Raw genomic sequence first — 72,089 nt, 5'->3', positions numbered from 1 at the left:
GAGTTAAGCGAACATGTGTAACTCAAATTTTGCTTCTGGGGGTCAACTTGAACTAAATACTTTGAGATGGGGGTCCGTGGACAAATGCACTCGGTGCAGCGCTTTGAGCTTGAATATCTGCTATTTTTCAATAGTTAAAGCTCAAAATAATGAGTAATAATGCGTTCCCAGTCTAAATGGGTTAAACCACCTCCCCCTATCAAGAACATCTGTTCATGTTAATGTGTATTTTCAGATATTTAACCAATACTCAATAATCTGCTGCTCAATAATAAGGTCTACTCCCTTTCCCCTCTGCACCAAAACAACTTAGCCTTAAATAGACGATCTACAAGCTCACACGCTTGTAGCTCATCTATTGTCTGTGAATGTCCCCCCCGCAATGTTAATGTTATTTTTAGTTGTATGGTTAATTGGAAATTTTATTAATTAATGTATTATTGATTTAGTTTTCCTGTAATAAGTATGTCTGCTCTCCTCCCAACAGACACCTCGGCAGCCAATGAGGTACGTTTATATAACAGGGATAGAGTTCTCAAATTCTGCCCGAACCCGACCCTTGCACGCACGCACGCACGCACGCACGCACGCACGCACACACACACACACACACACACACACACACACACACACACTACACAAAGAAACACAGTGGAATTCCTTTTGACAGACGTTTATTAATATGCATTTGAGGCAATAAAGATGTCATGAAATCAAAACCCACCTTGTCGTGTTTTTGGATTACATAGGGTTGGTTAGGTTCATGTTTTTGACAGTATTATATTACAGTATGTTGTCATAGGATATGTTGTGTCGTATGATATGAGTTTCTTTTACTATATAATGGTTGTATTGAACATAGTAAATTATGACTTGAAGGTTTTTATGTTGTAACAAAGACAATGGAATAGAAGTGGTTGGAATCTATTTTATGTAAGCTTCAAGTCAAACAGGCAGAATGGTGTCTAGAATCAATAAAAAAAAAACAGGATGCTGTCTAAAATCAGTTAAAAAACTGAATGCAGTTGATAACTTTGTGGCTCAGCTTATAATTGTTCATTAATGTGATGCTGCATGCCATGAGTGATATTTTTTCAGTTAAACATTTACGTTTGGGGGTAGTATGACACCGTCTGAAACTTTATAGCCATTAATTAGTGTAATTAGTGTAATGTAAAGACCAAAATGAATGTAAAACCCCAAGTTTGATTAGAAAATAACTTTTCTATTTTTGGTAACTTATCAAATTACTCATATATAAATGGTAAATGGTGCATGTATATAGCACCTCTCTCCAAGGCGCTTTATGATGGAAAAAATAGAACCACAATAATAAATATATGTTTTGGTCTGCTGTTTCTTGCTTCGACTTCAAATATGACAAAAAATACCATTTAAGTGTGAAAGACCTGGTGGTGTAAAGGTAACACACAGGTCTCATAAGTGGAAGGTTGGGGGTTTGAATCCGGGTGTCAGCAGCTTCAACTTTTGTCCATAAGAGGAGTATAGCCCGCCTCCCTCAGGTGCTAGAGGCTTCAAATTTAAAAAAAAAAAAAAAAGAAATGTTTTGTTTGCTTTTCCCCTTCTTCCCTGCCTCCTTTTCTCTTCTTCCTTTCACTCCGCCAGCCTTTCTTCTCTTTCCGTCTCCGCCAGCCTGGGCCGTCACTTTTGGAATCTCGTTAGTGTCTGACATGTTCCAGTCTGATGTTTACAGTCTTTAACCATCTTTCGGGGATTTACCGATCGCTCTTTCACCATCTTTCGGGTTTCTCCATTTCACCATCTTTCGGGTTTCTCCATTTCACCGTCTTTCGGGTCTCTTCTTTACACAGTTTGCACTTTCACCATCTTTCGGGGGTTTCTTTGCATGATTTACCCATGTTCCTCATTCTGGGTTTTTATTCTTGAACCATTTTCAGCCTGTACCTTCACCATTGGTGAGGTTCGAACTCATAGTCTTTGATCTTTGAGGCATTTTTCTTAACCACTGCACCACAGGTTCATACTGAATCTGTTGTCTTGCATGTTTTTAAGTGAAAGATCAGAGGTAAAGGTAGCCAGGTAAAACTTCGGAAAATCCCTAATCTGGGATTGAACTAGGAACCTTCTGCTTGCTGGCCCAGTAACTTCTCCACCACACCACCATGGCTCATACAAGCTTTGTTCTCCTGCACAATTTCAAGGTTAAAGGTATAGGAACAAGGTAAAATATAAACAATATCTTTGACATCTGCCAGGTTTGAACTAGTGACCTCCTGGCCTTAAGGGTTTTCCATTAACCACTACTCTATGAATGTTTGCTCTAAATGTATTCCTTTGCTTATTTTCACTATAAGATTAAATGAAGGCGCAAGAGTGAGATAAAAGCTAGAAGGATTCCTTGCTGGATTTGAACTAGGACCCTATGGATTACCAGTCAGGGATCTTACCACTGCACCACTGGAACTTGCAAAGTGCCTTCTTTCAAGGTTATATAAAGCTAAAAGAACTAAATGTAATACAGAGAAAATTCCATGCTGGTTTTGAACCCCAAACCTCCTGTTTACAAGGGCTGCATCTTAACCACTAGACTATTGAATCTGATGTCTAATCTATCCAATTTAGCAGATTTTAATCAAAGATGAAGCTACAAGAGCCAGGCAAAACATGGGAAATGTTCTTGCTGGTTTCAAATCAAGAACATCCTGATTATCCACTGCATCAAAAAGCCAAATAAAAAGAGGAAATAAAGAAAGATAGAATAAATAAACAATAAATGGATCTGCTTGTGGTAATGCAGGTTTAAACTTGAAGAAGACCCCCAGTGGATTTGAACCCAGGACCTTCAGATTGTAAGACCTGTACCTTAACCACTGCTCCACCATCTCAATCTGATCAGTTCATTTGTATGTTCTTGATTAAAAGAATAAAGGTAACGGGGCCAGATAAAACTGACAGAAAATTATTTACCAGGATCGAACCAACAACCTTTTGGTAGCAATGCCCATGTCATAACCACTCCTCCAACTATGGTGGTTAACATTCAGTTGTGTCTCTTACATTTTTACTAAAAGATCAGAAGATGTGCATGAGTGATTTAAAAGGTGGAGAATATCTATGCTGGGTTTTACCAAGGAGTTTGTAGTTGCAAACTATATTTTTTACCATTGCACTCAACCACCAGGGTAAAACTTTAAATAACTTCCTTGACCAAGGTTTGAACCAGTGACCTATTGGCCAAGAGGCTTTAGCCTTAACCACTACTCTATGAAGATTGAAATAGTTTACAGTTTACAGTTTAGGCATTTAGCAGACGCTTTTAATCCAAAGCGACTTACAATAAGCAGATACAACATCGCAATAATAAACAAGATAATAGGTCAGTACATTAACAGCAATATAACAATGTAAATGGATATCTATCTAGAGAAAAACACAATATAATCAAGTTCTAAAGAAACCTAACAAACAAATGTTAACTAGCTTCATGTATGGTCATTGATTTTACTGTAGTGCTAAGGGTTTAGGTGGAGTCTGAAAAGGTGAGTTTTCAGTCCACGGCGAAAGGTAGCGAGTGAGTCCGTTGTTCTAAGTGCGACAGGGAGCTTATTCCACAACTTGGGAGCCAAGAGGGCAAACTGTCTCGGACGAGTGGATTTTTGCCCTGGAGTTTTTAGCGAGGGTTCGGTCAGCATCCCTGTGTTGGCTGATCTAAGTGAACGAGTGGGGGTGTAGGGGTTGATCAGCTTTTGCTTTTGGAGGGTCTTCCTCTGCAAATTGTCACCAAAAGAATGTATAAAGGTGTAAGAGTAAGATAAAAGCATAAAGGATTCTTTGCTGGATTTGAACTAGGACCCTCCTGGTTGCCAGTCAGGGAACTTACCACTGCACCACTGGAACCTTAAAGCTGACTTCTTTTAAGTTTAAATAAAGCTAAAAAAAACAAGATAAAATACAGAGAAAGTCCCATGCTGGTTCTGAACCCAAAACCTCTTGTTTGCAAGGGCTGCATCTTAACCACTAGACTATTGAATCTGATGTCTGCTCTGTCCAATTTTGCACTTTATAATAAAAGATGAAGATACAAGAGCCAGGAAAAACATGGGAAAAGAACATCCTGATTATCCACTTAATCAAAAAGCCAAATAAAAAGAGGAAATAAAGAAAGATAGAATAAATAAACAACAAATGGTTCTGCTTGTGGTAATGCTGGTTCAAACTTGAAAAATATACATACCGGAATTGAACCCAGGACCTTGAGTTCATGAGGCCTGCACCTTAACCACTGTTCCACCATGTCATGGAGAAATCTCTTGCATGTTCTTCATTAAAAGATTTGATAGGGGTAACAGAGCCAGATGAAACTGACAGAAAATCTTTACCAGGATTGAACAAACAGTCTTCTGGCAGGAAAGCCCATATCATAACCACTACTCCAACTATGGTTGGCTTTTTATTGTGTCTCATTTTTACTAAAAGATCAGAAAAAGGTGCATGAGTAATGTAAAAGGCAGAGAATATCTTGCTAGGTTTTTGTATTGTATTTATTTATTTAGACGGGACAATGCATATTAATGAACACTACATGAATGCAATGTAAATACACCGGAATTAGCAAGAATGCTAAATTTCATCCGTAGTCCCCACATGAAGACAAAAACAAAACAAACAGGTTGACGAACAAACAGGAGGGGAAGAGAGAAAAGGCTGGAAAAAAAGAAAAAGAGCAGGAGAGGAGGGGGGGGAGGGGGTAAGGACATGAGGGTGAGTCAAAAAAATCAAATATTCATCACGGTCATGAGCTCTGATTATAAGTCATAACAGGATAATCATTTGCAAAAACACTCCTTAGACAAAACATGTTCAAGCCTTGCAGGAGGGAGGGGGGACAGAGGAAATCAGAGACAGATGTTGTGTCGGGTTTATCAGTTTGACAAGGTCACACAGAACATAGAGTCTCTTGATGTATCGTGCTGTTGACTTAACACGCGTTGGAATGCGATAAGTTCGAGAAAGTTCGAGCAACAGTCAGAGAGAGTTCACCATGCCCTTGTGCACGCCAGGCAATGAATGTGTGAGTGTGTGTAATCCACGGGCCGACGCAGCCCCCACCGTGTGAAAGTTGAGACAGCGCTGCCCGCAGGTGTTGGGGGGGTCTGGACGGGTTGGGGGTTTGGTGCGGGTGAGTTCCAGGGGACGCTCCGTGGGAAAAGCATAGCAAGCTCCTCTCTGCTCCGCCGCAGCTCTCGGTTGATTGTTTGCGGGCAGGGGGTCCGAATCATATCCATTTGAAAAACAGACTTTAGCTCGGGGCGGCTTGATTGTAGCCCCCCTCAAAGTCTTTCCCAGTGCGACCCGTCTCAGGGGTTAGCCAGTCGTGCTGCAATGAGATCCAGCCTTCCCGACATCAGCTGAACACCCCGTCCGATCTCCGCTATCATCTCCGGCAGGCGTTGGGCATTCTGTTGGGCTCCTGCCATCTTCTTTATCTTTCGGTACACGAGCCCCGCTGCAGTTCCAAGCATTAGGGTACCCGCCACCAGGCTCCAAAATATAATTATGTCTTCCGAATCTTCGATGCTTAACGGAAACAGGCATAGTGGTTGCCATTTCCCGTAAGAATCTTTTAAATATCCCGCAGGGTAGGATGAGCCAGGACAATGTGAGTCCCCATCATTCGTCTTGGTTGAGAATATGGTATCGATCGCACTCAGGCCCCAATTAATGAATTCCATCTTTGCTCCGAAGTGCAGAATAGCAGAGAGAGCGATATCCAGGCAGTTCCCTCAGAGCAGTCACAAGGAGCAGGCAGGCAAACGCGGACAAGAGACACAAGATATAGCCGAGGGGAGGCGATAGATTATCGGAGGCCCCGCCATCTCGACTCCGAGGAGATAGAGATAACGGGGCCAGGGTAGGCCGGGGGAGAGAGAGAGAAAAAGCGACTGTCTCTGTCGAAGGTCAGAAAGTAGATCCAAGGTTTGAACCAAGGGCTTTAAGTTGCCAACTCTATGTTTTTACCATTGCACGAATTATAATTTGCACCTCTTTTGGTCTATTGTGTGTTCTTCAATGTAAGATTAGATAGAATGTAAAATATCTAGGCATATTAAAAGCGATATCAAAATGTCCTTTGTTGGCAACAGGGTGCAGTCATTGGGCTAAAATTGGAGTGATACAGAGAAGATTAGCATGGCACCACATAAGAGAACCATGTAGAGTCAATCCAATTCAAGCCAATTTTAGTACCACTTGAACTCATGGTTCCAACTCACTGAAATGAGAGGCAAGGCTTAGAGTTAGTGAATGGGTTATTTGGGGGCTGGAAGAGACACTGGGAAGACCAAGAAACAAGGAAAAAAATTGAAATTCATGGTGGGGCACCTTAAAAGTGAAAAAGATTTCCCTAATGGTATTGTTCCCAGAACCTTCAGTGCACAAGACTTGCATCTTTACCACTGTTCCACTGTGGTCTTCAACTATTCTGTCCTATCAGGCCTTTTTCACTAACATATTAGGTCACAAAAAACCTTCTAGAATAAGATTTCTGTAGTAATTAGAAAGCTTAAAAAATACAAGGGTACCCTGCCCATTTTTAAGCTGTCTTAATTAATCATGCATGCAAGAAATATAGTTTCTTGACGTGATTCCTCACAATCTGGGTTGGCTTTGTCAGAGGCATAAAAGACGTTTAAATAAATACTTTATGAAATGACTATGGATGAAATGAATGGGAATACAACTTCCAGGACCACACTGGAATGAGCCCAGGTGAGGCTTTCACTGTGATGCCTTACAACATATGATAACACAGGTAGACAGGTCTGCTTTTCAATTAAGATGGTCATGATTAACCATGATATGAACATGTGAGGTGAATGAGGACAAATAGCGCTACATTACACATAAAAAGCTCAGGAGGAGTCTAATGAAGTGAGTTATCAATTGTCAGTAAAACCTGAAGAGTTAAGCCACCTTGAGGAAAGTTTCTGGGGCAAGTTGATCTTTGTCCTGGTGTTTTCAGTGAGGGTTCAGTCAGCCTCCCTGTGGTGGTAGGGTTCCATCAGGCTTTGAAGGTATGGAGGTATGGAGTCATGTGTCTGCACCACCATGGTTAATACTTAATCTGTTCTCTTGTATGGAGGTATGGAGTCATGTGTCTGCACCACCATGGTTAATACTTAATCTGTTCTCTTGTGTGGAGGTATGGAGTCATGTGTCTGCACCACCATGGTTAATACTTAATCTGTTCTCTTGTATGGAGGTATGGAGTCATGTGTCTGCACCACCATGGTTAATACTTAATCTGTTCTCTTGTGTGGAGGTATGGAGTCATGTGTCTGCACCACCATGGTTAATACTTAATCTGTTCTCTTGTATGGAGGTATGGAGTCATGTGTCTGCACCACCATGGTTAATACTTAATCTGTTCTCTTGTATGGAGGTATGGAGTCATGTGTCTGCACCACCATGGTTAATACTTAATCTGTTCTCTTGTATGGAGGTATGGAGTCATGTGTCTGCACCACCATGGTTAATACTTAATCTGTTCTCTTGTGTGGAGGTATGGAGTCATGTGTCTGCACCACCATGGTTAATACTTAATCTGTTCTCTTGTATGGAGGTATGGAGTCATGTGTCTGCACCACCATGGTTAATACTTAATCTGTTCTCTTGTATGGAGGTATGGAGTCATGTGTCTGCACCACCATGGTTAATATTTAATCTGTTCTCTTGTATGGAGGTATGGAGTCATGTGTCTGCACCACCATGGTTAATACTTAATCTGTTCTCTTGTATGGAGGTATGGAGTCATGTGTCTGCACCACCATGGTTAATACTTAATCTGTTCTCTTGTATGGAGGTATGGAGTCATGTGTCTGCACCACCATGGTTAATACTTAATCTGTTCTCTTGTATGGAGGTATGGAGTCATGTGTCTGCACCACCATGGTTAATACTTAATCTGTTCTCTTGTATGGAGGTATGGAGTCATGTGTCTGCACCACCATGGTTAATACTTAATCTGTTCTCTTGTATGGAGGTATGGAGTCATGTGTCTGCACCACCATGGTTAATACTTAATCTGTTCTCTTGTATGGAGGTATGGAGTCATGTGTCTGCACCACCATGGTTAATACTTAATCTGTTCTGTTGTGTGCTTTTCACTGAAAGATTAGATAAATGTTTATGAGTCAGGTAAAAAAATAAGAACATTCTTTGCTGGCCTTGAACCAAGAAACTTCTAAATGCTGTATCTGCACTTTGACCAGTGTGCCACTGGGATAATTACTTGAATTGTTCTATTAGGTGGCTGTCAGTAAAAGACAAGGTTCAGGAGCCAATGAGGGAGCAGTATTCTTGGTGACATCACCACCAACAAGTGTGACCTGATATATAAATAACATAAACACCCACGTTAAATCTTTTGTAGCTTTTGAAATATTTAACTTTAAGCACCCAATGCAGGGTTTGAGGGATTGAATGTAGGAGTCTCAGAAGTAATGTTGGAGTGCCCGTTGGGAAGATCTTCATGCCCATATATGGTGTTCCATGCAACGCGACACTGTTTTGTAGGGATAGTGTTTCTAATTTGGTTATGACATTGGTGTAGTGGTTCGTGCACCTGCCCTTCATGCAGAAGGTGAATGGTTCAAATCATGCTTAAGCCAGTGGGAGAAAGCAACAGTCAGTTCCATGACCTTCCCAAGGCTGGGTTTAGACTACAGTCAAATCTGAATCTGATTTTGTTCTCAAATCTGATCTTTTGGCCCAACTGTTCACACTGCATTTGCAAGTGACACAGTTTTGATCTGTGTGTTCAGACTGATTTTCAAATCCTGCCTGAATCTGATCTGTGTCACATCAAGATTGGAATCCGATCTGCTTAAATGAGCCTAAATGCAGACAGGCCACATGCAGGTCACATGACATCTGATTTTAGAAGTTTCATATTATGTGACTTGGCTCGTTAGATCAGGTTGCTGCATTCAGACTCATCTTTAGAAATCAGATTTGAATCAGATTTGAAACCACCTCTGGATGTGGTTTCTAGAAATCAGATTTCATGTGACCTGCATGTGGCCTTAGTAACAAGAAATCTGGTGAAATAAAATGTCGTCAACCAATCATCAAGGACGATGATACACGAAAGAAGAAGTATTTCTATTTATTACTATTTCAAAGTCCTTGGGTGACATCATTCAACTCTTAAAGCTATACTGTGTAAGTTGCTCAACTAGTGGTCAGTAGCGGTATTGCTTTTTTTGGCCGTTTTTCGGCCGGAGTCGTCGCGGACCACCGCCACGGACCACCGGAGCGGCGCCAGCAAACCACCGCGACCGATAGTAATCCGTGGAGGGGTAGAACGCATGGTAGAACGTAATTTTCTGGCCAGGATTTGTGGATTAAGAGGTTAAAATCCTTCACCATGGTAAACACTGTAGCCAAGCGGAGGCGCTTCCTGGAGACCAGAGCAGATAAGCTGTGATTGGCCGGTAGTGTACCATGTGTGCATGATCGGCGATGTGATTGGGCAACGTATACACAACGTATACAGATGATGCAGATTACGTCATTTTGGCGCGAAATCCCGCCCCTGTCACTGCTAAGAAGAAAACATAAAAAGAGAAGGCTTCAGAAGCTGAAAATAACGGAGTGGGTGTTCTAAAACTTTAGCGATTTAACAGTTAGGACAATTTTAAGATTTGTTTTATAAAAAAAGTTACATGGTACAACTTTAAGGCCCGCTATTTCACAGTGGCAGGCACATGCACACAGACATCAAAGGGGGCTTGAGCCCCTGCCCTTTTTATCCGTCTGTAAAAAGTGTCCTCTCCAGACCATGAATGCAGTTTTTACTACGGTGAAAGAAATGCAAATGCTCCTATTTCCATGCCATACCTGAAAGCAGCATTCAATAGTTGGTTCAGTGTGGTTATCAAGTACCCAAATTAGCCGACCTCTGTGTTGACCTCTAAGCTCACAACACGTCGCAGCACGACGTGTTGTGAGCTTGGAGTCTGCTATTTCCACCAAAAGGCCCTTTTAGAAATGTCAGCCCCTGCCTCTCTAACATTCTCTGCACAACCTAGTCACCTAGTCACCACCATTGCACAGCAATAATGAAGTTCACATTTTTCAAGTTTTTCCTTTGTTTTTTGGGTAGAAAATATTTTAATAAAATATTCTTTTTAAAAAGTCCAAGGCACCAGTCTGTCGAAGACACAACAATAATAATTTACAAACGAGGACAAGGCAGCAGAAACTGCATCAGCATTTCTTTTTTTCATTTAGGTGTTTCAGAGAGAGAGATGACAAACTCCAGTTATTAAAACACATAAAAAGACCCTGCGCTTTTTTCAGAGCAATAATGTTCATGAATGATGAATAAATGGATGGATGAAGAAATACATGTGAACATACTGCAAGTGAAAGAGCAAAAACAGAAATCCAATAAAACTGAATCAATGTCAATTTCCACTCATTCATAATGACTGTCCTGCTGAGAAATCAGGTTCCCTGCCAGAAGATATCACACAATGTTTCGTATCAAAATATACTGGGTTTGAATTATACATCATTTAAAAAGAGATTTTCTTGGTCAACAGAATAGTGAATAATGTATGAAAAATGTACACACTTTGACATGATGACAGATGGGAAAATAACATAATAACAGGGTCAGGGTTCATGTTTATAGTGCTGCCACTGTTCTTCTGTTCAGTGATCCAGGGAAGGACAGAAAGTTAACATCCATCCACCTTACCCATTAACAGCCAAATTTAAATATGAATGTGCGCTTATAACGCCAGGAAATAGCTATATTTTATCATCATGATCACATTATTTTCAAAGCCTGGATGATATACCATACCACAAAATGACCACTAGAGCGAGCCATCGTAACACTAAAACCATAGACTCTGGAATCCCCCGTTAAAACCAAGATTCACAAGATTCAAGGATGGGACGATGACATCGCTCCCCATTGACACAGAATGGGAGACCCGCGGGCCGCCATCTGAGCTCAATACTGTTCAATTCGTGCTTGATCGTCTAAAACCACCATCGGTATGGGCACCGGAACGTATACAGATGCCACACAGAAAGTTTCAGAATCAAAATCCGACCTAGTGAAGCTGCGTGAGGGTCGGATGGTTTGCATTGAGCCTAGCAGGAAGCCCTGGTTTAAAGGTGACTTTTTTTTCACGGTTTAAGTGTTGTTACTAGCCGAAGGTAAGCTAACTGTTTCCGTCTATTAACCCAAATAAAAGCTTAAACAATGCTTTTATATAAAAGTCGATTAAAGTCGCTTGGCAGGGAAGTCCATAGTGAGATAGTTGATCTGAAAGTCGACCGGCGCTAATTGAGTTAAACAGCACAGTTTGTCATGAATCTCCTGCTGGAACCATCCTGGGGGCAGCAGGGGTGTCACACCAAATCCTGGGCCCTGCGTACAAGGATTCACTCCGGGCCCCCCATGAATGTTCTTCATAGATTGGGAACACATTATTTTGTGCTTATAGCAAAATAGCAGATATACAAGCTCACAGCAGCGCGGTGCCGCACTGCGAGCTTCTTTCCATGTCAGTGGTGCTCAAACTGTTTTCATGTTAAGGACCCCCAAAATGACATGCATTTGGCCACGGACCCCCATCTCTTTTGGGCCTGTGGCTCCCTGACTATGAGGAGTGGAGCTGTCAGTAAAACAGTCTCTAGAATTATTGAATGCTTTAACCAGTGAAAAATAGCAGATATACAAGCTCAGAGTGCCGCACCGAGTGCCGCATTGTGAGCTTGTATATCTGCTATTTTTTAATAGTTAAAGCATGAAATAATGATACACTATAATGTAGTGTACCGTTCTGAATGGGTTATTGCGGCTCTAGTCTCGCGTAGCCAGACAACTATTCCACAATCTCTGCATGCTACATATAGAGTCTGGAACGGCAGCTCCCGAACGGCGAGTATCGGAAGTAGCCACTGCTGCACTGAACTGTAGTCCCACTGGAAACATAACAGAAACACAATAGCTCAGACAAAGTCATTCGAGCGGCCTATTCTTGTTATGGGTGTATAGTTTAAGAAAACGTTTGAAAACATCACGGAGGTAACACCAATAACACCAGAGAAAGACGAAATAACGCCCCCAGAAATGTTGAAAGGAGACATTAACGCTTCCAGTAAGGACATGTTATCGCTACTGCACCGAGGGAGCGGTTGCGTCACATCCGCTCTATTTCGCACTCATCGTTTCTATTTCCGTTTGCCAGACTGTATGCCGGGAGCATTTGCCCAAATTGCGGAGGCAACAGTCTGGCCTGGCGAGACTATTGCTGCTCCGACGAGGCCCTCCTCCTCCTCCTGGCCTCAGAAGACGTTGAGGTAGGTGGTCCTGGAGTCCAGGCCCACGGCGTTGCGCGCCGTGCAGCGGTAGACGCCGGCGTCCCTGGCCGTGGGGTTCTGGATGACCAGCGCCCCCTGGGGGTGCAGGTACTTGTTGCCGTAGAGCCGTGGCTGCCCGCTGACGGCCAGCCTCGCCCGGTCGGGCGTCTCCCACGCCACCTCGGCCCGCGGCGTGCCCGACGCCGCGCAGTTCAGCTGCACGGCCACGCCCCTCCTGGCGTACACCTGGTGGTAGAAAAGACTGTCAATATACTGTATGTCAAGGGTCTTCAACAGGGGGTCCTCAGAGTTACTACAGGGGGTCCTCAGAGTTACTACAGGGGGTCCTCCAAAAACTTTGAGTGATATAGTGTGTATCTTTTTTATATTAACCACTTGAACCCTAGTGTCCGTATTCTCAGAAACTTAGCAAAAAATAGTAGATCTACAAGCTCACAACGCCTCGCGCTGCGAGGTGTTGCGAGCTGCTATTTTTGTCAAAGAGCTTTGGAGGGGGAAAAAGAGCAGACTAAGTACTGAGTGAAATTTTATTAAGTGTTACTGGTTCAAGTGGTTAAATATCTGAAAACACAAATTGACATGAATCCAAAATACACTGATGAGTGTGCTGTCAAACAATGAAACTATATGGAATCTGTGAAAAGGTAGTGGGGGTCCCTCCTTTATCGTTGAAGACCCCTTATATATTTGCTATTGTGTATTTGTCAATCTTCCCTATATGCGAACGGTTCATGAGATATTGAGGCACTTCCTGTTTGGCGAAGGGCACTTCCTGTTTGGCAAAGGAAGAACCAATTAAGGTTAAGGACTCTTAATCATTCGATATGACACCACCCACGCGTCTGTACGACTACGGTTCATGAGATATGGAGGCACTTTCTGTTTGGCGAAGGGCACTTCCTGTTTGGCGAAGGAAGCGCCAATTAAGGTAAAGGACTCTTAATCATGTGATATGACACCACCCACGCGTCTGTACGACAAACGGTTCATGAGATATAGAGGCACTTCCTGTTTGGCGAAGGAAGCACCGATTAAGGTTAAGGACTCTTAATCAAGTCATATGACACCACCCACGCGTCTGTACGACAAACGGTTCATGAGATATAGAGGCACTTCCTGTTTGGCGAAGGGCACTTCCTGTTTGGCGAAGGAAGCGCCAATTAAGGTAAAGGACTCTTAATCATGTGATATGACACCACCCACGCGTCTGTACGACAAACGGTTCATGAGATATAGAGGCACTTCCTGTTTGGCGAAGGGCACTTCCTGTTTGGCGAAGGAAGCGCCAATTAAGGTTAAGGACTCTTAATCATGTGATATGATACCACCCACGCGTCTGTACGACAAACGGTTCATGAGATATAGAGGCACTTCCTGTTTGGCGAAGGGCACTTCCTGTTTGGCGAAGGAAGCGCCAATTAAGGTAAAGGACTCTTAATCCTGTGATATGACACCACCCACGTAAGCGCCAATTAAGGTTAAGGACTCTTAATCATGAGATATGACACCACCCACGCGTCTGTACGACAAACGGTTCATGAGATAAAGAGGCACTTCCTGTTTGGCGAAGGGCACTTCCTGTTTGGCGAAGGAAGCACCGATTAAGGTTAAGGACTCTTAATCAAGTCATAAGACACCACCCACACGTCTGTATGACAAACGGTTCATGAGATATAGAGGCACTTCCTGTTTGGCGAAGAGCATTTCCTGTTTGGCAGAGGAAGTTTGACACTTCGCCACAGTCACGCCGTTTTACGAAAACTCACGATTCGCACAACTTTTCATCGTTTAGGTGTCTTAAGTACGTACGCCGAGTGAATTTGAAGTTGATCTGATTAACGCCCTAAGAGGAGTTCGTTAAAGTAAGACACGTGAAATTGCCAAAAATACGCCAAAACGCCACTAATTAGTAAAAATGGCTGACTTCTTGTTTGGTTTCGGACATGGCGCCAAGAGACTTTTTTGTGAGTCCAGACATGATACAGGTGTGTACCGATTTTCATACTTGTAGGTGAAACCGTATGGTGGGGCTTGAGGCACGAAGTTTTGTAGGGGGCGCTATTGAGCCATTAGGCCATGCCCCCTTTTGGTTATTTTTAATTACGTACATTTTTGCCACTTGTGATGTGTGTGCAAAGTTGCGCAACTTTTGGAGTACGTTTGGCGCCTCAAAAACGCGATTCATTCGGCGGAAGAAGAAGAAGCGGAATAATAATCTTTGCAAATACAATAGTGTCCTCAGAATACTGTGTGTGCTCGGGCCCTAATTAAAGGGGGCGTGGCCTAATGGCACAACAGCGCCCCATACAAAACAGCCCCAATATACGGTTTCACCCACAAGTAAGAAAATCGGTACACACCTGTATCATGTCCGGACTCACAAAAAAGTCTCTTGGCGCCATGTCCGAAACCAAACAGGAAGTCAGCCATTTTGACTAATTAGTGGCGTTTTGGCGTATTTTTGGCTGTCGCACTTTAACAAACTCCTCCTTGGGGATTAATCGGATCAACTTCAAATTCACTCGGCATACTCAAGACACCTTAACAATGAAAAGTTGTGCAAATCGTGAGTTTTCATAAAATGGCGTGCCCGTGGCGAAGTGTCAAATTTCCTTTGCCCTTCGCCAAACAGGAAGTGCCTCTATATCTCATGAACCGATTGTCCTACAGACACGTGGGTGGCGTCATATGACTTGATTAAGAGTCCTTAACCTTAATTGGCATTTCCTTCGCCAAACAGGAAGTGCCCTTAGCCAAACAGGAAGTGCCTCTATATCTCATGAACCATTTGTCGTACAGACGTGTGGGTGGTGTTATATCACATGATTAAGAGTCCTTATTAACCTTAATTGACGTTCCTTCGCCAAACAGGAAGTGCCCTTCGCCAAACAGGAAGTGCCTCTATATCTCATGAAACGTTTGTTGTACAGACGTGTGGGTGGTGTCTTATGACTTGATTAAGAGTCCTTAACCTTAATTGGTGCTTCCTTCGCCAAACAGGAAGTGCCATTCGCCAAACAGGAAGTGCCTCTATATCTCATGAACCGTTTGTCGTACAGACGTGTGGGTGGTGTCATATGACTTCATTAAGAGTCCTTCACCCTAATTGGTTTAACTTAGCCCCATCCCCTCTTCTGCTTGGATGTTGCCACTTGTGACGTGGGTAGAGCTGCGAGGGCTTGGTCATTGCTGCTTGCAGCTTTAATTTAGATTGTAATTAGAGAAAAGAAAAGATGAGTGTTAAAATGAAGTCACATCTGCCCATGAAAGTTTGTAGAGCATCTTGGTAAAGGTCTTGTTGTGTATAAAAAGACATATTTAGCCACTTGTACGCATGCCCCCAACCACTAAAATCAAACATTGTTAAAATATCTAAAACAATAGAAAGCAGTAAATTAAAACATTTTAACCCTCATCGTTTCTTTGAACCCTTGTTGTAAAAAAAGTTTTCTTTTTTTTAAGTTAACACATCGGGTGCCCGGATGTATGACGTGTGTGTGTTGCTGGTGCCCATGGCAACGCGTCATTCTACCTACCGGCGAGAGTACTGGCGAGAAAAGTAATCCGAGTAAATGTAATCGGAGTATATCCTGTTTATTTCGCGAAAATCTTTTCTTTCAGTCAGGACCGTTTTTTATCATTTCTAAGCCACATTGTTTGTGTTATGGCAGGTAGAAGAGGCTGACGTTTTGAAATGAAAGTGATTTAAAAGCTAGATTAGGAGAAAACCACGTTTTTGTGCAGCCGTTAGACAGGAAGTCAACGAGACACACAGCGCGTCCGGATGACGTAATTGCGCGCTGCATGTTGGGAAATGGAGTTTGTTTCATCACCGCGGCAGCCAAGTGCAGTAGCTACAGTACAGTATAGTTTACTGTAAAACGCGTCAAACGCGTCGTGGGCCTCCAGCGACATCAAAGAGATTGACTAGTAGACACCTCGTGGGCACCCGGTGAGTTAAGTTACTTTCCATAAAAGACTGACTTGGATGGACAGCTTCCCAATGCTTACTCCTACGTCACCAGTCCTTATATGGAAGACTTCTGTAAGAACAGACCTGTGTCTTTAGACTGTCCACTAGACACACCTTCAGCTGTTTTTGTGACTCTTCTGTATAAATAAAGGACTGGCCTGACAGACCGGAGGGACACTAGCATGAGTGTTGCCTCCACTTCAACCGTCAATACTTAATAAACTTGACCTTTCACTCTGGTCTGCTCTTTTTCCCCCTCTACACCAAAGCTCTTATGCCAAAAATAGCCATATATTTGCTATTGTTGGCTAAAGTTTCTCAGAATATGGATGCTAGGATTCAAGTGGTTAATATAAAAAAGGAGAAACACATTTTCTATCAAACAAAGATTTGAAGGACCCCTTGTAGTAACTCTGATGACCCCCTGTTGAAGACCCCTGTACTAAAGTAAGGTTTAAGAAAAGAATCCTCTACCCACCACGCTGCCGGTGCTGCTGGTGATGCGGGGCGGGAAGGCCAGCACCGCCACGGTGGCCGAGAGCAGCGCGCCGCCGTACTCGTTGGCCACGCGGCAGGCGTAGGCGCCGCGGTCGTAGACGGACGCCTGGCGCACGGCCAGCGTGCCGTTGGCCAGCACGGCGTAGCGGCCGGCACGCTGCGGACGGCCCAGCACCACGCCGCTGGGGAGGGTCCACGTCAGCCTGGGGAGACGAGGAGCCTCACCGTCGCCGTCCTCTGACACCACGCAGTGGAGAAGCAGGTCCTCACCGCTCAGAACGCTGACCGCCGAGTCGTACCTGTTGGTGAGGCGTTGGTTTGGGGCAGAGAATGAAGCGTAGCGTTAGTAAGTAAGCAGGCTGTCAGTCAGATCCTTTCCTCATTCACAGATTCACAGATCGTATTCCAATCAGAGCCATAGACTACCAGTAAGACCCCCTAATCGGGAGGTAAGCGACCGTCAGGTCGCATGAACAAACTTTAGAAGCCAATCAGGAGGGAATTTGGGAAATGGGACAGATCCATGTTGATGACATGACTGTGGACATACGGTGTACCGCTTTGCGTGATTTTAGGGCAAAATCTGTAGGAGCAGTGTGCAAAAATTTGTTTTGCAAGAATATGCCTCATGGTGGCGCTAGAAGAGGGCCGAAATGGAGGTGGCGGAGATATGAGTAGGGCAAAAGTGCGAGGTGTGACAGACAGACAGACAGACAGCCGGTGGAGATTTTGATAGTAACTGCGACCTGGCGGTCACAATAAAACAGGCACGCTGGCCAGGGACCCCTTGGCTTAGCTGAGAGAGAGATGAAGCAGGGACCCCCACTACATAGTGTATAGAATTGTGTTGCAGATAAAAAATGTTCATAGATTTCTTAGACAGCTTAGACTTGTTTGACAGCACTGTCATCATGTTGGAGTAATGTGTGTTTTCAGACATTTAAACACTTGAACGTCAAATACTTAGTCTGCTCTTCTTTCCCTCTAAAAAACCTCTTTGACAAAAATAGCCAATCAGAGCGCAACACCCGAGTGCAACCAAACATGAAATGTCTTGTCTTTTAGTTCTACTGGATCTCATCTCCACTTGTCCCTCCCTGACATTTTAGTCTAGTTATCATTTGTTACCAACAGGAGCCTGTATGAGGGAATACCAAGCGTAAGCGAGAAAATTGCCACCAGAAGAATGAGACTAGCAGGACACTGCCAAAGACACCAGGAGCTTCCAGCCAGCAAATTGGTACTGTGGGAGCCAACACATGGGCACCGGTCGCGAGGACGTCCCACAAGAACATACGTGGACATACTCAAGGAAGACGTAGGGACACAGAACACCAATGAGCTGGCCAGATGTATGGAGAACCGAGATGACTGGAAACAACGATGGAGGGCTCGTCTGAGGACGACCTAGATAGATAGATCATTTGTCGACAAAGTTGTCTTAGTTTCAGTCATCATAGCTTAGTAGTTGTTGCGACCGAAGGTCACAGTTTACCATGAGAAATGCCGTAGCTTGTCTCTGTGTCAGTACAGGAAGTGATGTCACGTGACATCACCTCATCAAAGATCAAACCCTGGATATCCATCCATACTGTGTGTGTGTGTCAGTCAGTCAGTCAGTCAGTCAGTCAGTACACATTTTTACAGTCTATGGGTTGGTTCCCTTGTCACTGTGACATCACCTATGTAAAAGTCCATATATGGGTATCCCTTTTATGTCATTGATATATATCACTGGCCAGATGGCAAAGGCATGGCCCATATCTGTTTGGCCCATTTATGGAGATCCTGAATCATCAAACCTAGTCCAGGCCAAGGCCCTGCTTGGCTTTACTAAGTAACATATGTTTTATGCCCATATATGGAGATCCCTGTCCCAATGTCATCAATATTAAGGACCTATCTGGGAATGCCCATATTTGGTAATGCTCATATATGGGCATGTTTTGACATAACATTGTTGACTATCGTGCAGGGGTCTCCATATATGGGTACGATATACATCACTAACCAGATGCCACATTTTGAACAAATCGTTTTGTGAGGCCCTGAGGCGTCTTGCTAGTTTAGTTTTCGTCAGTGAAAGAAAGTTATGAATCAGCGTTAAAGAGGTGGTGCCATAGTTTTGTACTTTTTCTGTTTTTCATGTGTCTAGGAGGTTGAAAGTACTTCATTAGACCCCCTTATGTGTGTTTTTTTTTTTAGAAATGATAATTCTCTTAGTATTTGTTTGTTTTCTCTTGGAGGCTGCCACCTTGTGGTGAAAAGTGTCAGTTAAAAAACACAGATAAGATGACATCACAGAATCAACTCCTCCCCTATTTACCATTCACCCAACACTGTGGGGTGTGGCTATATCAGCTGGGTCACCACCCACCATGCCATCCATGCATACTTAATGAACTGGGGGTGTGTCCACATAAAAACCCAATTCTAACTCTTTCTGTATACTTTTTTGGAAAAAATCTTCCTCCTAGTATAATCATAATACCTGATAATCATGTTTTATAGGGGGGGGGGAAATCATGGCACCACCTCTTTAACGGACATGGTACCTGTTGCTGATGTTTGGCTTCCTCCCGGGTGCCAGCGTGACGGTGCGCTCCAGCGGGCCGGTGGCGCCGCGGCCCAGGCAGCGGTACACGCCGCTCTCGGCCAGCGAGGGGTTGCTGATGACCAGCGCGCCGTCCCACGGCCGGTGGAAGAACTTGGAGAAGCGGGCGCCGCTCAGCAGCGGGGTGCCGCCGGGCAGCAGCCAGGTGACGTGGCGCGGCGGCAGTAAACCACCGGCCACGCCCTCCAAGCTGCAGTTCAGAGTCATGGCCTTCCCCACCGTCAGCGGGAGGCTGACGTGCGCGGTGGCAGCGGCTGCAGCCACGGGCGGGCCTCGGACCTGTGGACGCTCCGCGGTGCTCTCCTCCCGCACGTCCAGCTGCACGGCCAGCCGCGCCTCGCCGCCCTCATTGCGCGCCACGCACGCCAGCCGGCCCGCGTCGGCGGGGCGGGCGGCGCGGATGTCCAGCGTGCCGTTGCGGTGCACGGTGACGCGGCCGCCGTGGTACGGCGCTGGCAGGACCACGTTGCCCGGCAGCACCCACGTGAGGCGCGGCGCGGGGAGGCCCGTCGCCGAGCACGCCACCGTCACCCGCTGGTCCCCGAGCGCGCTCACCCTGACGACGCCGTCGGTGGCGGCGGCGGCTCCGCTGATGGTGGGCGGGGTCACCAGCACCTCCACGGTGATGACGCGGCGGTCCGTTCCCGCCGCGGTGCGGGCGGTGCAGGTGTAGTTCCCGCCGTCGAAGCGCTGCGCCTTGTGCACCACCAGAATCCCGCCGGGGAGGACCTGGGAAAGAGGAGGGGAAAGTAAAAGGATCAATACTGCAATGCAGATATACCATGTTAGGGTACGGTCACAGCAAACTACCTATGTGAAATACCATGTTAGGGTACAGTCACAACAAACTACCTATGAGAAATACCATGTTAGGGTACGGTCACAACAAACTACCTATGAGAAATACCATGTTAGGGTACGGTCACAACAAACTACCTATGAGAAAAAACCATGTTAGGGTACGGTCACAGCAAACTACCTATGTGAAATACCATGTTAGGGTACGGTCACAACAAACTACCTATGAGAAATACCATGTTAGGGTACGGTCACAACAAACTACCTATGTGAAATACCATGTTAGGGTACGGTCACAACAAACTACCTATGTGAAATACCATGTTAGGGTACGGTCACAACAAACTACCTATGAGAAATACCATGTTAGGGTACGGTCACAACAAACTACCTATGAGAAATACCATGTTAGGGTACGGTCACAACAGACTACCTATGAGAAAAAACCATGTTAGGGTACGGTCACAGCAAACTACCTATGTGAAATACCATGTTAGGGTACGGTCACAACAAACTACCTATGAGAAATACCATGTTAGGGTACGGTCACAACAAACTACCTATGAGAAATACCATGTTAGGGTACGGTCACAACAAACTACCTATGTGAAATACCATGTTAGGGTACGGTCACAACAAACTACCTATGAGAAATACCATGTTAGGGTACGGTCACAACAAACTACCTATGAGAAATACCATGTTAGGGTACGGTCACAACAAACTACCTATGAGAAATACCATGTTAGGGTACGGTCACAACAAACTACCTATGAGAAATACCATGTTAGGGTACGGTCACAACAAACTACCTATGAGAAAAAAACATGTTAGGGTACGGTCACAGCAAACTACCTATGAGAGTGGATTCCCCATTCCGCCATGTATTTCAGGTAGAAGTTGGCTCGGCTTTGCCGGCGAACAATGTAGCCAATGAAGGAGGACCGTAACTGGGACAACACTGTAGCCAATGAACTGCCGCGATACGGGTCGAGGCCAGGGGTGTGTTCAAGAGTATCGAAACAAGGAAACATCGTTCGTTTTTTACCTGAACCGATACTCGATAGTATTGACGTCATGCGATCGATACCATTAACACTTTGACAGCCGTATGGAGATGCCCATATTAAAACCGTAATATACCGGACATCATCTGTACTAAAGTTAGCCGACCGTCTTTTTCCGTACTAGGTAATAAAAAAATGAAATAAGTGATAATGATCGGGAAAAAAAACGATCGCTAGCCTTTCTCTGTCTCACCACCGGTCTAACCAATAGCATGATTCTTCTCTGCGCATGAACCGCAAGTGCTTTTGATCGCTTCCGTGGCAGATTAGCCTTCTAGCCATTGACTTACAGTGTGGACGTTAGCGCTAGCATAGCCGTTGTCCTAGCGGCTAGGCTAATGAAAATTCTTCTGTGGATTCTTATTATTGAGATGATCACATGCGCCCAGATTGATGCACACGGATCGCGCACGCGAAACGCACAGGGAGAAGATGCCTCGGCCAAAGCCGCCACTCTATGCCAATGCAGATTGAGCCTTTTCGCTGGTGATTGTGGTGAGAATTACAACGGGGGCTGTGGTGTTGTTGGGGCGATGATATTGCGCTGATATTGCGGAGATGGGTCTTGTAAAATGAATGCTGTTCATATCATAATATAATAATAGAAATTTCACGGCTAATCTACCAACAAGCCATTCTATTTTGGCTGCCGAAGTGTTAAAAGTATCGCTGACGATACCCAACCCTATGGGGGGGATGTCCCGGTTGGTGGGGGTCTCACTGACCTGGTACTTGTCGGAGGGGGTGGGGGGGATGTCCCGATTGGTGGGGGAGGTCCAGGAGACGGAGGGCGGCGCTTCTCCCTCGGCGCTGCAGTTCAGCGTGGCGGTGCCGCCGTACGGCACCCGGACCACCACCGGGGCGGGGCGCTCCCGAACCCGTGGCGCCCGCTGCTCCGACGCCGCCTCAACCTTCACCCGCACCTTGGGATGGGACAATATGAACATGTCATGTTACCATTATTGTGACCAAAGAAATCGCCATTTACGATATTATCACGATCATCAAAATATCCCCAACATCCATTATCCTTGGGCGAAACATCTGCCAAAAATGTGCAGATCTACAAGCGCACAACGCGTCACGTTCATATCACAATTATTGTGACCAAAGAAATCGCGATTTACGATATTATCGCGATTGATTGATTGAGTATTTTAGACAAAACGGAGAACAGTACAAGTACAGTTAAACACCTTGCCTAAAAGGAGCATCCCAAATAAGTCCCTTTACAGTCTTTATTAAGTCGGAAGTCGTTGGCGATCATCAAACTACAGTATATATTATACCATAAGTACGTTTTACCAATAGAGGGTTTAAATGGTACAGGATATGCAGCTCGGCAAATAAAAGGTAAATTGATTCTAGTGCATGACGGACCATTTCACCATAAATGTAAATCTCCACAATACGACTATCGTGAGTGTTTTTTTTTAATCACGATAAAGGATAACATGGCTAATGGCCCCATCCGCTCACCCTCACCCTCACCCTCACCCTCACCCTCACCTGGTCCATGCCCATCCCCTCACCTTCACCTGGTCCATGCCCATCCCCTCACCTTCATCTGGTCTCCCCTCACCCTCACCTTCATCTGGTCCATGCCCATCCCCTCACCCTCACCCTCACCTTCACCTGGTCCGTGCCCATCCCCTCACCTTCATCTGGTCCGTGCCCAGCTGGTTCTGGGCGTAGCAGGTGTAGTCGCCCTCCTCCCGCATGCCCACCTCGTTGAGGTACAACGTCCCGTTGTCGAACACCACGTACCTGAGGGGACCGGGGGGGGGACGGGGGGGGGGGATGAGGGGGGGAGAGGTTAGAGTTACAATGACAAGCAGGATGGGGTGTGGCACCAAATTCTGGGCCCTGTCACCCATCACATAACATGACGCAGACACCGACTCATAACCTGGGCTTAACCTGGGCAAGCAAAGCACTAGACTAGATCGAAGCTGGAATGCTGAGATATCCCTGCTCAAAGTTCTGCTGTGAATAAACGGCTGCAGCTTGACACTTCCATCTGGTGAAGTGTTTGATACAAAACATTTTTTGCGAGGGTATGTACCCTAGGAGACACAGGGAGAACATGTAAACTCCAAACTCCTATATGATAGAGTGGGTTGGCCTTCTTTGGCCGACAGGCGAAACAAACATTGGTACCTGTTTATTTTTAAGGTAATTGATGGGACTTTACCATTTATATCTTAAATCGCTGCTGGATTGGAATCCTGTGACATATAGGACACGTTCTAGTGACTGGCTCACACCAAAGGTCACCAAAACAAACACTGAATTAGGGAAAACAGCCTTTTGCTTTAATGCTCCAACCACTTGGAATGAGTTGCAAGTTAATTTCAAGATATGTTCTCCCATAACTTACGGTCATTTTAAATCTTTGATAGTAGATCTACACACAAGTGTCTGCAACTGTTTCTAAACTTGTTTTGTGAATTTTGATTGTACATACTGTTTTTATATGAATATTGATGTATCTCGATAACACTGCAAATGAGGGCAACCTCAATGTTTTTCGAGAATAAATAAAGGTTTGAATGAATGAACACAGAAAGGCCCTTTCTGTGTGGTCAAAATGAAACCCTTGTTCAGGACAGGACAGTGTACCTGCGGCTGCGTCCGGCGCCGGGCCTAGCGGCTGCCTCGTCCGCTTGCTGCATCTTGTTGGGGTTGAGCATGGTGCCGTCCGGCAGGGCCCAGCTGATCTCCGGGTCGGGCAGACCGGACGCCACGCAGTCCACCTAGTCAGGGAAGTTTCATAAAACCCTGGGAATAAATTCCTTACCAAACAATTTCTTCACCAATGTGTTGGTAAAGGTGTCTAGTAACATATCTAACAAAGATTGAAATTCAACATCCCTAGCAAAATGTTTGACAGCTAGGGTAATTCTGGGTCTCAAATCACTCCCAAAAATATGCTTTAAGTAGCATGTTAGGGGTCTAACTGGGTGTTTTTAATTATTCTGAATCCATTGCAAGCATTTGTTTTGCACGAAAAACATTCATTGGGCCAAAAACAGACGCAAACAAACTATGGTTTAGTGATGAGTCCTCACTTTTCACAAGATGTATGGGGTCCATTTTTGGCCCAAGGGATGTTTTTCGTGCAAAACAAATGCTTGCAATGGATTCAGAATAATTAAAAACACCTAGTTAGACCCCTAACATCCCACTTAAAGCATATTTTTGGGAGTGATTTTTTTTCCCTTATAGTACAGTGTATAGTAAGTGAATGAGACCCAGAATTACCCTAGCTGTCAAACATTTTGCTAGGGATGTTGAATTTCAATCTTTGTTAGATATGTTACTAGACACCTTTACGAACACATTGGTGAAGAAATTGTTTGGTAAGGAATTTATTCCCACATTTGACAGATATTCTGCTAACTTTCTCTGACTAACCTTGAGGTCTGCGCCGTACGCCACCACCTCCTGCTGGCCGGAGGGGGACTGCGGCCGCTTGCGCTGGATCTTGGCGGCGCGGCTCAGCACGCCGGCCCGCAGCAGCACGTAGTCGTCGCCCATCTTGTTGCGCGCCACGCACAGGTAGTCGCCGGCGTCCGCCTCCGTCGCCGCGCGCACCGTCAGCGTGCCGTTGCCGAACACCTTGATCCTGGGGTCGAAACTTCAGGAGAGAGGAGAGGAAGTGGTTTTAGGTTTAGCTGCTGGAAGGTTTTAGGTTTAACTGCAGTTTTGCCGTGGGAGGTACCGTACGAGAGAATCTGTCCACGAGATGAGGCTTGGGTGGTCAGACATTCTGAACATTGCGATTTTTGCAACCCATTTTTCTCACCCAGTGACTACCTAACCTGTAGTCCTGGTTTCCGCTCTCCCCCTGCCGCGCCAGGGCACATTGGGGAGCACCTGGCTGGCTAGGGGGAGGTAGTATAGAAACCAGGACTACTGCATGTTTTTGTGTGAGGGCCTATGCCCAAGGAGACACGGGGAAAACATGCAAACTCACCACAGAAAGGCCCTATCGCCAACCCCACCTAGGGTGTGGGTGCTGATGACGCGGGTGGAGGAACACGCCCCCAGCGCCCACAGCTTCCCCCGGCGGGAATCGAACCCAGGACATTCTGAACATTGTAATGTTCATTCATTTGCCGCCCAAGGAACCCGAAAAAATGACGTTGTCTCTCTCCGCCAGGCCCAAGAAACAGGAAGATTTAATATGCTTTAAAGGTATATTCAGTGATTGTATTTCATTCAAATAAAAATATAACCCACTAGAATGTGTGCTGACCATATAAGGACTTCCACCATGGCCCATGGTACGAGCATAGCTAGATTCGGTTTTCAGAGGTGGCCAGCCAGTCCTCGACCAATCAGGGTGGAGTATGGCCGTAATTATGTTATGATGTTTACTTATGATGGTTAAAATAAAAGGTTTGAGAACCACAGTCGCTCAGAAATTAAGAATATCTGCTAAAATGCCTAGATTGTAAACTACTGAACTCATAATATGCCACAGGCTCGTAGTAAATCAGTATCATACGTATCCTGAAGCTGGAGACGTAGGCCTACCGATATTCAGTGATTGGGTCTAATGATCAAAACGAGAACATTATAATGGTGTAAAAAATCTATAACAAACTAAACATTTCCACGCTGTAAGTTCAGTAAGGGACAAGATGACCCCCGGCCACTTTCATTATCACTGAATACACCTTTAACTGCAGTTTTGCCGTGGGAGGTACCGTACGAGAGAATCTGTCCACGAGATGAGGCTGGTGTAGTCAGACATTCTGAACATTGTAATGTTCATTCATTTGCCGCCAGAGCCCAAGGAACCCGAAAAAATGACGTTGTTGTCTCTCTCCGCCAGGCCCGAGAAACAGGAAGATTTAATATGCTTTAATCGCTATACAACAATTAAAAGTATGATCGCCGATCCATCATTTCTTTACCCCTATACTACAGGGGCTAATAGTGATATTTTCACAAATTGGTACCACCCAAGGTGACCATATTTTTTTTACATTTTTGTCTTCCTACATGTCTCTAGTTTACGTTTTGGTATGATAACCCTTTCTGAGACCCAGCTTAATTGATGTTATCACCCGCTAGAGTCGGTGTCCCATTAACGGGAAAAAAAGGGGGGAAAAAAATCTGCTTTAAGTAGCATATGAGGGGTCAAACTAGTTTTTTTTTTCATAATTCTGAATCCATTGCAAGCATCTGTTTTGCACGAAAAACATTCCTTGCGCTAAAAACGACGGTTTAGTGGTTTGAAAAAGGGAAAGAAAAGTCATGGGCCATCACTTTTCACACGTTTGAGGGGGCCGTTTTAGCCCAAGAAATGTTTTTATTTTTTGCAAAACAGATGTAGATCTGCTATTTTTTTGGCTAAAGCTCCACTAAGAATAGGGTTACTAGGGCTCAAGTGATCAAAAATTTGGGGAACCCCCCTGTAGTAACTCTGAAGACCCCCTAGGGGTCCCGGACCCCCTGTTTCAAGACCTCTGCCTTACATAATGCCCAGCGACCATGCAGCGATCCCTTGCTCGTATTCCACATGGGTCACCTGTACTGGGAGTCCACCAGCTTCTTGGAGGGTGTCCTCCATATGATCCTGGGCTCGGGACGTCCCGTGGCCAGACAGTCCAGCCGCACCGTCCCGCCGTACAGGACGTCCGTCCTCTGGGGGGAGGAGGACAGGATGCGCGCCTTGGTGGAGGCCAGGGGGGAGGAGGGGACGGGGGGGGGAGGAGGGACCCCCCCTCACTACGGTCAGCGTCACCGTCCTCTTGCTGGACGCCAGAGAGCTGCTGGCCACGCACTCATACCTGGTGGGAGGGGAACCATTAGGAGAGGAGAATTAAGCCCCTATCATACTAGCCTGGCGGAGCCCGACGTCATACTGCGTTCACTCACTCGTTCCTTCCCCAGTATAACGTCTGGCCTTCGGCCTATTGGCAGCTTGAAAAGTGGGCGGGAGTACTTGCCTTCACAGAAGGCCTCCTCTAACCAATCAGCGTAGCAAAACATCTCTCAGCCAGTCGGAAGAACGGCAAACAAACACGTCTTTTCGGCCGATGAACTCCGCTAGCGCATCCCCCGTGTTCCTTTTTAACTGTTGTAATTGATTCCAACTCTGAAATAACTTCACTTAGTGCTTGTTTTATCGTTAGAGCGTTAACACATGGACCAATCAGGGAAAGCTTTTCAGTTGTTGTCAGGAAGACTACGTTTGTTGTGCGGAAGCATTGGCCCCGATCAGATAATAATCAGTATACTCGCTGCCTATACCCGGAAGGCCAGATGTTATACTGGGGGTGGGGAAAGAATGAGTGAGTGAACGCAGTATGACGTCGGGCTCCGCCAGGCTACTATCTAGGGCTTTCACTTCAAGTATTTTTTACAGATCGACTAGTTGAAGCCACTGGTAGTCGACTAGTCGACTAGTCGTTAACATATTATGTCATAATAAAGAGCGTTGTGGCACGGCTTTTCACAGCAGCCAAGTTACCATGACAACGGATACTCACAAACCCCACGTGTGCAGCAGCATTTCACAATCGCCACATCCATTTTAGCTGCTACAGTAATAGAAACCCATGCTTGGACTCACCAATAGCTGCTATCTCTCGTAAACAAATCACATATATCCATTTGCATTGGTCGGCTAGCCATGCAGGCTAGGCTTTAGTAGGCTAGCTCGCTAACACTCCTCTGTCTTTTAATTACTTCTAATCAAACGAACGTGCAGGATCGGTCGGTCTGTTGTTGTAGCAAGAACTGGGCTGTCCTCACTTGCTGCTTTGATCGCGCTAAGGTGTTATACTGTTAAACAACTCTATTCTGTAGGACTAGTCTCAACTCACTGCTGTGTGCAGACCGGGTGCAGACGCGCGACTTTCAGCACTTTGGTGACCTCTGTGTGAACTCACGGTGCAGGAATTATTAACCCTCGGTAGGAAGATGCAGCAATTTGTGTGTGTGTGTGACTGGATAATAATATTCCGTTTGTAATGGTTGTTAGAAATAAAACAACTATAATCGAATTGAAATGAGTTCGCTAGGCCTTCATAAAAAAAAAACTAAAAAAAAACTAAAATATTTTATTTTTTATTTTTTTTTCGACTTTTCGACTAGTACCTACAAGATCGACTAGTGGTTATACTAGTCGACTAGTCAACTAGTCGACTAGTTGGTGAAAGCCCTACTACTATCATACTAGGCCGCGGTGTAGTCTTTTTAAGTCATAAAACTACAACATTGCGTCATTACTCGCGGTGAAGAGCTATCCACCGCGAACCCCGACACATCTCTCTGTTTTTACTATCAGACAGATCAGCCCATCGCCCCGTTCAGACTGATTGGTCGATCTAGACCAGTCAGTCACAGTGATAGGACTTCACCGTGACTGACTATGATGGCCTCCACTTGTTTTCTCACTTTAGGTGGATAGCTTATCACCTAACATTTGCGGTGAATAGCTCTTCACCCTGGACTGTGGCCAAGAATTATTGCGATTAATGATAACAGCAGAATTAAAATAAATGCTATGATGAGTAGTTCAACTCCCCAATTGATTTTCTTTTGATGAACTATACTCTTTATGAAGACAATTTAGTTTTGTCCAATCTACCGTATGTTATTATATTATATTATATTATATTATATTATATTATATTATATTATATTATAATATAATCATTAATCCATTTAGGCCTGAAGGCAAATCTGTCACTTTAGACTTGAACCACTTTAACCATTATTTAATGCTTTAACTATTAAAAAAATTGCAGATATACAAGCTCACAGCGCGGCACCGAGTACCACACTGAGCACTTGTAGATCTGCAATTTTTGAAAAAAATCAATGATTTTTGACCAAAATAACGCCGACCGTACCTGCCGGCGCTGGCGGCGGTCAGAGCGCGCACGAGGAGCGTTCCGTTGGGGAAGACCAGCACGTTGTCGCGGCCGGCGAACTGCGAGGGCGCCAGCGTGACGCCCTGGGGCGTGGTCCATCGGACGGCGGGCGGGGGCGTGCCCCGGGCGGTGCAGTCCAGGTAGGCCGCCCCGCCCTCCGGCAGCGCGGCGTGGTTGTCCTCCGTCGCCCCCTGCAGGATGAGCGGAGGCAGTAGCGTGACGTGCAGCCGCACCGAGGCTGTGTCGGCGCCCACCGGACTGCTGCCGATGCACTTGTACACGCCTCTGTCTGCGTAGCTGGCCTGGGAGGGGAGGGGGGTTCACAAAGGTGGTTAAGTGGTTAGATATACAAGCTCACAGGGTTCTGCGAGCTTGTAGATCTGCTATTTTTTTGAAAAAGTCGTGAAAATGTGTGCAAATCTTGTGAATCGTGTGAATATATGTATTTTTTTAAGCGAACATTTGTAACTCAAATTTTGCTTTGGGGGGGGTGGGGGGGGGGGGGGTCCCTGGAACTAGATATTTTGAGATGCGCGTCCGTGGCCAAATACATATCATTTTGGGGGTCCTTCACATGAAAAGGTTTGAGAACAACTGACATAGTGGTCTCTCAAGAACAGACTAACTGAGCTCAATTTAAATGAAAAGGACCTTTTCTTTGACGATGGCTGGCCAGATTGCTGACAATAGAAACATAGGTTTTTCTAAAAATCTTAGAAGGATTCAAAAGACACTTATAGAATCGCGTCAAAGTTCTAATTTTCACGATAAAAAAAAAATAGCAGATCTACAAGCTCACGGCGTGGCACCGCGTGCCACGCTGTGAGCTTGTATATCTGCTATTTTTCAATAGTTAAAGCATAAAATAATGATACATCTGGATGGCCTGGAGGGATTCACAAAGGTTAATTAAGCTTGGACTACTTCTCAACATGGGGCCCATGACCCACGTTTACCCCACACATTTTGCTAGCCTATTGATGGCTCAACGTGGAAGACAGGGTTAAACAACTAAAAATGGATGACTTTCAAAATAACGCAAATCTGCCCTCCATCCCCTCAGTACCCACATATCTGACCAAACATCTCCAAGAAGTTAGCGACACACACAGCCACAACACCAGAGGGAGCGCACACAACGATCTGATAACACAAACCCATAAGACTATGAATATATATATATATATATATATATATATAGGTCTATATATATATATATATATATATATATATATATATAATAGGAGAATTTACCCATATTCTTCATATATATTATATATGAAGAATATGGGTAAATTCTCCTTCTTCAACACTGCCACCCAGGTGTTGAATTCCTTGACTACCTCCCTTAAAACATGTAGCTCGCTGGCATCCTTCAAAACTGCCCTGAAAACTGACCTTTCAGGAAGCAAGAGAAGGAGGTAGTTATCACTTCTCCCATAGACAGGTGAAAACTCACCTTTCAGGAGGCCAGAGAAGGAGGTAGTTATCACTTCTCCCATAGACAGGCGAGAAGTGAGCACACCCCCTCCCACCTTACCTTAGCCCCACCCCCTTGTTTCCCCTATCCTGTACATACAGTATAGTGTTTTTATAACTGCGATATTATTGAATGTTTTCTTTGCTTACTATTTATTATGTCCATGAATTAAATACTGAGGGCTTTCAACGTAAAAAAGATCGTAAAAGGTCTTATTTGGGATGTTCCTTTTAGGCAGGGTGTTTAACTGTACTTGTACTGTACTACATTTCTATTGTTTTGACAATACTTGAACTGTTCTCCATTTTTGTCTAATAAAATAATCAATCAATCAATCCTTTTCAAAAACAGTAACCAAACTATCCAACGCTCTTAATAGTTTACCTGGCTGATCCTGAGGGTTCCGTTGTCGAACAGCGCCACCCGCTGGCTGGGCGGGATGACGGGCGGGCTGACGGACAGGTGCACGCGGTCGGGCAGCACCCAGGTGACGCGGGGCGGCGGGTGCCCCGCCACGGAGCACTCCAGGTCCACGGCGCCCCCCAGGGGCACGGTGGCGTCGCGGTGCCGCGGCTGCAGCACCCGCGGGTGCTGCGTGAGCACGGCCAGGGTGACCAGCGCCTTGTCGCTGCCGTACTGGTTCTGCACCTGTAGGAGATGTTATGAAACCATTAGTATAGAATTGAATTTCCACAAGGTAGAGCAGGGGTCTTCAATGTTTTAACTCTCTCCTCACTGGTCTCCCGGCATGTGCACTTAAACCTCTCCTTTTTTCAGAGGTAAATGGGGAACATAGAACCTGGGGAACATAGAACCTGGGGAACATAGAACATTTTTTTCTGAGGTAAATGGGGAACATAGAACCTGGGGAACATAGAACATTTTTTTCTGAGGTAAATGGGGAACATAGAACCTGGGGAACATAGGTACGGTCCCATGGACACTATAGGGTTCAAAAGTGGTTAAAAAAAATAAGAAAAAAGGTTTCCATCACTGAAAGATTTGGAGGACCCCCTGTGGTAACTCTGGGGGTCCCCAGAGTGGCTCCCTGGCAGCTGTTTCGGATCACAGCTGCTGTCGAGTCAGTCTGTTGTGGAAGGTAACTCATTTAGAGGAGCCTACAGCAAGTTTTACAAACACCCAGCAGCACATAATACTGACAGTGGTATAAATGTCCAGTACGCACCGTGCACAGGTACTGGCCCCGGTCAGACGGCTGGGCGGCCCGGATCACCAGCGTCCCGTTGGGGTGAACCTCCAAGCGCTGCAGGCGCGTGTTCTGAGCCACGCTCGTACCTGGTCCAGACAGAAAAAGATATTCGAGAGAAACATTTGAGAAAATTTGGAAGACATTATTAACTCAATAGCTGCCGGGCGCCGCTAGGTGCCGCTAGAGTGCCAGCCATTCTCCCGTAGGCATTCACTATCACATCCGGGTCGCCAGCCTGAACTGGCTTGGCTTTTCACTCGAATGAGTGCTATGCTAGCGAGCCGGAGGAAGTTAGCTATCAGTCGACTATATAATTTTTTAGAAGAGCGATCTAAAGTTATTCAGCCGCCAAAATAACTTGTCTGCTGGCCTCGGAACACAATCCGGAGAAAATCCGCTGTAAAGATGTGTTTTTCTATTGGAGTGGGCGGCGTGGCGCGGCCTTTTCTTCCCATTACGGGCCGTGATAACAGAATCGCGGCCTTGTGCTAGGGTTTACATTATAATTTTCACTCCCAGCACCTTATATTTATAGCATATCGTCGTTGTCGGGTGGAAAACCTTGTATGTCCAAAACCGTTCGTTTTGTATTTATCATCTATAAAATGTACTAAACTAGTGAAAACAGCAGATCTACAAGCACACAACACCTCGGCTGTTTTCACTAGTTTAGTGTGCGACAGCCTTGTATGATGAAGCAGGGCTTTGTTTTACCAAAAGACGTACACATTTGAAACTTGACCATTTTGGTTAGAACTGACTGAAAATAACTTTGTACTTCAAGTTTACTAAATATTTTTTAAGTGTCCAAATAAATTCCAAATATTAGAGTGAAGCTGAATAGGAGGCTCATTCATACAGTACAGTACAGTACAGTACAGTACAGTACAGTACAGTACATTACAGTACACTACAGTACAGTACAGTACAGTACAGTGCACTGCACTGCACTACACTACAGTACAGTACAGTACAGTACAGTACAGTACACTACAGTACAGTACACTACACTACAGTACAGTACAGTACAGTACAGTACAGTACAGTACACTACAGTACACTACACTACACTACAGTACAGTACAGTACAGTACAGTACAGTGCACTGCACTGCACTACAGTACAGTACAGTACAGTACACTACAGTACAGTACAGTACAGTACACTACACTACACTACACTACACTACACTACACTACACTACAGTACAGTAGAGTACACTACACTACACTACAGTACACTACAGTACAGTACAGTACAGTACAGTACAGTACAGTGCAGTGCACTGCACTGCACTACAGTACAGTACAGTACAGTACAGTACACTACAGTACACTACACTACACTACACTACACTACACTACAGTACAGTAGAGTAGAGTACACTACACTACAGTACAGTACAGTACAGTACAGTACAGTACAGTACAGTGCAGTGCAGTGCAGTGCACTACAGTACAGTACAGTACAGTACAGTACAGTACAGTACAGTACAGTACAGTACAGTGCACTGCACTACAGTACAGTACAGTACAGTACAGTACAGTGCAGTACAGTACAGTACAGTACAGTACGTACCGGTGGAGACTCTGGTCCAGGACAGGAAGGGCATGGGTACCCCCAGCGCCTCACAGGGCAGCTGGGCGTCCTCCTGGGCGGGCACCGTGACGGTGCGCCCTGCGCTGGCGTTGGCGATCCGCGGCCTCCCCCTGGACGGCGAGCCCGTCCCGGGCAGCCGCTGAGAGCCGCCCGACGCGGTCTGAGTGGCTGCCCTGGAGCGCGACGCGTCCACGGGCCATCTGGACGCGTCCGGGCGCGACGCGTCTGCTCGCGCGGGGTGAACGGTGGTGGACGTCTGTTTGACCGCCTGCGCGCCGGTCGCTTTCGGGGGCTTTGTCGTTGAGCTGTGGACCACGACTATATCTTGCCCGCCCGAGTGCGTGGCGGGACGCGAGGCGCGCTCCGGCTCCGGACGGCTGCCGATGACGACAACCAGGGGCGGGTCCCTGCCCGCCGGGGAGAGGGGCGCCCTGTGCTCGGGGCGCCGGGCCCTCTCGCCGTGGCTGTCCGGGATCTGGTTGAACTTGGGGCCCTCGCGGGTGACGGCGGTGGTACCGGACCCTAGCGTTCGGCCTCCGACGGGGGTGGAGGCGGGCACCGCGGCGTGCAGCGGTGGCTTCCCCCCGTACTGAGGAGGCTGAGGAGGCTGCTTCGCCGCGGCAGGTGTCGTCTCCTCGCGGGAACTCACATCCCCTTCTGAGGGGACGCGAGCCGCTGTTCTGCCTTCGTCCGGCCGCGGACGAGAGCTTTCTGAAAGCGCAGGCTTCTTTGTGGCGTCCGCAGCATCCTCCTCGTAAAGGACGCCTTCTGCTGTTGTTGTTGTTGTTGTTGTTATTGGTAAAGTCGAGTCGCTGGCAGACTCTGAGCCGGAGGGACGTCTGCTCCCGCTCTGGACGGAGGGAGCAGCCGAGGAGAACAGCCTCTCGTTGCTCTCAGTGAGAGGCAGCATCATCTCTCCGACCGCCTCGGTGGGAGCGTAGCTCCGCCCCACATCCGGTTGACCTCGCCCCGCCGGAGGAGGCCCGGCGCTCCTGGCTGGCTCGCCAGTGGCACGTGGCGCGGGTCCAAGAGGGTCTCCTCCTTCTCCTCCCGCTGTAACGCTTCCCCCCCGCGTCCGTCCTGTCTCCTCTAAGGGTTTAACGGGTGAGGGGAGAGGGGCACTCGTTAAGAAACGTTGGCGAGCGTTGGCCGGCATCGTGGGAACGGTTTCCGAGGCGCTCGCGCCACCACCGGGAGCCACCGTCTGTCGTCCGCGGCCGCCCGCTCCTCTCGGAGAGGTCGTCGGAAAGAATGGCAGCGTGGCCGCCTGCGGTTTGGCCGGAGGCAGAAGGCTGTGCTTTGTTAGGAGGGGTGGGAGAGAGGCCGGTGGGGGAGTGGGAGTGGGAGCGGTGGGCTCGGAGGCTGGCGTGCCGTCAGCTCCAGAGACTGTGCTTTGTGCTTTGTGACTCAGAGGGTCCGGTGACGTCGTCGTGGCTTGGCCGCCGGAGAGTGGAACAGCGCTGTTGACGTTGGCTGACGAGGCCTGCTTTCCCCAGCGATCTATTTTTAGCCGAGTGGGAGCCGTGGCCGGGGGGAACTCCTCCGCAGGTGTGGAGGCGACGACGGTGGTGGTGCTGCCGGGACGGTCCGGCCTGGGCTTCCTCCGGTCGGGCCTCGGCTTCCTCCTGCCCCCTCCGTTCCCGTTCCCACCCCGCCGTCTGGAGTTGGGGGGCCGGTCCCGCCGAGCGGAGCCCCCTCCTTCCCCACCCCCTCCCCGTCCCCTGGTCCCCTTCTTACCGCTCAGCCTGCGAGCGGGCGCGGTCGTGGGAGAGACGACGACGGTCGTCGGCGGAGCCTGAGACGACTTCCCGCCGTCGCGTTTGGTGTCCTCCGGGTCCAAGTCGGTGACGCGTTCGTCGTTCTCGTCCTGCCCCCCATCCTCCTCCGTCACGGCCGGCGGCGGCGGCTCGTCTGTGGTGGGTGGAGGGTCAGAGACTTGTCTGTGTTGCCCGGAGCTGCTCTCCGGGTGGCGGGGCGATGTGTGAGCGCTGTCGGAGGTCGCCGTGAGCGCGTCGGACGCGGCTGTGACGACGCGTTGCCGCTGCTGTACGGAGCCGCCGTCGTGCGCGGCGCTGCTGCTGCTGCTACCGAACGCGCCGGCCCGCCGGTCGGTGACTGGCCTCTGGGGGGCGACAGACGAAGGGCTGGGGAGGAGGGGAGGGGAAGCGCTCGCGGTCGTCGAGTCGCGGGCGCTTTCCTCCGCCGCTTTGCGACGCGTGTCGGGCGTGAAACGCGCTGAGCCCTGAGCTGGTTGTTTTCCGTGCGACGCGTTGTGCGTCCCGCCGTGGCTGCGGTGGCCATCGGGCGTCACACGTGCGCCGCGGTCCTCTCCATGGCGCTCGGTCGTGGCGGGTGGCGGTGCGGCTGTCTCTGCCTCTGCGCTGTCGACCTCGGACGACCCCTCCACGCTGTTCCTGGATGGCGCCCGGTGCCCCCCTTCTCCTCCCTCCTTGCCCCGCCCCACGGCGGTGGGACTCGCCGCCACAGTCGTCATGGTGGTCGTGGCGTTGCTCTGGGCCGTCCTGTGTGATGGAAGAAATGTATACAACTGTCAGTAAATGTGCTATTGTGTGTTTGTCAAACCTCTCTATGCTTAAAGGACACGTTTGTTTTTTTACACCAAGGGTTCATATTTTAGATTGAGTCATTAGAGAAAAGAAAAGACGAGTGTTAAAATGTTTTCATTTACTGCTTTCTATCGTTTTAGTGATTTTAACGATTTTGATTTGCATGCATGGGGGCATGCATGCAACATAGGCGGACTTTGCCATTTGCCCTAGGGGGGGCAGGCTTGAGCAGCAACATGCCAATTGTCAACCCCTCAACACTAACTTATCACACTGTCCAACTACTGTTATTCATTGTGTCCACCAGACCACTAGTGTACCAAATAAAACGTACAATTATGTGTGGTTAGAGCAGTGTCATTTTACAAATTGTGTTCATTATTAAGTAAAATAGCTACTTTCATTATTGGTAACACAGTTGCAGCTTACAAGAAATGCCAATAAGAATAAACCATTTGATAATTTCAGCTATAATTTCTAAATGGCTACAAAACATTTTGTTTGATGGAGGACAATAATTATTGTAATTTAATTTATTTTAAGTAATGAACAATAAGGGAATATCAGTGAATAATAACTTAAAAAATAGATATTTTTACATTTTAAACCCCTTTTTAATTATTTATCAAGCCTAACACTTAATCTTTGTGTACAGTTCGGATATTGCAGGTATTTATGTTCAGGTATATTCATAGTCTAACAACCCCCATTCTTAGCAATGCTATCTTCAGAGAGAGAGAGAGAGAGAGAGAATCTGATCACTTAACATTCCAATCAATCAACTTATTGTTGCCAGCTGGTATCTGTGTGATGGGGAGAAACCAGTGACTATTAGTTGGTTAATTCTTTAAAAAATCATAACTCTTGACAGGAATGGGCTAGAGACTTACTTTTTTTTCCTAAATGCTCAGAAATGCCTGGGGGGTGCAGTGCACCCCCATAAAGTCCGCCTATGGCATGCAAGTGGCTAAATATGTGTTTTTGGACACAATAAGCCCATTCCCAAGATGCACCGCAATCTTTCAGATGTGACTTATGGGGGTTGTGGGTTATGGATATATTTAGGCACTTGTATGCATGCCCCCACCCACTCAAATCAAAAATACCAAAATCGCTAAAACAATCAAATATGTTGTTCCAGGGACCCCCCCAGAATAATACATTTGAGTTACAAACATTCGCTTTTAAAAAGATATTCAAAAAGATTAAAAAAAAAAAAAAAAAAACACGTTTTTCAAAAATTGCAGATCTACAAGCTCGCAGCGCAGCACTCGGTGCCGCGCTGTGGGCTTGTAGATCTGCTATTTTTCAATAGTTAAAGCATTAAAATAATTCTAGGCCTTAATGGAAAAAAATAAATACAAAAAATTATTATTAAAAATAAATGAAAAAAGTTACGGAAAAAACGGAGGGTAGTATGAGTCACCAGAAAAAAATAATGGGTGTTTTTAATGAATCTATCATGGTTAAAATGAAGTTTGAAGTTACAATGGGTGTGGGGAGAGGCCCTGGGCCTGGAGGGCCTGGTAACATTTACATCAAATATCTAAATATTTAATGAAGCAAATTAAAAAACAGTTCAGGTTGTTCATAAAAGCCTGATTAGACGATACAATTACCAAAGGTTCTTTTGAAAGTGAAATATCCCTTTACTTAGTTTCCTCCCCACCTGTCTCTGATCTTGGCCAGGATGTGAGCCCACTTGGCCGGGTCGATCTTGTTGTTGGAGACCCCCGTCCTCCTCCTGGTGTTGTTGGCGTTGGGCGGTGCGGCCGCCGCCGCGGCGGGGGGCCGGCGTTGGGGGGGCGGGGCCGCCGCGGGGGGCCGGCGCTGGGGGGGCACGGGCCTCCGCCACATGGTCCTGGAGGGGTGGACGCCCCCCACCCCCCTCCCCCTGCTCTGAACCCCCCCTCCCCCTCCCCCTCCCTCTCTCTGCTTCACCCCCTCCTCTTCCTCTTCCTCGGAGGCGCCTTCGTCCCCGGACCCCCCTTCGTCGTCCTCGACCCGCGTGGGGACCCTGACCTGGGAAAAAAGCAAAAGAATTGCTATCAAAATGTACTTGAAGGAAAACTTAGTTTTTTTACAAGGGTTCATAGACCATTTCTTGTTTACAAACATTGAGACTAAATGCACAGCTGACTGTATCATGTAATCAATTCCCACCAATGCCCAAACCTGTTGTTTTGGGGAGCGCTGGTTTCATTGGCTCATTTGGTACCGACCTGCGTGCGCATCTAGTTCTTATCAGTGTAACGTGGACCAGAAATGCATATAATCCATTTTAGATAGTCATTAGAGAAAAGAAAATATGAGTGTTAAAATGTTTTCATTTACTTCTTTCTATAATTTTAGTGATTTTAACAATTTTGATTTGCATGCATGCCCCCAGGTTGGGGGCATGCATGCAAGTGGCTAAATCTGTATTTTTAGACACAATAAGCCCCTTCCCAAGATGCACCACAATCTTTCATGTGCAGATGTGACTTATGGGGGCTGGTAAATAGTAACAAAGACATTGCCAGCTTATTGTGTCTAAAAATACATATAGCCACTTGTACGCATGCCCCCAACCACTGAAATCAAAATACTAAAATGGCTAAAACAATAGAAAGCAGTAAATGAAAACATTTTAACTCTCATCTTTTCTTTTCTCTAATTACAATCTATAAAATATGAACCCTTGTTGTAAAAAAACAAAGTTGCCCTTTAACAAATGCAGAATGTCCTGTTTCACATGTTTCCAAATGGATAAAATCTTTTGAAAACAGCAGACTACAGTAAGCTCACAATGTGTGGTGATGCATTGTGAGCTTGTAGATCGTCTATTTTCAAATGGTCCAAATATATAAGTGACTGAAGTGGTTAATGTATGTTTTGTAATAATAATCAAAATCTAAAAAGTAACTAGTAACTAACGTTTTGAAATAATTGTAGTGGAGTAAAAGTACAACATTTGCCTTTGAGATGTAGTGGAGTAGAAGTAAAAGTACTGCAAATTAGATTTACTCCAGTAAAGTAAAAATACCTCAAATTAATACTTAAGTATACGATAACATACAATCAATTCAAATCGTTGATAGCAGACCCACCCCACAAGTGTCGGCAACTGCTTATAACAGGGGTGGGCACATTCACTTCAGAGGGCCACAATGCATAATTATACAGTCAAACATAGCAAACATAGCAAACATAGCAGATCTACAAGCTCAAAACGCATCGCACTGGGCTTGTAGATCTGCCATTTTTGTTATTTTTTTTATTGGAATCCTGCTATTGTTGAATTGGTTTGAATTTTTTTATTTCATTTCAAATGCATGTATATGTGCTTATGTTAACTTTATGAACTTAAATACAAATACATTGGACATGAGAAAGACTAGTACTAGTCATTAGGAGTAATTAAAGCAGGTCATGTTTGCATGTTTGGTATTGTAATCATAAATATATCAGTATTCCGATATTAACCTGCGGGCCGCATTAAGTGAAGGTGGGGGCCGCATGTGGCCCCCTGGCCGCCAGTTGCAATGAATGAAAGTTACTTTAAACCACTGCATTTATGAATGAATGAAATTTACTTTACACCACTGCATTTCACAAGTTGCTTGCCAAGGCCACAAGAGGCCGCCCACGTGCCAGAGATAGTCTCATAGCCCACCGCTGTTACATACAGGCACCCACAAAGCAGTGGCGTTTCACAACACGTGACGAGTGGAATGAAAGTCACCCGGAGGAAGAGACCTACAAGATGCTATAGACTATCAGGGCGAGCCAGGACCACCCACATCTCTACAAGCCGCTCAGGGTAAGTAAAATAGCAAAAAAAATATTGTATTGAATTGAAAAAAGCCGAACTTGTTCGGGATCGGCACAAGAAGGGTTAAGAATGAATGAAAGTTATTTTACACCACTGCATTTATGAATGAATGAATGAATGAATGAATGAAAAGTGACATTACACCACTGCTGACCTTGGTGTTGAGGCCCGCGGCCGACTGAGGCGGTCTCGGCGGGATCTTCCTCAGCGGCCTCGCGGAGGCGCCGGGCGGCGTCGCTCCCCCGCCAGCCCGTCGGCTCAGCGTCACCTTGGTGGCCAGCGAGTCGGCGCCGTGCACGTTGACCGCCACGCACTTGTAGAAGCCGCCGTCCGACGCCTGAGCCCGCGGGAGACGCAGGGTACCGTTGGACAGGACCACTGGCGCCGCCCTGGAGGATGAGGAGCAACGTTACTATAGTAAACGAAAAGTAACGAAATAACGAAATAACTACAATTGAAAAAAATTAAAGGTGATACACCATGAAAATTCACTTTTCCTATTTTAAAACCTTTTTTTGGGATCCCACTAGCACCTTCTATCCTCACAAAGTCCCATTTCTGACCGTTGTGTCTTTCTCTGGTTATGGGAAGGTGGAGGTTAAAAGCATCCCACGGGATCTCAAAACAGGCTGTCCAGATTTGCTGCCGTTTGTGACGTCATAAACGGCCGTTTTTGAAGAAAAGATTTTTTTATTTTTATTTTCAAAAAGATTTAAAAAAAAAACAAAAAAAAAAAAAACATTTTTTTCAAAAATATTTTTTTGGGGGGGTGGCGCAGTTCAGGCCAAAGGTGATACCTCTCAAAAATGAGAGGCTCTCTATTCAGGAGTGGTAATTTAGCCTCAAAGCTTTTGAAAAACGTTTTTGGGACATAAACAATATGACATAAATACTTTTTAAATGCATGGTGTATCACCTTTAACTAAAAAAAAAACATTTTCGTTAATTAGCCAGTAGCTATGCCCCTCCCCTAAAAGCTTTTGTCCAATGCTAGCTTAGCAACTGGCAGCTTGCCAAGGCTGTTGCCAAGGCAAACCTTGGCAAGCAGGAAGTTATTCTAAGCTAGCATTGGACAAAAGCTTTTTGGGAGGGGCATAGCTGCTGGCTAATTAACTGAACTAAATCAAAACTTTAATAATTTAAAAAAGAAAAGCAATAACTGACTAAAACTAAGACTAAAACTAACTAAACAAATAAAAACTAAACTAATACCAAGCGTTGTCACATAAATAAAAACTAATAAAAACGAATCAAACCGGCTCTAAAAACTAATTAAAATTAACCGAAATGAACTAAAACTAAACTATAATGACGAAGCCCAAAACGATGGTAACCTTGAAGATGAGGAGGAGGAGGAGTTGTCGGTGGCGAGGCTGACGACGTCGCCTCCCGGGAGGATCCAGTCGACGCGGGGGTCGGGCGACCCGGCCACCACGTGGCACGGCAGCGAGACGGCCTCGCCCACGAAGCCCCGCACGGGGAGGCTCTCCTCGACGTCGCCCCCTGGTGGTGGGCTGGAGGACTCCTCCACGGCTAGGCGGAAGGGCAGCACAGACAGATCCCCACGCAGCGCGGCCATGCAGTAGTACACACCTATAGGGGACGGGACCATATATGTTGTTATTGGCGTTTTACTTCACACATTTAATTTCATATTATGTAACATATATGTACATCTTTCCACCTGTGATACGGTAGGCTATGTCACAGAGAAACATCCTTTTGCATCAGAACTGACTGAAAATAACTTTATACTTGACATTTAACCACTTAAACCCCAGCATACCTATTCTAAGACAAAACCAAAAATAGACGATCTACAAGCTCACAACGCTTACAACGATCTACAACGTGCCACAGTGTGATGCGTGCAAATCAGGTCTGTTTTACTAAGCATAGTGAAGTGATATTGATGTAGTGATATTGGTGAATTCCAAATGAAATTCAAAGTATTATGCGACACTGACATCACGGCACCCTCTTAGGGAAACCCTGCTTTTAGTTAGGGAACGTTAGCTGAGTCTTTGACCAATCTGGGAACTAAATCATTACCAATAGCTTTCTTCACAAATGTGTTCATAAAGGTGTCTACTATCACCTCTGAACTTTGTCAAACCCAACACCCCTGGGAAACTTTGTGGAAGCCAATACAAGTTGGGGTCTCATTGACTTTACTATACAGGAAAATAATACAAAAAATAAAATCTGCTTTAAGTAGCATGTGAGGGGTCATCACTTTTCACATTTTTGTGGGGGACATTTTTTAGCCCAAAGAATATTTTTCGAGCAAAACAAATGGTTGCATTGGATTCAGAATCATGAAACACCCCTAGTTTGACCCCTCACATGCTACTTAAAGCAGATGTATTTTTTTTTTTTCCTGTATAGTAAAGTCAACTTTGATTGGCTCCCACAAAGTTATGAACACATTTGTGAAGCATTTAGTTCCCAGATTGGTAAAGACTCTGCTAACTTTCCCTAACTATGTATACACACCTGCGTCCGAGTGTCTGACCGCTGAGAAGTCCAGCCGTCCCTCTGCGGACACGGACACCCTGTGGCCCGGGCCTCCCCCGGACGGCGCGGGCACCCGGGTGCCGTCGGGCAGCACCCAGCACACCGCCGCCGGCTCTGAGCTCCGCACCCTGCAGTCTAGGCGGGCGGGGCCGCCCGCCACCGCGCTCACCGCCGTGCGCGTGGCGTTGGACGAGTCGATGGACACCCAGGACCTCGGCTGCCTGCGAGTACAGGGATGGAGATGGATCATTTCTATTGATAATGAGAAACCTTCTCAATCTTTTCAGACCCAACAAAATAATCATAGCCTAGAATTATTGAATGCTTTAACCAGTGAAAAAGAGCAGATAATATACAAGCTCACAGCGTGGCACCGAGTGCCGCGCTGCGAGCTTGTAGATCTGCTATTTTTGAAAAAGTCGTGAAAATGTGTGCAAATCTTTGAATATAATTTTCAAAGCGCACGTTTGTAACTCAACATTTTGCTTCTGGGTGGTCCCTGGAACTAGATATTTTGAGATGGGGGTCCGTGGCCAAATACATATCATTTTGGGGGTCCTTCACATGAAAAGGTTTGAGAACCACTGACATAGTATAGTCTCTCAAGAACAGACCAACTGAGCTCCAGTTAAGTGAAAAGGACCTTTTCTTTGACGATGCTGACATAGAAACATAGTTTTTACCAAAAATCTTAGAAGGATTCAAAAGACACTTATAGAATCGCGGTGATAAGCTATCCACCGCGGTTTAGTCTTTTTAAGTCATAAAACTACAACATCACACATTTCCGCGAAAACCGGACCCCGGCGAGGATCACAGAAAACATATAAAGAGAAAGCTTTAGAAGCTGAAAATAACGGAGTGGGTGTTCTAAAACTTTAGCGATTTAACAGTTAGGACAATTTTAAGATTTTTTTTATAAAAAAAGTTACATGGTATAACGTTAAGAGTTGAGGCATTACATTTTGTATAACACGGTACTATTGTGTAAAATAGCAGATCTACATGCTCACAACGCCTCGCATTGCGCGGCGTTGTGAGCATGGATAGTTTCTATCATTCCTCCTTATGGTGCTTTTACATTCAGATTACTGAAATAAGACAAAAACTAAAATACATCTCATTCTAAAGACCATGACTGAAACCAAATAGTTTGTAAAACAGGGCTGGTGTGTGGAGCTCCACCCCTACCTGCGTTCCATCTCTGCCTGGACGGTCTGCGTGAGGCGCGTGCGGAGCACCAGACGGGCGCTCTTCCCCGTGGACCCGGGCCGGTCCAGCTGCAGGTCCACCTGCGACTGCATGAGCCACCCCGGCACCGCCGCCATGTTGGCTCTGACGCCCGTGTAGTAGAGGGCATCCCTCTCCATGTCCTGCCTGTGGGCAAGCACGGGCGGCACAAGGGGCAGTGGCGTCAGTTCAGCAAAAGCTAGGGTATGGCAAAGATGGCAGTCCTCATGGAAAAGAGGCATTACATTTTGTATAACACGGTTCTATTGTGAAAATAGCAGATCTACATGCTCACAACGCCTCGCGCTGCAAGGCGTTGTGAGCATGTAGATCGGCTATTTTCACAATGTCTGAAAAAAAAATATATATATATATATTTTTTCATTTTTTTACACAGGTTTCTACGGTTTCTTGGGCTGGATATAGCAGCCTGGAACCGAACGGTTGTTGGTAAGCGTGCCACAATTAACAATAATGCATTCTGTAGAACCTGGGAATATATCATTTTGTTAAGATGGGGAGAATACAAGAGTGGAGAATATCATTCTAATACCTTGTTAAAGTGACCATTTTGTAACACTTTGCATTTGTAGTTATTTTACTGTAATTTAACAACATAATAACCAGCACAGATAGACAAAGAGACATTCATGGATTTATATTTAAAAGTAACTTTTATTTCTCCCCCTGGACCCAGGGTATGGCAGCTGCATACCCCTGCCATACCCAATTGACGCCCCTGACAAGGGGAGGGGGGGAGTGGGACTGAGTTACCAAGGGCCCAAGGAGGTGGAGAGGACCTTAATTATTGTATACTTTAGCTATTGAAAAATAGCAGATATACAAGCTCACAGTATATCGAGTTTGTAGATCAGCTTGTAGATCTGCTATTTTTTAAAAGTCGTAAAGATGTGTGCAAGTCTTTGAATATATGTCATTTTTAACATTTGTAACTCAAATTCAACATTTTCAGGCCAAGGACCCCTTAGTTGAGAGAGAGATGAAGCAGGGACCCCCACAACCTGTTCATAGATTCCATATAGTTTCATTGTTTGACAGCGCAATCATCAGTGTATTTTAGATTCATGTCAATTTGTGTTTTCAGATATTTAACCACTTGAACCGTCAATACTTAACTTTTTCCCTGCCAGATGTTGTTATTTATTATTGGGTTTTGTGCCAGCAAAAGCACCTTACCTTTGCGATGATATAGACAAAGATGTATTCATTTTTTTTTACATTTTCTCTTAAAGAGGTGTACCGTGGCTCTACCAGCAGTAGGGGGCAGCCTCATGCAAGAATTAATGTGAACATGGTCTCAGATAGGCTCTCGCTTGTCAAGGCTGCTCAAGGCTGCGCAGTCGCTACAGAGCAATAGATCCAGAGAAAAACACATGGAAGTGTTTTGTTACTCCATTGATGATAACGTCCAGTGGGTTTTTGAGAGTACTTTTACGGGAGCTGTTTCAACGGTACACACCCGCGCGACCCCTCATCAGGTTACAGACATCAAACCAAGGTACAAAAGAACGAGCCAAAGAACGTACAATTGGCGTTCCGCCGCCGTCAAAAATGGGGCGAACGGGAACGTTCAAAGCGTTGATAGAGTTAATAAACTTGACCTTTCACTCTGTACTTAGTCTGCTCTTTTTCCCCTCTACACCAAACCTCTTTGCCGAAAATAGCTGATATACAAGCTCACAACGCCTCGCACAAAAAAGTTTGGGAACCCCTGCCCTAAGGGTCCCGGACCCCCCTGTTGAAGACCCCCTCCTGTAGTAACTCTGAGGACCCCCTACTCCCTAGGGGTCCTGGATCCCCTGTTGAAGACCCCTGTCCTAGAATGAGGTCCTTGCCTGTAGGTGTAGCTGGGTCGGGGCTGGCCGCCACTCTGCGTAGCGTCGCGCCTCAGGTGTGCGGGGGTGTCGCTGTAGTAGGCAATGAGCCTCCACAGCAGCTCGTAGCTGTCCCGGTCCACAGGACAGTCCAGGTCCACGGACACGCTGACGTTGGCCGCCAGGTGCAACAAGTCCACCTGCTCCCACTCCACCCTGGTGGACACAAAGAGAACTGTCACCTATTTGTTATTGCGACCGTCAGGTCGCATTTACTATCAAAACCTCGACCAGCTGTCAGTCTGTCAGTCAGTCCGTCACACGTCACACTTTTGCCCTGCTCATATCTCCGCAATCGTTGATCAATTCTCACATGGCCCTCTTCTAGCGCCACCACGAGGCAGATTCTTGCCAAACACATTTTTGGACACTGCTCCTACAATTTTTGCCCTAAAATCACGCAAATCGGTACACAGTATGTCTACACTCATCTCATCAACATGGATCTGTCCCATTTAGCGCCACCTTCAGGCCGATTTTTTTAAACACATTTTTGGACACTACTCCTACAGATTTTGCCCTAAAATCACGCAAATCGCTACACAGTATGTCTACACTCATGCCATCAACATGGATCTGTCCCATATAGCGCCACCATCAGGCAGATTTTTTTAAACACATTTTTGGACACTACTCCTACAGATTTTGGCCTAAAATCACGCTACTCCAGATTAGGGAGTCTTACTGGTGTCCATGAATTGAATAACAAGGACTTCCAACGTAAAAAAAAGGTCTTATTTGAGATGTTCCTTTTAGGCAGGGTGTTTAACTGTACTTACTGTACTACATTTCTATTGTTGCAAGCGTCAGTTCGCAGTTACTATCAAAACCTACACCGGCTGTCAGTCTGTCAGTCACATCACGTCACACTTTTGCCCTACTCATATCTCCGCCACTGTTGCCCCTATCCATGCCAGACTTTGCACACACACTCCCCTTGGCTCCCAAACCACAACCTCCACCCCTCATTTCTCACATGGCCCTCTTCTATTGCCACCTTGAGGCCGATTCTTGCAAAACACATTGTTTGGACACTGCTCCTACAGATGTAGGCGCAAAGCGGTACACAGTATGTCTACAGTCATGTCGTCAACATGGATCTGTCCCATTTTGTATACATGTGACCTGACGGTCGCTTATCTCCTGATTGGGAGTCTTACTGGTATTGACTATACGTGTACTGTTTTCCATTTTTGTCTAATGAAATAATCAATCAATCAATGAATAAAAAAAAAAAACTGCTGTCAAAATAATGTGTTCCCAGTCTAAATGGGTTAAACCCCCTCCTCCCCCTATAAAGAACATTCATGGGGGGCCTGCAGTGAATCCTTGAACCCAGGGCCCAGGATGTGGTGTGACACCCCTGGCCTGGACAGACACACGTGTCCTTGTGCGGACACGTTGGCGACCCCTGGTCCGTCCCTACTGTACCTGGCCAGCTCCCGGGGGGGTCCCACGCTGCAGCTCAGGTCCACCTGGTTCCCGTGCTCGTCGGACAGGCCCAGGGACACGTTCCCCAGGGGGTCCCTGAACTCCTGGGCCGACAGGACCTCCGTGTCGTCGGCGGCGTCCTCTGGCGCCCCCTGGCGTGACGCCGCCGCGGCGGGCCTGGTGATGACGGGACCGCTGCACACCATGCTCTGCTCCGCGGCCGCTGCCAGCTCCTTGCCGCGGAGGCGTCTGGGCGAGGAGCACAGAGGACACAGCTGGCCCCCCGCGTACGCCCTGTCCTTCTTACACTTCAGAACGCCTGGGGGGGGGGGGCATAGAGTTCACCAGTGTTGATTTCGTCGACTAAAACTATGACGAAAAATGTTCGTCGACTACCTTTTTTCACTGACGAAAACTAAATAGAAACTAAATAAAAACTAAACATATATTGGCAATTTTGTCAATGAATAAAAACTAGACTAAAATCTCACGGTAGGGACTAGTGGAGAAGAGATCCAGTAGAACTAAAAAAGACAAGTAATTTTATGTTTGGTTGCACTCGGGTGTTGCACTCTGAAAATAGCAGATCTACAAGCTCACAACGTTGTGAGCTTGTAGATCGTCTATTTTCAGAATGCAAACAAGCGTGTAAAATCAGCCATTATACGACACCATCAAGGCCCACCAGAAATGTTTTGTTGACAAAAATCATCATGTACATCTAAAACTAGACTAAAACTAAAACATTTCAGATGACTAAAATATGACTAAAACTAAATCGCATTTTATTCAAAAGACTGGAACTAAAACTAAATAAAAAAATTGCTGCCAAAATTAACGCTGTGACGTTGTATCTGCTATTTTTCAATAGGTAAAGAATAAAATAATGAAGGCCCCTTGGGCCCTAGTAAAGAGCTTTGCACATAGGACTGTTGCGTTTCTTTCCGTTTGCTGCTTGATTAAAACCAAATCCAATGGATTTGGTGTGCAAGGCTGTGTGGAATCCGTGCTGCGGATCCAAAAAGAAGTCATAAAATGAGTCAATGAGTTTTCACCGCATGTGACAAGACGCACGAATCTAACTGGTTTCGATCGGGAAAAAAACGCACGGCCGCAGCCACCTGCCGCATGGCAAATTCGGAGCCGGTGTGCATGAGGTCCGTAGAGAATCATTGTTTTCTTTAAAAAAATGAAATCCTCAGTTTTTTTCGTGCGAAAAAAACACGTCTGTGTGCAAAGGGCTTTACTCAGTCCCACTTCCCCCCCCCCCCTTGTGACGTCCCTGCCTGGCTGCACCCAGACCAGAACCCTCACCTGGGGAGACCACGCTGTCCCAGTGGTGCAGCCAGCGCATGCGGCAGTCGCAGGTCCACGGGTTCCCCTGGAGGTACAGGTTCTCCAGCCGCGGCATGGTGGCCAGCAGGGCCGGGTCCAGGGTGGTCAGAGCGTTGTCGGACAGGTGCAGGTGTCTGTGAGGACGGAGGAGGAGGAGGACAATGACCCCTTAGTTGAGAGAGAGATGAAGCAGGGACCCCCACAACCCTTTAGTAGATTCCCTACAGTAGTTTCATTGTTTGACAGCACAATCATCAGTGTATTTTGGATTCATGTCAATTTGTGTTTTCAGATATTTAACCACTTGAACCTTCAATACTTAATAAACTTGACCTTTCACTCTGTACTTTTTTTTTTCTTTTTTTTTCTTCTCTACACCAAAGCTCTTTGCCGAAAATAGCATATCTACAAGCTCACAACCCCTCGCAGTAGATCTGCTATTTTTGGCATAAGTTCTTAGAATAAGGACACAAGTGGTTAATATAAAAAGGAGAAAAAAGTTGATATCACATAAAGATTTGGAGGACCCCATGTTGTAACTCTGAGGACCCGCTAGGGGTCCCGGACCCCCTGTTGAAGACCCCTGTCATAAAGGCAATTGTTTTTGCATCATAAACATGGAAAAACAACAGAAATAGCTGACGCCTACGCATAGAATTATGACATATTTCATGTTATTAGGTCTCTGCCCTGTGCCATTTTTTATTACAAATCCTAAAAGACCAAATTTGTATTCATACAGTAGGTTGAAATGTTCAACGCCAAAAACACAATTCAATTGTTAATCGCAATTACTTGTATGATGAATTAATCGTCAACTCACGTGTAACCATGCAGTGACCAAACATGCATCATTATTTGATTAAAACGTCCTTGTTTGCTTCAAGGTGTCGTTGCGCTCTGAGGGCGGCCAGTGCAACAATACTTACAACTGTAAGCAAGGAAATGTTTATTTTTTATTTTTTACTTGGGTCAATGTATTAATTTCTTTAGTAAGTAACCGTGCCATAAGCGGGAAAACGGCTCGCTCAGTGGTCATTATTGCAGGATAAGATCCCGACAGGCTGATAAGCCACCTCCGCTCCGCGTCGGTGCCACATCAGCCTATCACTCGATGATGACCGATGGGCGAGGCGTTATCCCTTACCTGAGTGTGGAGGCATGGAGGTGTCCCCCCATCAAGGAGAAGGTTAGAACCTACCTCAGTGTGGAGACATGGAGGTGTCCCCCCATCAAGGAGAAGGTTAGAACCTACCTCAGTGTGGAGGCATGGAGGTGTCCCCCCATCAAGGAGAAGGTTAGAACCTACCTCAGTGTGGAGACATGGAGGTGTCCCCCCATCAAGGAGAAGGTTAGAACCTACCTCAGTGTGGAGACATGCAGGTGTCCCCCCATCAAGGAGAAGGTTAGAACCTACCTCAGTGTGGAAGCATGGAGGTGTCCCCCCATCAAGGAGAAGGTTAGAACCTACCTCAGTGTGGAGACATGGAGGTGTCCCCCCATCAAGGAGAAGGTTAGAACCTACCTCAGTGTGGAGGCATGGAGGTGTCCCCCCATCAAGGAGAAGGTTAGAACCTACCTCAGTGTGGAGACATGGAGGTGTCCCCCCATCAAGGAGAAGGTTAGAACCTACCTCAGTGTGGAAGCATGCAGGTGTCCCCCCATCAAGGAGAAGGTACAGAAGGTGTTCCTACCTCAGTGTGGAGGCATGCAGGTGTCCCCCCATCAAGGAGAAGGTTAGAACCTACCTCAGTGTGGAAGCATGCAGGTGTCCCCCCATCAAGGAGAAGGTACAGAAGGTGTTCCTACCTCAGTGTGGAGGCATGCAGGTGTCCCCCCATCAAGGAGAAGGTACAGAAGGTGTTCCTACCTCAGTGTGGAGGCATGCAGGTGTCCCCCCATCAAGGAGAAGGTTAGAACCTACCTCAGTGTGGAGACATGGAGGTGTCCCCCCATCAAGGAGAAGGTTAGAACCTACCTCAGTGTGGAGACATGGAGGTGTCCCCCCATCAAGGAGAAGGTTAGAACCTACCTCAGTGTGGAGGCATGGAGGTGTCCCCCCATCAAGGAGAAGGTACAGAAGGTGTCGGGGTGCAGCCTCTGCAGACGGTTTCCCTCCAGCTGCAGCAGCCTGAGTGAGGTGAGGCCCTGGAAGGCGTCGGGGTGGAGGAACTCCAGGTGGTTGTGGTCCAGGTGGAGGCGCTGCAGCGACCACAGGCCGTGCAGCGCGTCTCGCTCCAGCTCCACCAGCTTGTTGTAGCTCATCTTCAGCATCTGGCAAAACACCACCCACCACCCACTAGGGCATTAACCACTTGTGACTTTTCTTTTTGCATGTCGACTCAGTAAAACGTTTACTTGAAGTCGACTTTATCGATTGATGATGACGTCATCAAACGTGCAGGGAGAGGGGGGTAGAAACGGGGTGACAAAACCAGAAAATTACTTACCCGTAATTGCTGGACTATTAGCCTCACCTGAATATAAGCCGCACCAGCTAAATTTAGAACAAAAAACGAATGTTTACATATATAAGCCGCACCTGACTATAAGCCGCAGGTGTCCTTCCTGCTTCCCACTAGAGCTCCCCTGGAGGACATTAGCTGTAAACATATATATAAATCCTTGTTAAAGACCATTGTAAAACAAGCTAAATGGTCGTTAGCTGTAAAATTCTCTATATAAAGCCCACCGGTGTATAAGCCGCAGGGTTCAAAACATAGGGAAAAAGCCGCGGCTTATAGTCCGGCAATTACGGTACTTCTGGACTTCATCGAATAGCTTAAAGTGATCCTTTCTTCCTTAACAAGGCTGTTAATAGTATAGATTAGTTCCACGTTAATGGCTGAGTGAAAACTCTCGGTGCTAGTGTGCTTCATTTCATTGACAAAACACAGTTGGAAAACAAGACAATCCTGTCCTTGACAATAAGCACTTTTAAATGCTGTACACACATGGAGCATGAAGTAATGAATAAATACGTGTGTGTGTGTGTGTGTGTGTGTGTGTGTGTGTGTGTGTGTGTGTGTGTGTGTGTGTGTGTGTGTGTGTGTGTGTGTGTGTGTGTGTGTGTGTGTGTTGGCGAAAATATCGAAAATAGCTGACCTCCAAGCTCACAACGCGTCGCAGCTGCGACGCGATCTGAGCTTGGAGGTCGGCTATTTTCGGTGCTTGATACCACACTGAACTAAGCATAATCGAGGCAATACTGGAGATGTGGCGTAGCGTAACGGCATGTATTTCTACACAGAGAGGGCAATTCTTTCACCATAAGATGCTGCATTCAAGTTCAGGAGAGTTTGGACAAGGCAATTCTCTTGAATGCTGCCTTCAGGTATGGCATGGAAAGAGGGGGCATTTGCATTTCTTTCACCATAGTAAAAACTGCATTCATGGTCTGGAGAGGACACTTTTTACAGACGGATAAAAGGGGAGGGGCTCAAGCCCCCTTCGATGTCTATGTGTGCACGTGGCTGCACCCACCCACCTTGTGGCTTCATTTAACTCTGAGAGTGTAGAGGTGTAACCAAATGGACCCCTAAGGTACACTCTCAGAGTTACAACCTACTGAATTTTACTGATTTTTTTACTGAATTTTACTGAATTTCCCCCTTGGGATAATAAAGGTATCTATCTTTAACCTGGGGAAACTTCACATGATAGTTAGCTTACGTAGAACAGTGGTTCTCAAACTGTTTTGGCTGCAGAACCCCCTTATACTGATTCCTAAGCCGAGCTCCCCCTACCCCTGAATACAGCATTGTGCTTACAAAATGTTGACATCAAAAGTCCAGTTCCAATGCCAATATGTTCAAAATAAAACAGCACAATGGAAACATAAACAATGCTTTCTATTCAATAACAGTCAAGGTCAAGGTATTGATATCATTTGGTTAATTTACAGATCAGAAGGTTCACACAAATGTTTTATCATTAATCACAACAGTAAAAGTCATATTCCCATTTTCTAGGTTTTCTCCTGCAGTAGCCCCATATGAGAAACACTGCTGTAGAATATAGCAGCAACCGTCAGCAACCACACTTGTAATTTCCAACTGCATCTTTTCTAGTTCATCTATACTGTACATGTATGTTCATCTATACTGTACATGTATGTTCATCTATACTGTACATGTATGTTCATCTATACTGTACATGTATGTTCATCTATACTGTACATGTATGTTCATCTATACTGTACATGTATGTTCATCTATACTGTACATGTATGTTCATCTATACTGTACATGTATGTTCATCTATACTGTACATGTATGTTCATCTATACTGTACATGTATGTTCATCTATACTGTACATGTATGTTCATCTATACTGTGCATGTATGTTCATCTATACTGTACATGTATGTTCATCTATACTGTACATGTATGTTCATCTATACTGTACATGTATGTTCATCTATACTGTACATGTATGTTCATCTATACTGTACATGTATGTTCATCTATACTGTACATGTATGTTCATCTATACTGTACATGTATGTTCATCTATACTGTACATGTATGTTCATCTATACTGTACATGTATGTTCATCTATACTGTGCATGTATGTTCATCTATACTGTACATGTATGTTCATCTATACTGTACATGTATGTTCATCTATACTGTACATGTATGTTCATCTATACTGTACATGTATGTTCATCTATACTGTACATGTATGTTCATCTATACTGTACATGTATGTTCATCTATACTGTACATGTATGTTCATCTATACTGTACATGTATACTGTACATGTATGTTCATCTATACTGTACATGTATGTTCATCTATACTGTACATGTATGGAAAGACAGTTATGTGTCTTATACCCTGCAAGCCAAATGACGTCATGATGACGTTATGATAACGTCCTCCGGTGACTCCGGTGACGTTCAGAACTAGCCCAGATCACAGCCCATATGGGGATACCAGGACGTCATATGGACTATAGGATTATTGTTATATGGGCGTCTTACTAGTAATGCTAGTTGAGATATGAGCATATAAGGTTATATTCTGGGACATATCTGACTAGTTATGATATTTATTTATCTGGTCTCGATCGGACCCTCTCTGATTCAAAAACGTCTGTTTTGGTGGGCAGGATTTATGTCGGTTGAGATCAGGTGATATTCTAGGCCAGATCTGGCCCCAATGGAGACGTCACTGATTGGTCCAGGTCCTGACCGTGCTTGCTGGGTAGGGTTTACCTGTAGAGAGGTTGGGTCAGTGAAGGTGCGCTGTGGGTTAGGGTTGGGTTAGAGCAGGGGTCTTCAACAAGGGGGTCCGGGACCCCTAGGGGGTCCTCAGAGTTACTGCAGGGGGTCCTCCAAATCTTTGTGTGATAGAAGCCTTTTTTTCCTCATTTAACCACTTGAACCCTAGCGTCCAAATTCTGAGAACTTTAGCCAAACATAGCAGATCTACGAGGCGTTGTGAGCTTGTAGATCGGCTATTTTCGGCAAATAGGTTTGGTATAGAGGGGAAAAGGTACAAGTTCAAGTAGTTTATTAAGTATTGACGGTTCAATTGGTTAAATATCTGATAACACAAATTGACATGAATCCAAAATACACTGATGATCGTTGCTGTCAAACAATGAAACTATATGGAATCTATGAACAGGTTGTGGGGGTCCCTGCTTCATCTCTCTCTCAACTAAGGGGTCCTTGGCCTGAAAACGTTGAAGACCCCTGGGTTATAGGGTTTACCTGTAGAGAGCTGAGGTCAGTGAAGGCTCGTTGTGGCAGCTCATGGATGTTGTTCCCATGCATCATCAGAAGCTCCAGACGGCCCAGCCCAGCCAGGGACCTCTCTGTCAGGGTGTGGATGGCGTTGAACCTGGGACAACACACTCTGTCAGCGGCATGTGGGAGGGGGTCCCCAAATGATTTTTAGGGGGTCCTCAGAAGATTGACTTAACCACGTAAGACTCACTGTTACAGTATCACAACACTAGACCCCATGGACAGTCATTTTGGATCAATATAAGTAGGAAGATTAGCCTAGAACTGATTGAGGGCGGAGTTGTCCTTTAATGCCCCAGCTGACTGGACCGTCTTGTCAATATGTAGACAGTCGACACCGGTGTCTCTTTCTTGTCATGTAGACACCAGTGTCTTTTGTTGAGATTCTGATATTCAGTGATTGTATTTAATTCAAATAAAAATATAATTGGTACATTTTCCATTCATTCTCCTCAATAGAATGTGTGCTGACCATATAAGGACTTCCACCATGGCCCGTGTTACGAGCATAGCTAGATAAGGGTTTCAGAGGTGGCCTGCCAGTCCTCGACCAATCAGGGTAGAGTATGGCCGTAGTTATGTTATGATGTTTAGTTATGATGGTCAAAATAAAGGTTTTGAGAACCACAGTCGCTCTGAATTAAGAACATCTGCTAAATGCCTAGATTGTAAACTACTGAACTCATAAAATGCCACAGTCTGGTAGTAAATCAGTATCCTATATATCCTGAAGCTGGAGACGTAGGCCTAGCGATATTCAGTGATTGGGTCTTAAAACGAGAACATTATAATGGTGTAAAAAAATCTATAAAAAACTAAACATTTCCACGCTGTAAGGCTAGTAAGGGACAAGATGACCCCCGGCCACTTTCATTATCACTGAATACACCTTTAAGCTACAGCTTAAGAGTCCCCATCTTTAAACCAATCCAGTGACTTTATGTTCCCCATTTTCAACTGTTTTTATTGTATGTGTGATACTTGCTTTGGCAATGTAAACGTATGTTTTCTCATGCCAATAAAACTCCTTTGAATTGAATTGAATTGAATTGAATTGAAATTGACTTTGATTGGTGCAGGGCTGAGCAAGGATCAGATTGTAAATACCACCATTTATCTATTTCACTGCAGATTAGGTTATCATCCTTAACCCTTAAATTCAACACATTCTTTCAAAGGACTAACATCTTGTTTTATTTGCCCTTCGTGCCCTCACAAGAAGGACAACACCAAAGGTGGCCTTGCCCTTAACTCATACAGTGCCATCCGGCCACAAGGGGTGCTAGAGTGCCAGACATTTCTCCATTGACCTTCTTTATAGCTTTCGTCGACCCTCTCCCAACTGGCTCGTGTTTTCACTCCGGTCAATCCTATGGGTGTCCAGAGGAGGAAGCTAGCTGACACGTAGCCAAAATGCTAACCCATTGAGAAGCCCGATCTAAAGCTATTTCAGCCGCAAAAAACTTTCTCTTTGGGTCTGGGGACACAATCCGGAGAAAATCCTGTCTAAAGATGTGATTTATTATTGGAGTGGGTGGCGCGATTCGGCCGTTAGCGCGAATACGGCCCGTGGATGGCCGAGTCTAAGTCCCGGCCAAGGATGGACGTCTAGACCGGGGCTTCGTTGAGGCCTCCGATAAAATAATTCATTTTATTAAATATCCCGGACTAGTTCGGGATAGGCACCCTGGAATACGTTGCGCCGCCTACAATGAACATTTGGTGAACATTGGGGGGGGGTCTAAACTTTATTTTAAACCATTTTCAATGGAATAAATCGTCGGAGCATCTAGCGTCTCTCGTTGGTGAGCGCTGGGCGAGCCGGGACCACCCACGTTGCTCCAAGCAGCTCGGGGTAAGTAAAATATCAAATAAAAAATTCTTTTTGATCCCGAATATCCCGAACTAGTTCGGGATAGGCACTAAAAGGGTTAAAATGACTAAATGCCAGGCCTGGCGGTGACCCAGCTGAAGTTGACTCTCAGGGGCTTTCAGCTTTCAGGAGGAAACCAACAATACACAGGGAAGGCGTCTCTGTATAATGACATGATCGGTGTGCGGCTGAACAAAAGCCGCCATTGTCAGCATAGATAGATAGATACCTTTATTATCCCAAGGGGGAAAATCAGTTGCCCAGAGGCAGCACAGCAGTATAAGGTTATTTACAAAGTTACAGAGAAGAATGAAAAAGAGAAAAGAAAAACAAGAACAGAGTACAGTAAAGAACAAGGTAAATCAAGAGAGGGAACGAATTATATATATATATATATATATATATATATATATATATATATATATATATATATATATATATATATATATATATATAAATATATATATATATATATATATATATATATATATATATATACATAAAATGTCCTTAAGCACAACTATCAAAATAGTACAGTGTCCAAATCAAAAGTGACCATAGCAGTCAATGCTAGTTAGTGTAACAAGTATCTCACTGTCAAAACACATGCAAAAATACCCCAAACTACTAACACAACCTAATAGTGCAGTGTCAAAAAGGTCAGTGTGAAAAAAACAACTCGAAAGGAAAAGAAACTAGAAAGGGTGTCACAGCCAGACGCACATGAGCACCCTCCCAGGAAGTTCCTTAGAGCATGCATGCAGCACCAAGTTACTAACCCCAGGTTGATCCGCTCCACATGTTTGTTGATGCCGGCGGGGACGCTGTGCAGGGAGCGGAAGGTGCAGTGCAGCTCCGTGGGCTGGGGGCAAGAGCAGGACCGGGGGCAGGATGGGAGTGAGGAGGAGGAGGGGGCACCCCGGACACCACCGACCACTGTCACCACCACCACCACCACCCACATCCACCTGGCCATCTTCACACTGCAGGGGGGCAGAGACAGTGGTGGAAAGATCTACATGACAGTGGTGGAAAGATCTTCATGCTCACAACGCCTCGCAAGATCTGCTATTTTCACAATATCTGTCTATAATATTTGACAATTTGGCCAATGTTTATATTGTCATTTTAGAGGTATTAAAAAGTCCTCAAATTGTCACTTTAGAAAGGTGCAGATACCCTCTATACACTTAAACTGTATGTTGGTTTGTTTACTGTTGAGAGGGAAAACAATGTTGCACATTAAGTTAATCATCTGGGGACCCCCCAAAACAATTTGGGGACCCCCCCTGAGGGTCCCGACCCACAGGTTGAGAACCACTGGTGTAAAGTAAGTACATTTACTTGAGTACTGTACTTAAAGGACAACTTTAGTTTTTTTACAACAAGGGTTCATATTTTAGATTGTAATTAAAGAATATAAAATGTGAGTGTTAAATTGATTTCATTTACTTCTTTCTATTGTTTCAGAGATTCTTATTTCAGTGGTTGGGGGCATGCGTACAAGTGGCTAAATATGTCATTTTACACAAAATAAGCCCATTCCCAATGATACAACGCAACCTTTCATGGTTGGATGTGACTTATGGGGGCCAGAAGTGTTACTGTAAATAGCAATAAAGAAACTGCTGGCTTACTGTGTCTAAAAATACATATTTAGCCACTTGTACGCATGCCCCCATGTGTACGCATGCCCCACATTTTAGCACGGTAAATGTGATAAAACAATAGAACGAAGCAAATGAAAACATTTTAACACTCACTTTTTCTTTTCTCTAATTACAATCTAAAATATGAACCCTTGTTGTAAAAAAACAAAGTTGTCCTTTAAGTGCTGCGAGGCGTTGTGAGCTTGTAGATCTGCTATTTTTGGCTAAAGTTCTCAGAATATGGACACTAGGGTTCAAGTGGTTAATATAAAAAAAATAAAAATGAAGATTTTATCACTCAAAGATTTGTAGGACCCCCTGTAGTAACTCTGAGGACCGCGTAGGGGTCCCGGACCCCCTGTTGAAGACCCTTGCTTTATTGTATAGTAATGTAAACAGCACGGTCAGACATTTGAGCAAAGTACTAACATGTCTTTGACTAAAAATATCAATACTGTAATATAGAAATACTCTGCTACAAGTAAAACTCTGGTCAAAATGTACTTGAGTAAAAGTATTGGCAACAAAATGTACTTAAAGTGCCAAAACAAGTGCAAGATGCCGATTTGCGTGATTTTAGGGCAAAATCTGTAGGAGCAGTGTCCAAAAATGTGTTTGAAAAAATCGGCCTGATGGTGGCGCTATATGGGACAGATCCATGTTGATGACATGAGTGTAGACATAGTGTGTACCGATTTGTGTGATTTTAGGGCAAAATCTGTAGGAGCAGTGTCCAAAAATGTGTTTTGCAAGAATCGGCCTCATGGTGGCGCTAGAAGAGGGCCATGTGAGTAATGAGGGGTGGGGTCTCCGCGTTGCCTTGGCGGACGAATAGGTACTGGCCCCGGCTCTCCCGGACGCTCCTAGCCCGAGTTACGGCATTTTATGTGAGCTGCAGTGGAGGGGGTCCTCCACTGGGGGCGCCACCACTTTGGCATCTGTTCTGGAGCACCAGGAGTCGGTGGTCCCCGGGAATTCCCCGTGAGCAGCCCCGTTGGGGTGTTCATTTGGTCATTTTTGCACATTTGGTCATTTTTTACATCTGGGGGTCCTGGAGCTCCGGGGGTCCTTGGAGGTTGTAGTTTGGCAGGCAAGGAGTGTGTGTGCAAAATTTGGCATGGATCGGGGCAACGGTTGCGGAGATATGAGCAGGGCAATAGTGTGACGTGTGAGGTGTGACAGACAGACTGACGCACAGTTTGTGGAGGTTTTGATTGCGACCGTAAGGTCGCAGTTTAGTTGCGACCGTCAGGGAGCAGTTTACTATGAAAACCTCCACCGGCCGTCCGTCGGTCGGTCACACGTCACACGTCACACGTCACACCTTTGCCCTGCTCATATCTCCGCATCAGTATATAGGGCTTGTTTGTTTATTGTATGACATCACGCCACATCATCAGCTGTGGACTCTGTGATGTCATCGTATCGCATCAGTATATAGGGCTTGTTTGTTTATTGTATGACATCACGCCACATCATCAGCTGTGGACTCTGTGATGTCATCGTATCTCCATATATGGCCATCTCCGTATATGGAGATATAAGTCGTCCATGCCCAAGTATGGGCTGGTGAGGTCAGACTTTGTGTGATGCGTAGGTTATCTCCATATATGGAGATTCAACATTCCAGGCAATGCTCTCTTCCCTGGTGAGAATTGCCCCTTTATATAGGGCTTGTTTGTGTATTGTATGACATCACGCCACATCATCAGCTGTGGACTCTGTGATGTCATCGTATCTCCATATATGGCCATCTCCGTATATGGAGATATAAGTCGTCCATGCCCAAGTATGGGCTGGTGAGGTCAGACTTTGTGTGATGCGTAGGTTATCTCCATATATGGAGATTCAACATTCCAGGTGTAACTATGGCTACCCGTATGACGTGAGAGGTGGAGGTTGTGATATTTGTGGAGATAAGCGACCAACGGTCGCTTATCTCCCGATTAGGGAGTCTTACTGGTATGAAAACCTCCACCGGCCGTCCGTCGGTCACACGTGCGGTCGACCGCACGTCACACGTGCGGTCGACGTGTGATGAGGTCACGATGAGTCATCTATGCCCAAATATAGATTTCTAGGTCAGATGGCCCATAGAGTTTGTGATGTCAAACCTAGCAACCCAATATAAACAAACCTGATGTCAGACCTGAAGTATCCTTTTATACCCATATATGGAGATACAGAGATCTCCATATATGGGCATATTAGAAAGCCCATATATGGGCATATACGGATGACATCAGGGATATCCATATATGGGCATAAAAGGGACAAGGGCTTACAGTTAAGAGATCTCCATATATGGGCATATCAGAAAGCCCATATATGTTCATATACTGATGACATCAGGAATATCCATATATGGGCATAAAAGGGACAAGGACTTACAGTTACGAGATCTCCATATATGGGCATAAAGGGACAAGGACTGTTACAGTAGATATAGAGATGTCCATATATGGGCATAAATGAACAAGGACTGACAAACACTGAGATCTCCATATAACCTATGGGAATATAAGGGACGAGGACTGTCAGCTTGTAGACCTATTTTCTAAATATTGTTGTACATTAAAAACTTGAAATGGGTCGTTCTGCATAGTACTTGGGATTTGTTGATGTAAATGTTCACAGAGAGTGTAATAATTGGTAAAACAAACTTTTGGCCTATTTGTGGAGATAAGCGACCAACGGTCGCTTATCTCCCGATTAGGGAGTCTTACTGGTAGTAAGTGCGACCTGACGGTCGCAATTAATGTATGTTTTATAACAGGGGTCTTCAACAGGGGGTCCGGGACCCTTAGGGGGTCCTCAGAGTTACTACAGGGGGTCCTCCAAATCTTTGTGTGATAGAAACTTGTTTTTTTACCCCCCCGCTTTCTTATATTAACCACTTGATGAACACTAGTGTCCATATTCTGAGAACTTTAGCCAAAAAGCTTGTAGATCGGCTATTTTTGCAGAAGAGCTTTGGAGGGGGAAAAGAGCAGACTAAGTACAGAGTGAAAGGTCAATTAAGTATTGACGGTTCAAGTGGTTAAATATCTGAAAACACAAATTGACATGAATCCAAAATACACTGATGATTGTGCTGTCAAAGGATGAAACTATATGGAATCTATGAACAGGATGTGGGGGTCCCTGCTTCATCTCTCTCTCAACTAAGGGGTCCCTGCTTCATCTCTCTCTCAACTAAGGGGTCCTTGGCCTGAAAACGCTGAAGACCCCTGTTTTATAATATAATCATTTATATCTGCAAACTTGCAAAGTAACAAAGTTTTCAAACAATTGTTTGGAGTAAAAGTATAATATTTGGATCCGAGATGTAGTGGAGTAGAAGTAAAAGTACTGAAAACTGGAAATGCTCAAATAAAGTAGCCTACAAACACCTCATGATTGTACTTAAGTACAGTAGGCTACTTGAGTAAATGTATTTAGTTACTTTACACCACTGGATTTGAGATAAAACACAACAACAACAAAAAAGTCCAGGGGACTTTTTCCATTGTGGTCACGTGGTTTGGGTAGCTCTTCCACAAACTGATAAAGTAACAAGTATTTGAGGTATAGTGGACTAAAAGCAGGGGCGTCAATTGGGTATGGCAGGGGTATGCAGCTGCCATACCCTGGGTCCAGGGGGGAAATTAAAAGTTACTTTTAAATATAAATCCATGAATGTCTCTTTGTCTATCTGCGCTGGTTATTATGTTGTTAAATTACAGTAAAATAACTACAAATGCAAAATGTAACAAAATGGTCACTTTAACAAGGTATTATAATTATATTCTCCCCATCTTGACAGAATGGTATATTTCCCGGGTTCCGCAGGTCAGCTGCACAGGTGCAATGCATTATGGTTAATTGTGGCACGTTTACTAACATGCCAAGTTTAGCTGCACTTGAACAACCGTTCCAGGCTGCCATATCCAGCCCAAGAAACCATAGAAACGGGGGAAAAATAGAATGTACTTAAAATAAATGTATCATGCTGTACTTCTTAAAATAAATGTATCATGCTGTACTTCTTAAAATAAATGTATCATGCCTGTTGCTAAGGTGCAAGACACCAGTCATGTTGCCATACCTTAGCTTTTTCTGAACTGACGCCACTGGTACAAACACCTCATAATTGTACTTAAAGGGGCACTCCACCACTTTTCAACCTATCCTCACTAAGGTTCATGATAAAATATCACAATTTTTTTCTATTCAGTTTGGGTCTCATAGGAGAGCTGTGTCAAATCCTTCCTACCGGTGACATCATCAATGGGAAATGCAAGCTAAAAGAAACTGCAGGCTTTCTATTCCTGAAAAAAGTTGCAATGTTAAAGTGGAAGCCATTGTTCTCGTGATAATATATATATATTTTTTTTTAATATTATTTATTTATTTTTGGTCAAACGATGATGTCACTGGTATGAAGGATTTGACAGCTCTCCTATGAGACCCAGACTGAATAGAAAAAAAATGGTGCTATTTTATTATGAACATTAGTGAGGACCTATTATATGAAGACAGGTTGAAAAGTGGTGAACTACTCCTTTAAGTACTACTTGAGTAAATGTATTTAGTTACTTTACACCACTGCATTTGAGATAAAAGGAGACAGGGACGAGCTGGGCCCCTGACTCATCCCGGGAAAAGGAGTGGCCATGGAGCACGTCCCTGACAGGAGAACACAACAACAACAACAACAACAACAAAAAGTCCAGGGGACTTTTTCCATTGTGGTCACGTGGTTTGGGTAGCTGTTCCTCGAACTAATAAAGTAACAAGTATTTGAGGTTTTCAAATAATTGTATAGGTCAGTGTTTCTCAACCTTTTTTCTGCATGGGCACACTTTTCATGTCCCAAGAATCCATGGTCACACCAACATAATACGGGGGTGTAAATATCTTCACTGTCGGGAAGAAACCTTGTATTTCCAAGTTTCAAATGTGTATACGTTTATTCACAAAGTAAAGCCCTGCTTCATCATACAAGGCTGTCGCACAACAGTAGTGAAAACAGCAGATCTACAAGCACACAACGCCTCGCACCGCAAGGCGTTGTGTGCTTGTAGATCAGCTAGTTTAAATCATGTTTAAAATGATAAATACAATACTGGCTTTCAAGCAGTTTCAAGGGGCACACTTGACCCTTCTCAGGGGCACACCAAAGGTCCCCAGGCACAGTGGTTGAGAAACACTGGTATAGTGGACTAAAAGTACAATATTTGACTTGGAGGTGCATGTTTTGGAGTAGAAGTACAGTAAAAAAAAAATGTTGGAAATTGGAAATACTCCAGTAAAGTATAAAAAGAATAAGAAAAGTAGGCTACAGTACTTGAGTAAATGTACTTAGTTACTTTACTCCACTGTAGCCTACATCACTGGACTTCATCCACATAATAAAATCACTATACAATTCAAAGTGATTATTTAATTCCAATTTCTAGAGGTGTAAAGTAACTAAGTAGATTTACTTAAGTAAGGTACTTAAGTACAATTATGAGGTATATTTGTACTTTAGTGTTTCCAATTTCCAATATTTTTACTTCTACTCCGCTACATCTCATTTCCAAATATTGTATTTTTACTCCATTACGCAGGCTTGTCAACTCTCCTGGATTTCCCAGGAGTCTCCTGGATTTTGACCCCATCTCCTGGCATGCTCCTGGATTGGCAAATCTCCTGGATTTCTCCTGGATTTGGTATCAAACTCCCAAAATTCACCAGAACACAGGAAATTACATCTACTATGTTAATTTTTTTTTCTGGGGGACGACCCCCAGACCCCCCGCTTTAGGGGGGGGGCAATGAATGCAAGAAAGATCAGACACATTATTCACTTAAGTAATAACTTAAAAATTTGAAGTCATCATTAAAGATGTCCTTTGGTTCAGTCATCAAATCATTTGGCATTTTACGGCTGAAATTGTACAGTGCTAGTAAAGTAAGCCTGATAAAACTATCAAACATGCACAAAATTCAACAGAACACAGGAAAATATAAATCTGTTAAGAGGTTTTGGGTAGAGGACCCCCAGACCCGCACACCTCCCAAAAAATAAATCTCCTGGATTCTGACCGTCCAATGTTGACAACCCTGCATTACGATAATTGGAAAACTTAAGTTACTAATTACTTTGCAGATATAAATTATAATATTATTATAAAATATACATTAATCCACTTTAGACCTATTTTATACCGGCAAAAATGGGTATTTTGGTGTGAGGGCACCCTAACAGAGTATTTCTATATTGCAGTATTGATACTTTTTCACACCACTGCCAATTTCCAAGAGTGGACCAAATTGACCGTTACTTTGGTTCTATTTGCGCACTCTATGGAGTAACATGAACTGTAGGCTACAGCAGGGCAATATGGGCAATAGCAGGTTTTTAATAAGCAATACGCAATATAACATATAGGCCAAGGCCAGGGGTCTTCAGGCCAAGGACCCCTTATTTGAGAGAGAGATGAAGCAGGGACCCCCACAACCTGTTCATAGATTCCATATAGTTTCATTGTTTGACAGCACAATCATCAGTGTATTTTGGATTCATGACAATTTGTGTTTTCAGATATTTGACCACTTGAACCGTCAATAGGCCTACTTAAACTTGACCTTTCACTCTGTACTTAGTCTGCTCTTTTCCCCTTCTACACCAAAGCTCTCTGAGCGTGTAGATATGCTATCTGTGGCAAAAACAAACAAAAAAAGAAACAAAAACAAAAAACTTTCTATCACACAAATATTTGGAGGACCCCCGGTAGTAGCTCTGTCTGAGGACCCCGGACCCCCTCCTGTTGAAGACCCCTGCTAATATAGGCTATACTGTCATACTGTGGAGAAATGAAACGTGGAGAAAAACGAAAACTCCTCAAACTCAACAACCTGACAGAAAATGCAACTCCTCTCCTCCAATGCATGAATGAAGTCTTTGCGCACATTACGCAATCGGCCGTTGAATCAAAAGTGCGCACGATTTAAAGTTTGTTCTTTAATCCTGCATCTGCAAGTAGGATAAGCTTTAATAGCTTCAGTCTTACCTGGAAAGCGTGACAGTCAGTCAGTCAGTCAGTCAGTCAGTCAGTCAGTCAACAGAAGTCCATATCCATTATAATCCAGTCTGGTAAACCGACCGAAAACGCATCTCCGAAGGAAAAATAAACTTTAGTCCAAGTCAAGATCGAGGAAAGAAAAACACTAAAAAACACTTTTTTTTTTCCTCCACTGTTCTTATTCTTCTTCTTACAGAAACCCTCGTCCAAAGCTCACCGCCACCGAAGCTCCAACAACAACCGATTCCACTTTAACAAACTCCATAGAAAAATCAAGTTCGGTTCCATCCGCAAAAAAATAATAAATCCTACATGAAAATAGTCTGCGTTTTGGCTGTAGTGTAGGATGACTGATGAGGGGAAAAAAGAAGAGCCGGCTTTCTTCTTCTTGCATCCGTGTGTGTGTGCCGTGCGTGCGCTGTGCGCTACAGTGCGCGCTGTTATAAGTTTCCACGAGTCGACACAGGACTCAGGAGCGGAGAGAGAGAGAGAGAGAGAGAGAGAGAGAGAGAGAGAGAGAGAGAGAGAGAGAGAGAGAGAGAGAGTGTGTGTGTGTGTGTGTGTGTGTGTGTGTGTGTGTGTGTGTGTGTGTGTGTGTGTGTGTGTGTGTGTGTGTGTGTGTGTGTGTGTGAGAAGTTTGGTGTATGTACAGTATGATGTGTGTGTGTGTGTGTGTGTGTGTGTGTGTGTGTGTGTGTGTGTGTGTGTGTGTGTGTGTGTGTGTGTGTGTGTGTGTGTGTGTGTGTGTGTGTGTGTGTGCAGCGCTGCAGACTCCAAATTCCACGACAGCTGACAGGAGAGGAGTGTGAGAAGTTCTGGTGTAGCCTATGAAGAGAGTCAGTGCGTGTGCGTGTGCATACGTGCGCGCGCGTCCCGTATGTGTGTGTGTGGAGACTGAAGTGAAGCAGCAACAGGATAGGAGGGGCCTCAGACAGACAGACAGACAGACAGACAGACAGACAGACAGACAGACAGACAGACAGACAGACAGACAGACAGAGCTGAGCAGAGATGATGATGACAGGACAGCCTCAGAGTCAGAGTTACAGGGTGGAACAAAGATGATACACGGGCCACTGGGCGTCACAACTGGGACTGTCAGTTACTGGCAGTGGTTCAGGGGTAGGGTCTTGAACTAGCAACCCACCGTGTTCTAATAACGGTTTCTCTACCGTATAGAGCAGGGGTCCCAAACTTTGTTGTCTCAGGGCACCCCATGAATATTGTTTTAATCCGAGGCACCCCTACATTATAATTTTCACTCCCAGCACCTTATATTTATATCATATCGTCGTTGTCGGGTGGAAACCTTGTATGTCCAAAACCATTCATTTTGCATTTATCATCTATAATGTACTAAACTAGTGAAAACAGCAGATCTACAAGCACACAACGCCTGTCGCGAGGTGTTGTGTGCTTGTAGATCGGCTGTTTTCACTAGTGTTGTGCGACAGTCTTGTATGATGAAGCAGGGCTTTGTTTTACCAAAAGACGTACACATTTGAAACTTGGAGATTTCTGCCCGACAGTGACGATATTTTAGTGATTATGTTGCGAGGAAAATGTTGAGATAATAGCCATTTTGATTAAACTGACTGAAAACAACTTTGTACTTCAAGTTTAATATGATAATAAATATTTTTTCAAGTGTCCAAATAGATTCCAAATATTAGCCTATCAAATGATCTCGCGGCACCCCTGGACTGCCGTCGCGGCACCCCGGGGTGCCCCGTCACCAACTTTGAAAACCCAGCCCTACCCTACCCTCCCCTGCCCCTTCTTTGTACTTACTGTTTGTATTGACTTACTGTATTTTGTTCTTTCATTTCATTTTTTACTGACTATATCTACTGCATAGTACTGTGTTCTATCCGTCTGTCATTCAATGTGATATGAGATACTTCAATGGTTTCCTGTGGAAATAAGCTTAGTCTTTTCTAGGATCTCCTTTTAGTTGACCTTGTACCAGTGAACTGTACAGTCGTGAAACTGTACATTCTCCTATGCAAACTTCTAATAAAGTTTTCAATCAATCAATCAATCATTAGAATATTAATCCTAGGCTGAAAAGTCACCTTCAGGCGGCTGCTACCCGTGACTTAAATAGACTCAAGCCTCGATCAGAGTCGGGTCCGCGGTGTAGTGCGGTGTAGTCTTTTTGAGCGTTAACGTTGTAGTTTTATGACTCAAAAAGACTACACCGCACTACAACCCGACTCTGATCGAGGCTTAAGCCCCCATCATGCTCCCCACACCCTTTTTTTCTGCCTTTGTATTTGATGTTATGCTTTTTCTGCTTTTGAAACTGATATTATCCTAGATAAAGTACTATGTTCTATCCCTCTGTCTTTCAATGTTATATGAGATACTTAAAGCGTGGTTCCTGTGGAAATAAGCCTCGGCTTTCTAGGATCTCCTTTTAGTTGACCTTGTACCAGTGATTTGTACTATCATGAAACTGTACTTTTTTCTATTGCAAACTTCTAATCAATCAATCAATCAATCAATCAATCAATCAATCAATCAATCAATCAATCAATCAATCAATATACATAGTTAAACTCACCACTGCCAGTGAGTGTATTGTTTTTGTGTGGGAGATATTTATAGATTGATAGATACCTTTATTATCCCAAGGGGGAAATTCAGTTGTCCAGTTGTAGCACAGCAGTATACAGTTATTTACAAAGTCACAGAGAAGTAAGAAAAAAGATAGATAAGAGGAAAAAAAGAGCAGTACAGTACCAATAAAGAGAAGGTGCATCAATAGAGGGGGCGAATAATATATAAGTATATATACATAAAGTGACTTACAAAAAGAGACCGTAGCAGTCAATGCTAGTTAGTGCAAACAAGTATCTCACTGTCACTGTTAAACAAAGCAGAATACTCAGAATATTTGGTGAGGCATAGCGTGGAGAGAGCACCAGAAAAGCCTCGCTCGCTGCAAAGGCTCATAACAACATAACGGCTGCCTGGAGGTCACGTTGGCCAATAAATAAATGGGCGGAACAACGTCTATATTATACACACACATGCACACACACACACACACACACCCACACACGCACACACAGGGGTGTCATAAGGGGGGTCAAAGTGGGACTGAGTTACTAGGGCCCAAGGAGAAGGGGCCTTCGTTATTTTATACTTAAGCTATTGAAAAAAATAGCAGATATACAAGCACACAGCGCGGCACTCGGTGCCGCGCTGTGAGCTTGTAGATCTGCTATTTTTGAAAAGTTGTTAAAATGTGTGCAAATCTTTTAATATTATGTATTTTTCATTTGTAACTCAAATTTCGCTTCTGGGGGGGTCCCTGGAACTACATATTTTGAGATGGGGGTCCGTGGCCAAATACTTATCATTTTGGGGGTCCTTCACATGAAAAGGTTTGAGCACCACTGACATAGAAAGTTTCTATGTCAGTGGTGCTCAAACTATGTTTCTATTAGAAACATATAGTTTAAAAAAAAAAAAAAAAAAAAAAGGGATTTGAAATATTCAAAGACAGCAGATTTCAAAAATAGCAGATCTACAAGCTTGCAGCGCGGCACTCGCTGTGAGCTTGTATTTCTGCTATTTTTCAATAGTTAAAGCACAAAATAATGCGTAATAATGCGTTCCCAGTTTCCTCCTATGAAGAACATTCATGGGGGGCCCACAGTGAATGCTTGTACCCAGGGCCCAGAATTTGGTGCGACACCCCTGCACGCACACACAGTAAAAGCTCGGTTTGCATTTTATCTACTCTTGTAAAATACAAGACTTGTAACAAACCTAACAGGGTCCCATTCGTCACACTCTCTGGTCTAGTTCAGTGGTTCTCAACCTGTGGGCCGGGACCCCCAGGGGGGGTCCCCACATTATTTTGGGGGGTCCCCAGATGATTAGATTAATGTGAAACATTGTTTTCTCACTCAACAGTAAACAAACCAACATAAAGTGTATAGAGGGTATCTGCACATTTCTAAAGTGACAATTTAAGTACTTTTTAACACCTCTAAAATTTACAACATTGGCCAAATTGTAAAATATTAGAGGCGTTGCGAGGCGTTGTGAGCATGTAGATCTGCTATTTTCACAATAGAACCGCGTTATACAAAATGTAATGCCTCAACTCTTAGTGCTCGTCAGGGTGGGGGGGGGGGTCCCCAGTTCAAATATGATTAATTTGGGGGTCACAGCCTGAAAAGCTTGAGAACCGCTGGTCTGGTTTAAGGGTTCCCAAACCTTTCAGGCCGCCACAGCGCCACAGATGATCATAAACCACCCGTCGCTTAGTTACGACCCGGGGGGAAAAAACGCGCTTACCGACAATCGAGGCGATCTGGAGATAAATTCTGAGATAAAACCATTTGATTGCTGAGGATTGCACTTTACAGCCAATGGAGGATTTCACTTCCTGATGATGTCATCTACCAAAGGCTCATGGGAAATGTAGTTTTTGCATCACCCACAGGTAGGGATGAAGTTTTATTGATAATGAGCACCTTATTGATCCTGCTTATTGAGAAGAAGGGCTTTTATTGAGCCCACTATTGAGCGTTTTCTAATATTTTGTGGAAAGATATGAGACGACAAAATAAATTCTGAACAGAACTGGTATCTTTTTGTATTGGCCAGTTGTTGTGACTGTGAGTTTGTGGCTGACCACCATCTATGAACATGACAACTAACAAAAGTAACAAATATTATCATTAGATATCCCTAAAACAATCATTCATTAGAGTGCAATAATTGTTAAATGGCTTTATATTTGCACTGTAATAATGTCTTGATGGCCTCTTGTCTTGATTGTTTAAACATGACATCATGGGCCGCTATGCTCGATAACAAGCTTGATAAGCTCAAAGCTTATTGATACCGGGTAATCAATAAATCTGTTATCGGGTTATCGAGCTACCCTTGTTTAGGGCTCCATCCCTACCCACTGGTCCCGCTGGTTCTGAAATCCCGACGTAAGTCTGGAAAAGCACTTGATGTGTTTAAAAAAAGAAAATCTTAAAACGTCACTTCACTTGTTAAGTCATGTGGGGGGGTCCCCCGGGGACCCCAACCCAGAGGTTGAGGACAGGGGTGTCCCGGGTACAAGGATTCACTGCCATGAATGTTCTTCATAGGGGGAGGGGGTTTGACCCATTTAGACTGGGAACACATTATTATTACGCATTATTCTGTGCTTTAACTATTGAAAAATAGCAGATATACAAACTCACAGTGCGGCACTGAAGGCCACGTTTTGAGCTTTAGTAGATCTGATATTTTGCAGAAGCAAAGATTTTTGGCTTTTCAAAAATCTACCAGATCTACCAGCTCACAGCGCTGCACAGAGTGCTGCGCTGCAAGCTGTTAGATCTGCTATTTTTTTTTCTTTTAAGTATAAAAGAATTAAGTAACTCAGTCCCCCCCCCCCCCCCCCCTTGTAGCAGCCGTGCACAGAGCGTGCACAGAGAGTGCACGGCTCCATTCCTCCACTGTGCGCGCCGCAGCACGCCCACGCACACACACACAGAGAGAGAGAGAGAGAGAGAGAGAGAGAGAGAGAGAGAGAGAGAGAGAGAGAGCGTGCACGTGGTGTTTCAAGGTGAAGGTTAAGTGAGTCAGAGTCCTCTCATTAACACTCACTGACACGGACGTGCATGTTTTAACGTGCACGCAAGAACACGCACGCACGCAGCGCACGCTCTAACTGTGTGTGTGTGTGTGTGTGTGTCCCTCCCTCCCCCCCACCTCTGTCTCTCTCTCTCTCTGTCTCTCTCTCTCTCTCTACCTCTCACATGGCACTATACTGTTCTCCTTTCCTAAATGACATCTCATCTACATCAGTGGTTCTCAACCTCTGGGTCGGGACCCCCAGGGGGGTCTCCAAATTATTTTGGGGGGTCCCCAGATGATTAGCTTAATGTGTAACATTGTTTTCTCACACAACAGCAAACAAACCAACATAAAGTTTTAAGTGTATATAGAGGGTATCTGCACATTTCTAAAGTGACAATTTGAGGACTTTTTAATAACTTTAAAATGACAAATTAAACATTGGCCAAATAGAGTATTGAAGTGTGACGTAATTTACACATCCTACCTGGTTCGCGGTTTTCTTCCCCCATTCTGAATTCCCAGCGGTTTGACTCATATGGATATGAAGAATCAACTGATGGTGAGAAAACGCTAATGTTACTGTTGCCGAATTAGTTACATTTTCACCAGAAACAGGATTTATCAAATATTAGTGAATGACTATCATAAACCACACAGAGCCAGCTCGCCGACAATATCGCAAAGACCGTTTGTTTATTTTTGGACCACGATGCTTATATGAGACGATTTAACACCTTCTAAGCCAAGGGGAGCCCCTTAATGTTAAAACCGTACTATATCGCACATACCCCCAGGGACTCTCAGCCACGTCGTACATTCCCGGACTTTGTCTTTAAAACCGGAATAAAAGCTTTTGATCCGAAAATCGGCGATCGTCTAACCTTCCCTAGTCACCACTCGTGCACTGATAGCTCATGCAGACCGTGCATGAAGCAGAGGTGACGTCAGCGCCTCTCCTTCTCCAAGGCACCTTCCACCCATCCGTTTACTGTCTACACACTCGAGCTCCTCCTGCAGCCATGCTTGGGGCTATGCTAGCGAAACTTTTCAGTTCTGTTCTTCAGTCACACATGGACTATTTGCGGGGACATTTACGTGAAAGGATCGCGCACGCGAAACGCACGGGGACATCGACGATCGGCCAAAACCCCCATTCTATCCCAACGGAAATCGAGAAAATCATGGTGAGTTACTGGCCTGGGGGGGAAAAAAAAAGAAAAAACAGCGGCGCTGTTCAAGATGGAGGGGCTGCGGGGTCATGTTTATAAACATAATATTATGTCTCAGATCACAATACAATAATAGAAATGTCACGGCCAATCTACCAACCACCATTCTATTTCGGACGTCAAGGTGTTAAGATGACCCAATGTTATTCTCTATAGAGTATTACTTCATTGGAACCGGGGGATAAGCGAGTCACGTCATGACCCCGTTACTCTATTGTCAAATATTAGAGGCAGACATTGTGAAAATAGCAGATCTACATGCTCTGAGCATGTAGATCTGCTATTTTCACAATAGAACCGAGTTATACAAAATGTAATGTCTCAACTCTTAGTGCTCGTCAGAGTGGGTGGGTGTCCCCAGTTCAAATATGATTATTTTGGGGGTCACGGCCTGAAAAGGTTGAGAACCCCTGATCCACATCACCTAAGTGCTGCAGTCCACAGTTCCAGGGCCCCCCACGGTCCAGGGGCCTCCACAGGGGCCCCATGCAGAGCACAGGGGCGCAGCCAATAGCTTTGTGATGAAGTGGAAAGGGGAAAAACACAGACTCTCAAAGGTCACGGATGGGCCGGCGGTGGAAAGTAGAGCTCAGTACATCCATCAGTCATACATG

The 72,089-nt window shown here is 45.1% G+C and overlaps 1 protein-coding gene across 1 annotated transcript; it reads right to left on the bottom strand.

Annotated features, from left to right (window-relative positions):
- Positions 1–12,351: 12,351 nt before the first annotated feature.
- On the bottom strand, positions 12,352–56,920 carry mxra5a (matrix-remodelling associated 5a; the record flags this gene model as incomplete). The annotated part of the gene is made up of 25 exons (XM_080754923.1): positions 12,352–12,612; positions 16,839–17,157; positions 19,414–20,201; positions 22,063–22,260; positions 22,996–23,104; positions 23,960–24,093; positions 24,755–24,977; positions 26,880–27,037; positions 27,081–27,141; positions 29,212–29,534; positions 31,097–31,360; positions 31,899–32,008; positions 33,501–36,043; positions 37,758–37,918; positions 38,030–38,110; positions 40,057–40,291; positions 41,237–41,495; positions 42,399–42,640; positions 43,611–43,796; positions 45,506–45,700; positions 46,976–47,294; positions 48,290–48,444; positions 50,343–50,584; positions 54,036–54,165; positions 56,724–56,920. The coding sequence occupies 25 exons, from the start codon at positions 56,918–56,920 to the stop codon at positions 12,352–12,354; spliced, it is 7,893 nt and encodes a 2,630-aa protein (XP_080611049.1).
- Positions 56,921–72,089: the final 15,169 nt, after the last annotated feature.

Source organism: Nannobrachium achirus, assembly GCF_963921795.1.
Source record: "Nannobrachium achirus genome assembly, chromosome: 24".
Taxonomy (NCBI): domain Eukaryota; kingdom Metazoa; phylum Chordata; class Actinopteri; order Myctophiformes; family Myctophidae; genus Nannobrachium; species Nannobrachium achirus.
Note: the sequence above shows the minus strand (reverse complement) of the source record. Positions and strands in the feature narration are given on the sequence as shown.